This window comes from Dendropsophus ebraccatus, chromosome 6 (assembly GCF_027789765.1).
Source record: "Dendropsophus ebraccatus isolate aDenEbr1 chromosome 6, aDenEbr1.pat, whole genome shotgun sequence".
NCBI lineage: Eukaryota > Metazoa > Chordata > Amphibia > Anura > Hylidae > Dendropsophus > Dendropsophus ebraccatus.
In genome coordinates, this window is record NC_091459.1 from 152,721,073 (window position 1) to 152,793,161 (window position 72,089).

The following is a 72,089-nucleotide window of genomic DNA, read 5'->3' on the forward strand; positions in this document are numbered from 1 at the left end:
ACATGATCACAGGTCCTTTTTCCTCCACTATCCCATATACTTCTGTGCTCCACCCACTTATGTCACATGATCACAGGTCCTTTTTCCTCCACTATACCTTATACTTCTTTGCTCCGCCCACTTATGTCACATGATCACAGGTCCTTTTTCCTCCACTATACCTTATACTTCTTTGCTCCGCCCACTTATGTCACATGATCGCAGGTCCTTCTTTACACTCTCCTGTATCCTGCGCTCATGATTTCCCCTTTTGTTCTACTGGTCACATGACTATGACATCACACAGGTCCTGCATCTCCAGTCTCTGCAGAACACAGAGCACACGGTGGTTGGGCTGAACGTGGAGTTTGTAGATTTCAGTTTTAAGGTGTGTATATGTGTAGTTTTACACTAAAGGGGAGATATATATATATAGAGAGAGAGAGAGATAGATATTATGGGCTATATATAAATTATATGTGTAGTGATATTATGGGGTATATATATATATGTGATATTATGGGGGGTGTATACACACATACTATGGTGCCTTGGATTAGGAGTATAATACGTTCCGGGACGGCGCTTGTAATCCAAATCCACTCTTATACCAAAGCAAACTGTCCCATAAGAAATCACTGATCTGCAGACAATTGGTTCCACCCCCCAAATATACTGATTATTATTCTGAATAAGGGGCCATTTACACAGAAGAATTATCTGACGGATTATCTGCCAAAGATTTGAAGCCAAAGCCAGAAATGGACTATAAACAGAGATCAGTTCATAAAGCAAAGCCTGAAATTTTTCCTCCTTTCAAATCCATTCCTGGCTTTGGCTTCAAATCTTTGACAGATAATTTGTCAGATAATCTTACTGTGTAAATGGACCCTAACATGTAGAAGAGATGAAACAATGAGAAGCAGCAGAATCTGTAATATTATAAGTTACTGTACAGTATAGCAATCAGCATGTGGTGTATAATGTATAGTAACTGTATAACCCTGATAACACAGCAGCTGGATATGTGATATATAAGTTACTGTACAGTATAGCAGCATGTGGTATATAATGTATAGTAACTGTATAACCCTGATAACACAGCAGCTGGATATGTGATATATAAGTTACTGTACAGTATAGCAGCATGTGGTATATAATGTATAGTAACTGTATAACCCTGATAACACTGCAGCTGGATATGTGATATATAAGTTACTGTACAGTATAGCAGCATGTGGTATATAATGTATAGTAACTGTATAACCCTGATAACACAGCAGCTGGATATGTGATATATAAGTTACTGTACAGTATAGCAGCATGTGGTATATAATGTATAGTAACTGTATAACCCTGATAACACAGCAGCTGGATATGTGATATATAAGTTACTGTACAGTATAGCAGCATGTGGTATATAATGTATAGTAACTGTATAACCCTGATAACACAGCAGCTGGATATGTGATATATAAGTTACTGTACAGTATAGCAATCAGCATGTGGTATATAATGTATAGTAACTGTATAACCCAGATAACACAGCAGCTGGATATGTGATATATACGTTACTGTACAGTAAAGCAGCATGTGGTGTATAATGTATAGTAACTGTATAACCCTGATAACACAGTAGCAGCTGGATATGTGATATATAACTTACTGTACAGTATAGCAGCATGTGGTGTATAATGTATAGTAACTGTATAACCCTGATAACAGAGCAGCTGGATATGTGATATATAAGTTACTGTACAGTATAGCAGCATGTGGTATATAATGTATAGTAACTGTATAACCCTGATAACACAGCAGCAGCTGGATATGTGATATATAAGTTACTGTACAGTATAGCAGCATGTGGAGTATAATGTATAGTAACTGTATAACCCTGATAACACAGCAGCTGGATATGTGATATATAAGTTACTGTACAGTATAGGAGCATGTGGTATATAATGTATAGTAACTGTATAACCCTGATAACACAGCAGCTGGATATGTGATATATGGGTTACTGTACAGTATAGCAGCATGTGGTATATAATGTATAGTAACTGTATAACCCTGATAACACAGCAGCTGGATATGTGATATATAAGTTACTGTACAGTATAGCAGCATGTGGTATATAATGTATAGTAACTGTATAACCCTGATAACACAGCAGCTGGATATGTGATATATAAGTTACTGTACAGTATAGCAGCATGTGGTATATAATGTATAGTAACTGTATAACCCTGATAACACAGCAGCTGGATATGTGATATATAAGTTACTGTACAGTATAGCAGCATGTGGTATATAATGTATAGTAACTGTATAACCCTGATAACACAGCAGCTGGATATGTGATATATAAGTTACTGTACAGTATAGCAGCATGTGGTATATAATGTATAGTAACTGTATAACCCTGATAACACAGCAGCTGGATATGTGATATATAAGTTACTGTACAGTATAGCAATCAGCATGTGGTATATAATGTATAGTAACTGTATAACCCAGATAACACAGCAGCTGGATATGTGATATATACGTTACTGTACAGTAAAGCAGCATGTGGTGTATAATGTATAGTAACTGTATAACCCTGATAACACAGTAGCAGCTGGATATGTGATATATAACTTACTGTACAGTATAGCAGCATGTGGTGTAGGGGTGGGCGATATGGCCTAAAATTTATATCACGATATAATTTGATGCATGCACGATATAACGATATATCACGATATATCAATTTTTTTTGTGTGTATACAAAAATTACAACACTTTAAGATTTTTTTAAGATGTGTATTGTATAACAGATCTTTTTCCAAACAATGCAAAGATTAAGTGTTAGTAAAACACAAAATTGTTTAAAATAAAGTGCAAATTAAATGTAAAAAATAAACATAAACTTTCGTCCTGTTGTCCTGACTCCTGATAACATAATTATGTGCAGCTTAAGGCTGGGTTCACACACTATGTATATTTCAGGCTGTATTTGGTCCTCATGTCAGGTCCTCATAGCAACCAAAACCAGGAGTGGATTGAAAACACAGAAAGGCTCTGTAGTCTGTTCACATAATGGTGTAATTGAGTGGATGACCGCCATATAACGGTAAATAACGGCCATTATTTCAATATAACAGCCGTTGTTTTAAAATAACAGCAAATATTTGCCATTAAATAACATCCATCCACTTAATTACACCATTATGTGAACTGTGAACATACACATAGCCTTTCTGTGTTTTCAATCCACTCCTTGTTTTGGTTGCTATATACAGCCACAAATATACGTAGAGTGAACATAGCCTTATTGTTGTGCAATATATTTAAACATAAAACCCTTCAAGTTCAACAGGTTTCTTTTCCATAATAGGGAAGGGAACCTGTCATCAACTTTGTGCTGCCCCTACTAACGGCAGAATAAAGTAGAGACAGGTGAGTTGTTTTCAGAGGTCTGTCATTTAAAAGTTAAAAGTAAGTGGTTGCCAAGAACCAACATCACAATCATTGCAGACTAGGCCTGAAAAAGAGTCATGACCACCTGAGAAGAGTCAAGGGTATTTATAAATTCCTGCTCTCCCCGCCCACCTGCTGTTGATTGACCGTCTTATGCCTAGTTCCCTTTTTCTCTAGGAGAGAACTGCCAATCATCAGCAGATGGGCAGGGAGAGCAGGAGATTAGGAATAACCATGACTCTTCTCAGGGAGATCTGACTCTCTCGGCCTGAGCTGCAATGATTAAGAGGCTGGTTCTCAGCAACCACTTACTTTTAGCTCATCATTGACACACCGCAGAAATCACAATATCTGTCACTACTTTATGCTGGTGGTGCCCTCAGTGAACTCGTCAGCATAAAGTTGATAAAAGTTTCCCTTTAAATATAGAACGAATTTCACACTTGCAAAGTATGCACATATTTGAACCAAAAACCCTTCAAGTTCGTTCAACAGGTTTCTTTGCCATTAAATGGAACCTGTCATCAATTTTGTGTTGTGCTGTCCCTACTAATGGCAGCATAAAGTAGAGACAGGTGAGTTCATTTCAGAGGTCTGTCATTTAAAAGTTAAAAGTAAGTGGTTGCCAAGAAGATGAACCGATATCACAATCATTACAGCCTGCGCCTGGAAAAGTCATGACTACCTGAGAAGAGTCATGGCCCATGGGTATTTATAAATTCCTGCTCTCCCCGCCCAACTGCTGTTGATTGACCGTCTTCTGCCTAGTTCCGTTTTTCTCTAGGAGAGAACTGCCAATCATCAGCAGATGGGCAGGGAGAGCAGGAGATTAGGAATAACCATGTCATGACTCTTCTCAGGGAGATCTGACTCTTTCTAGGCCTGAGCTGCAATGATTAAGAGGCTGGTTCTCTTCTCACCTGCCACTTACTTTTAGCTCATCATTTGACACACCGCAGAAATCACAATATCTGTCACTACTTTATGCTGCTCAGTGCCCTCTAGGTCAGCCTAAAGCTGATGACAGGTTCCCTGTAAATATACAACAAATTTGCAATATGTAATGCAAACTAACATGACTGAACAAGAACAAGAACAACATTAATGTTGTGTGCTGTGATTAAACTTCTGGCACATCAGACAAGGTTTTTTGCCAGGAACACAAGTTTGTCCACAGTCTCGGGCTTCAGTGCAGATCGGTGGCATGTTACTATGTTGCCACTGGTGCTGAATGCCCTTTCTGAGGGGGCACTCGTGGCAGGTATGCAAAGGTATTTCTTGGCTAGGTTTGCCACCCTGGGAAAATTAGCCTGGTGCAGCCTCCACCACATCAGTGGGTCAGCTTCGCCTTCTACATCCAGTGCCTGCAGGTAACTCTTAAAGAGAACCAATCACCTAAAATTTACTATCCCTATTATTAAAGATTCTCTCTCCCTAAGTCTATCTATGAAGATACAGACTGCCTTTGCAGTCTGTATCTTATTCTTTACCTAATTCCTCTTCCTCTGTGCAGTAATGCTGGGCGCCGCCATCTTGATGACGTCACGCTGGAACGCACCGCTGGAACGCACGTGACGTCATCAAGATGGCGGCGGCCGGCATTAATGCACCGGAACAAAGGAGCAGGTAAAGTATAAGATACAGACTGCAAAGGCAGTCTGTATCTTTATTAAGTCTATTTATGAAGATACAGACTACATTTGCAGTCTGTATCTTATACTTTACCTGCTCCTTTGTTCCGGTGCAGTAATGCCGGCCGCCGCCATCTTGATGACGTCACGTGCGTTCCAGCGGTGCGTTCCAGCGTGACGTCATCAAGATGGCGGCGCCCGACATTACTGCACCGGAACAAAGGAGCAGGTAAAGTATAAGATACAGACTGCAAATGCAGTCTGTATCTTCATAAATAGACTTCAGAAAGATACAGACTGCCTTTACAGTCTGTATCTTATACTTTACCTGATCCTCTGGTCCGCTACAGCAAGGCCGGCGCCGCCATCTTGATTTTGCTACTTGCGTTCCACCGCTGGAACGCAAAGTGACGTATTCAAGATGGCGGCGCGCGGCCTTCCTGCACCGAACAAGAGGATCAGGTAAAGTATAAGATACAGACTGCAAAGGCAGTCTGTATCTTAATAAATAGACAGAATGAAGATACAGACTGCCTTTGCAGTCTGTATCTTATACTTTACCTGATCCTCTGGTCCGCTACAGCAAGACCGGCGCCGCCATCTTGATTTAGTCTTTTGCGTTCCAGCGGTGGAACGCAAGTGACGTCACCAAGATGGCGGCGCCCGGCCTTGCCGCTTTGCATGACGGGAGCTTCCTGTCTCGCGCCGGCTCTTTTGAAAAGAGCCGGCGCGAGATAGGAAAGTAAAAAGTAAATATTTTAAAAACAAAGCAAAAAAAGTAATAAATTATATTTACAAATATTAATAAAATAAGTAAATACATCTAATTAGGGAAAAAAAAATTTTTTATTTTCATTGATGATTGGTTCTCTTTAAGCTCAATTTCAATTGCTTCTCTCTCAGTAAAGGCAGCTGGGCCAGGCTGAGCAGAAGCATTTTTAAAAAAGCTGCCCAGACTTCGTTTACTCCTCTTGGCTTCTCTCTGGGCTTCTCCATCAGCTCCTGTGCTTGTGTGTGATGGTGGTGACTCTGTGGCAGACACAGCTTGCGTCTCTTGTAGTGCCTGAATTTCTGCTGCTGCTTTTGTGAAGATGAACTCTCTTCGGTCATCTGCTATGTATGATGATCTGAAGCGTGGGTCGACAAAGGAGGCCATATCCAGGAGGTCATTAGTTGCAGGGTCTGAGTACTTCTCATTTAAATACTTGAGGATGACTCTCTTCATGTTCTTCGTCAGGTCTGTGTCACTGTCAATGTCATCATCAGCTAGAGGAAGAACTGTGTTGTTTAGAAGGTGGAGCACAGGTTTGACATAAGACACACTCACATACTCTTCTCCAGACAGAGCATCTGTGAACTCCAACAGGGGATTGAGGGTCTTGTTTATAGATTCCAACACATCAATGTCCTGCCAATTTGGTACCAGGTGCCTGGTTTTCCTGTCTGCTTTTAGGACCTGTGATATGGCCTTCTCTTGTTCAAGCAGCCTCTGAATCATCTGTTGTCGAGACCCCCATCTTGTTGGTGTTTCAGTGATGAGGCGGTGAGGAGGCAGGTTTAGCTCAGCCTGGGCATTAGCCATTTCTCTCTTCCTTTTCCAAGTGTAAGAAAAGGCACTCACTATTTTCTTGCATTTGCCAATTGCTTGTTCAACACGGGCATCTTTCACACTTCTCTCTAAGGACAAAATTAGAAAATATTATTAGCACAACAATAATACCCCCGCATAATGTTGAACTAGTCTCGACTCGGACTAAAAGAAACGTTTACCTACCGATGGCGAGGTGGAGCCTGTGGCCGAAGCACTGCAGTCTTGTCCAGCCATTCATTTCCACAGCTTTCACGATATTTGCGCCATTGTCGGTGGTTATGCAGACTTGTAACTCTTCTTTAAGTCCCCATGACTCGAGTGCTTCCTTTAATCCTTGAGATATGAGTTCACCAGTGTGATCCTCGGGGAAATAAGCTGTCTGTAGGCATCTGCTGCACAACTTCCACTCGTCATTGATGAAGTGGACTGTAAGACTAATGTAAGGCTCCATTGTGCGACTGGACCACAAGTCCGTAGTGGTTGCATAGTGTTTTATACTCTGAAGTTCTTTCTTTACTTGCTCGCGGACTTTGTCATACAGTTTGGGCATTTCAGTTTGGGTAAAGTGTTTGCGGCCAGGTACCTCATAACGTGGATCGAGTGTCTTAATCATGTTCTGAAAGCCGCTTTTCTCCACTGTAAGAAACGGCACCATGTCCTTACACAGGAACAGGGTAATGGCATTTGTAATCTCAATCCACCGCCGATTTCTTTTGTCATATGGAATGCCTTTAGAAAATGCTTTTAAAATATTAATCTGCTGTGTAGGCGCAGCGGCAGGGCCACCTTTTTGGTTTCCACTTGACTGACTGGGCGTTTGTGGAGGGCGCAGTTTTTGGCTATCTTCATATTCCAAAACGTGCTTCGTTTTGAGATGATAAAACAAATTAGTTGTATTCCCCATCTTCGCTATTATTCTTGCCCGGCATAGTTTGCAGATTATATTTTTCTGCTGAACATCTGACTCCTTAAACCCAAACCAGGTCCATATGACCGACGTCGCACCGGTCTTCCTTATGAGCACCTCCTCCTCCTCCTCCACACTTGTAAGCTCCTCCTCCATGCTTGCGAGTTGACCAAAACAGGCACACAGCTTGATGAGATCTGCGGCTGCAGGAAATGATTATTTTAGCAATTGAGTCTTAATCCGAGTACTACTCTTATAAGAAAAACCTTAAGACTAATGGTGCGGTTACACAGACAGATTTATCTGCCAGATCAGTTTGAAGCCAAAACCAGGAACAGACTATAAACAGGGAACATGTTATAAAGACAAGACTGGGATCTATTCTATCCTCTTTTCAAATCCATTCCTGGCTTTGGCTTCCAAAATCTGTGAGATCTGTAAATCTTTCTGTGCCAGTTATCAGCCCCCCTTGCCAGTCATCAGCCCTCCTCTATGGTGGCCCCTTTGTGCCAGTTATCACCCCCCCTTGCCAGTCATCAGCCCTCCCCTGTGCCAGTCATCAGCCCCCCCTCCCTTGTGCCAGTTATCACCCCCCCTTGCCAGTCATCAGCCCTCCCCTATGCCTTCAGGCTTCAGCCCCCTTTGTGCCAGTTATCACCCCCCCTTGCCAGTCATCAGCCCACCCTGTGCCATCAGCCCCCCTTGTGCCATCAGCCCCCCTTGTGCCAGTCATCAGCCCCCCTTGTGCCAGTCATCAGCCCCCCTTGTGCCAGTCATCAGCCCCCCTTGTGCCAGTCATCAGCCCTCCCCTGTGCCAGTCATCAGCCCACCCTCCCTTGTGCCAGTTATCACCCCCCCTTGCCAGTCATCAGCCCACCCTGTGCCATCAGCCCCCCTTGTGCCAGTCATCAGCCCCCCTTGTGCCAGTGATCAGCCCCCCTTGTGCCAGTCATCAGCCCCCCTTGTGCCAGTGATCAGCCCCCCTTGTGCCAGTCATCAGCCCCCCTTGTGCCAGTGATCATCAGCCCCCCTTGTGCCAGTGATCATCAGCCCCCCTTGTGCCAGTCATCAGCCCCCCTTGTGCCAGTCATCAGCCCCCCTTGTGCCAGTCATCAGCCCCCCTTGTGCCAGTCATCAGCCCCCCTTGTGCCAGTCATCAGCCCCCCTTGTGCCAGTCATCAGCCCCCCTTGTGCCAGTCATCAGCCCCCCTTGTGCCAGTCATCAGCCCCCCTTGTGCCAGTCATCAGCCCCCCTTGTGCCAGTCATCAGCCCCCCTTGTGCCAGTCATCAGCCCCCCTTGTGCCAGTCATCAGCCCCCCTTGTGCCAGTAATCAGCCCCCCTTTTGCCAGTCATCAGCCCCCCGTCGCCAGTCATTAGCCCCCCGTCGCCAGTCATCAGCACCCCCAACCCCCGCCCCCCCGGTGCCAGCCATCTCACCCCTCACTGTTTTCCAGGCATTTGATGTGCCAGCCATCATGTCCCCCCAGCCAGGGCCATCATCAGCCCCATGCCAAGCCATCTGCCGCCCGCCCCCGACCCCTCTGCTACTTACCTTTCCTGCAGGGCTGGCTGATGGAGTCCGTGAGGCGAGTCGGGCCGCGTCTTCTTCCCAGCATGCACTGGGAGACCTGACGTCACACGCATCAGCGCGCTAGCGCGCTGACAATGCGTGAACGGAAGGCCCTGCAGCGCGGTACCACGGAGCGGTAAGTGAGAAGCTTATTCACTACCGCTCCGTGGTATATCGCGATATGACGATATGCCAAAAATCCATATCGTCAACCGAGTTGATGACGATATTTTGGCATATCGTTTATATCGCCCAGCCCTAATGTGGTGTATAATGTATAGTAACTGTATAACCCTGATAACAGAGCAGCTGGATATGTGATATATAAGTTACTGTACAGTATAGCAGCATGTGGTGTATAATGTATAGTAACTGTATAACCCTGATAACACAGCAGCAGCTGGATATGTGATATATAAGTTACTGTACAGTATAGCAGCATGTGGAGTATAATGTATAGTAACTGTATAACCCTGATAACACAGCAGCTGGATATGTGATATATAAGTTACTGTACAGTATAGGAGCATGTGGTATATAATGTATAGTAACTGTATAACCCTGATAACACAGCAGCTGGATATGTGATATATAAGTTACTATACAGTATAGCAATCAGCATGTGGTATATAATGTATAGTATCTGTATAACCCTGATAACACAGCAGCTGGATATGTGATATATAAGTTACTGTACAGTATAGCAGCATGTGGTGTATAATGTATAGTAACTGTATAACCCTGATAACACAGCAGCAGCTGGATATGTGATATATAAGTTACTGTACAGTATAGCAGCATGTGGTATATAATGTATAGTAACTGTATAACCCTGATAACACAGCAGCTGGATATGTGATATATAAGTTACTGTACAGTATAGCAGCATGTGGTGTATAATGTATAGTAACTGTATAACCCTGATAACACAGCAGCAGCTGGATATGTGATATATAAGTTACTGTACAGTATAGCAGCATGTGGTATATAATGTATAGTAACTGTATAACCCTGATAACACTGCAGCAGCTGGATATGTGATATATAAGTTACTGTACAGTATAGCAGCATGTGGTGTATAATGTATAGTAACTGTATAACCCTGATAACACTGCAGCTGGATATGTGATATATAAGTTACTGTACAGTATAGCAGCATGTGGTGTATAATGTATAGTAACTGTATAACCCTGATAACACAGCAGCAGGTTGTAGATACAGGATGGAGGATCCCCATAATGCAGTAGTGTAGTACAACAGGCTAGAATAGTGAAGCAGGGCTGCTGTCAGAGGTCTTTGAGGTCACATGACAGCAATGGGGAAGTGGTGTGTGAGTGCAGGCACATATACAGCAGTGTGTATAGCTCAGTGTCAATGCAGACACATTATAGCAGCAGAGAGGAGCCTGCCCGCCAGTTATTACATAGGGAGAGAGGAGCCTGCCCGCCAGTTATTACATAGGGAGAGAGGAGCCTGCCCGCCAGTTATTACATAGGGAGAGAGGAGCCTGCCCGCCAGGACTTACATAGGGAGAGAGGAGCCTGCCCGCCAGGTATTACATAGGGAGAGAGGAGCCTGCCCGCCAGGACTTACATAGGGAGAGAGGAGCCTGCCTGTCAGGTATTACATAGGGAGAGAGGAGCCTGCCCGCCAGGTATTACATAGGGAGAGAGGAGCCTGCCTGCCAGGCCTTACATAGGGAGAGAGGAGCCTGTCCGCCAGGTATTACATAGGGAGAGAGGAGCCTGCCCGCCAGAGCTTACATAGGGAGAGAGGAGCCTGCCCGCCAGGTATTACATAGGGAGAGAGGATAATGCCCGCCAGGTATTACATAGGGAGAGAGGATAATGCCCGCCAGGTATTACATAGGGAGAGAGGATAATGCCCGCCAGGTATTACATAGGGAGAGAGGAGCCTGCCCGCCAGGTATTACATAGGGAGAGAGGACCCTGCCCGCCAGGTATTACATAGGGAGAGAGGAGCCTGCCCGCCAGGTATTACATAGGGAGAGAGGAGCCTGCCCGCCAGGGATTACATAGGGAGAGAGGAGCCTGCCCGCCAGGGATTACATAGGGAGAGGGGAAGCTGCTTGCCCGCCAGGGCTTACATAGGGAGAGAGGAGCCTGCCCACCAGGGTTTACATAGGGAGAGAGGACACTGCCCGCCAGGTATTACATAGGGAGAGAGGACACTGCCCGCCAGGTATTACATAGGGAGAGAGGATAATGCCCGCCAGGTATTACATAGGGAGAGAGGAGCCTGCCTGCCAGGTATTACATAGGGAGAGAGGATAATGCCCCCCAGGTATTACATAGGGAGAGAGGAGCCTGCCCGCCAGGTATTACATAGGGAGAGAGGAGCCTGCCCGCCAGGTATTACATAGGGAGAGAGGAGCCTGCCCGCCAGGGCTTACATAGGGAGAGAGGAGCCTGCCCACCAGGGTTTACATAGGGAGAGAGGACACTGCCCGCCAGGTATTACATAGGGAGAGAGGACCCTGCCCACCAGGGTTTACATAGGGAGAGAGCAGCCTGCCCGCCAGGTATTACATAGGGAGAGAGGAGCCTGCCCGCCAGGACTTACATAGGGAGAGAGGAGCCTGCCCGCCAGGGATTACATAGGGAGAGAGGATAATGCCCGCCAGGTATTACATAGGGAGAGAGGAGCCTGCCCGCCAGGTATTACATAGGGAGAGAGGAGCCTGCCCGCCAGGGATTACATAGGGAGAGAGGAAGCTGCTTGCCCGCCAGGTATTACATAGGGAGAGAGGAGCCTGCCCGCCAGGGCTTACATAGGGAGAGAGGAGCCTGCCCGCCAGGTATTACATAGGGAGAGAGGAGCCTGCCCGCCAGGTATTACATAGGGAGAGAGGATAATGCCCCCCAGGTATTACATAGGGAGAGAGGAGCCTGCCCGCCAGGTATTACATAGGGAGAGAGGAGCCTGCCCGCCAGGGATTACATAGGGAGAGAGGAGCCTGCCCGCCAGGTATTACATAGGGAGAGAGAAGCCTGCCCGCCAGGTATTACATAGGGAGAGAGGAGCCTGCCCGCCAGGTATTACATAGGGAGAGAGGAGCCTGCCCGCCAGGTATTACATAGGGAGAGAGAGGAGCCTGCCCGCCAGGTATTACATAGGGAGAGAGGACCCTGCCCGCCAGGTATTACATAGGGAGAGAGGAGCCTGCCCGCCAGGTATTACTTAGGGAGAGAGGAGCCTGCCCGCCAGGTATTACATAGGGAGAGAGGAGCCTGCCCACCAGGTATTACATAGGGAGAGAGGAGCCTGCCCGCCAGGTATTACATAGGGAGAGAGGAGCCTGCCCGCCAGGTATTACATAGGGAGAGAGAAGCCTGCCCGCCAGGTATTACATAGGGAGAGAGAACCCTGCCCGCCAGGTATTACATAGGGAGAGAGGAGCCTGCCCGCCAGGTATTACATAGGGAGAGAGGAGCCTGCCCGCCAGGTATAACATAGGGAGAGAGGAGCCTGCCCACCAGGTATTACATAGGGAGAGAGGAGCCTGCCCGCCAGGTATTACATAGGGAGAGAGGAGCCTGCCCGCCAGGCCTTACATAGGGAGAGAGGAGCCTGTCCGCCAGGTATTACATAGGGAGAGAGGAGCCTGCCCGCCAGAGCTTACATAGGGAGAGAGGAGCCTGCCCGCCAGGTATTACATAGGGAGAGAGGATAATGCCCGCCAGGTATTACATAGGGAGAGAGGATAATGCCCGCCAGGTATTACATAGGGAGAGAGGATAATGCCCGCCAGGTATTACATAGGGAGAGAGGAGCCTGCCCGCCAGGTATTACATAGGGAGAGAGGACCCTGCCCGCCAGGTATTACATAGGGAGAGAGGAGCCTGCCCGCCAGGTATTACATAGGGAGAGAGGAGCCTGCCCGCCAGGGATTACATAGGGAGAGGGGAAGCTGCTTGCCCGCCAGGGCTTACATAGGGAGAGAGGAGCCTGCCCACCAGGGTTTACATAGGGAGAGAGGACACTGCCCGCCAGGTATTACATAGGGAGAGAGGATAATGCCCGCCAGGTATTACATAGGGAGAGAGAAGCCTGCCTGCCAGGTATTACATAGGGAGAGAGGGTAATGCCCCCCAGGTATTACATAGGGAGAGAGGAGCCTGCCCGCCAGGTATTACATAGGGAGAGAGGAGCCTGCCCGCCAGGTATTACATAGGGAGAGAGGAGCCTGCCCGCCAGGGCTTACATAGGGAGAGAGGAGCCTGCCCACCAGGGTTTACATAGGGAGAGAGGACACTGCCCACCAGGGTTTACATAGGGAGAGAGCAGCCTGCCCGCCAGGTATTACATAGGGAGAGAGGAGCCTGCCCGCCAGGACTTACATAGGGAGAGAGGAGCCTGCCCGCCAGGTATTACATAGGGAGAGAGGATAATGCCCGCCAGGTATTACATAGGGAGAGAGGATAATGCCCGCCAGGTATTACATAGGGAGAGAGGATAATGCCCGCCAGGTATTACATAGGGAGAGAGGAGCCTGCCCGCCAGGTATTACATAGGGAGAGAGGAGCCTGCCCGCCAGGGATTACATAGGGAGAGAGGAAGCTGCTTGCCCGCCAGGTATTACATAGGGAGAGAGGAGCCTGCCCGCCAGGGCTTACATAGGGAGAGAGGAGCCTGCCCGCCAGGTATTACATAGGGAGAGAGGAGCCTGCCCGCCAGGTATTACATAGGGAGAGAGGATAATGCCCCCCAGGTATTACATAGGGAGAGAGGAGCCTGCCCGCCAGGTATTACATAGGGAGAGAGGAGCCTGCCCGCCAGGGATTACATAGGGAGAGAGGAGCCTGCCCGCCAGGTATTACATAGGGAGAGAGAAGCCTGCCCGCCAGGTATTACATAGGGAGAGAGGAGCCTGCCCGCCAGGTATTACATAGGGAGAGAGGAGCCTGCCCGCCAGGTATTACATAGGGAGAGAGGAGCCCGCCCGCCAGGTATTACATAGGGAGAGAGGAGCCCGCCCGCCAGGTATTACATAGGGAGAGAGGAGCCTGCCCGCCAGGTATTACATAGGGAGAGAGGAGCCTGCCCGCCAGGTATTACATAGGGAGAGAGAAGCCTGCCCGCCAGGTATTACATAGGGAGAGAGGAGCCTGCCCGCCAGGCATTACATAGGGAGAGAGGAGCCTGCCCGCCAGGTATTACATAGGGAGAGAGAAGCCTGCCCGCCAGGTATTACATAGGGAGAGAGGAGCCTGCCCGCCAGGTATTACATAGGGAGAGAGGAGCCTGCCCGCCAGGTATTACTTAGGGAGAGAGGAGCCTGCCCGCCAGGTATTACATAGGGAGAGAGGAGCCTGCCCGCCAGGTATTACATAGGGAGAGAGGAGCCTGCCCGCCAGGTATTACATAGGGAGAGAGGAGCCTGCCCGCCAGGTATTACATAGGGAGAGAGAAGCCTGCCCGCCAGGTATTACATAGGGAGAGAGAAGCCTGCCCGCCAGGTATTACATAGGGAGAGAGGAGCCTGCCCGCCAGGTATTACATAGGGAGAGAGGAGCCTGCCCGCCAGGTATTACATAGGGAGAGAGGAGCCTGCCCGCCAGGTATTACATAGGGAGAGAGGAGCCTGCCCGCCAGGTATTACATAGGGAGAGAGGATGCTGCTTGCTATTGCTTACAATCAATAAACTGAGGGGAGGGAGACAGAAGGGGGAGTTATTATAGGTTGCAGCCTAGTTTATAGAGATGGGTTTTCAGGTTCCTTTTGAAGGTGTTGATGGTGGATGAGAGCTGGATGTGTCGGGGCAGGGAGAGCCGGATGTGTCGGGGAAGTGAGAGCCGGATGTGTCGGGATAGTGAGAGCCGGATGTGTCGGGATAGTGAGAGCCGGATGTGTCGGGATAGTGAGAGCCGGATGTGTCGGGATAGTGAGAGGCGGATGTGTCGGGGCAGTGAGAGCCGGATGTGTCGGGGCAGTGAGAGCCGGATGTGTCGGGGCAGTGAGAGCCGGATGTGTCGGGGCAGTGAGAGCCGGATGTGTCGGGGCAGTGAGAGCCGGATGTGTCGGGGCAGTGAGAGCCGGATGTGTCGGGGCAGTGAGAGCCGGATGTGTCGGGGCAGTGAGAGCCGGATGTGTCGGGGCAGTGAGAGCTGGATGTGTAGGGGCAGTGAGAGCCGGATGTGTCGGGGCAGTGAGAGCCGGATGTGTCGGGGCAGTGAGAGCCGGATGTGTCGGGGCAGTGAGAGCCGGATGTGTCGGGGCAGTGAGGGCCGGATGTGTCGTGGCAGTGAGAGCCGGATGGGTCGGGGCAGTGAGAGCCGGATGTGTCGGGGCAGTGAGAGCCGGATGTGTCGGGGCAGTGAGAGCCGGATGTGTCGGGGCAGTGAGAGCCGGATGTGTCGGGGCAGTGAGAGCCGGATGTGTCGGGGCAGTGAGAGCCGGATGTGTCGGGGCAGTGAGAGCCGGATGTGTCGGGGCAGTGAGAGCCGGATGTGTCGGGGCAGTGAGAGCCGGATGTGTCGGGGCAGTGAGGGCCGGATGTGTCGGGGCAGTGAGGGCCGGATGTGTCGGGGCAGTGAGAGCCGGATGTGTCGGGGCAGTGAGAGCCGGATGTGTCGGGGCAGTGAGAGCCGGATGTGTCGGGGCAGTGAGAGCCGGATGTGTCGGGGCAGTGAGAGCCGGATGTGTCGGGGCAGTGAGAGGCGGATGTGTCGGGGCAGTGAGAGCCGGATGTGTCGGGGCAGTGAGAGCCGGATGTGTCGGGGCAGTGAGAGCCGGATGTGTCGGGATAGTGAGAGCCGGATGTGTCGGGGCAGTGAGAGCCGGATGTGTCGGGATAGTGAGTTCCAGAGTATGGGGGAGGCTGAGACAAAATCTTGGAGCCGTTTGTGTGAGTTACAAACAAGGGGGAGCACAAACGGAGGTCACTGGAAGATCAGAGGTTATGAGAGGGGCGTTGGCGAAATATCAGGTCAGAGGTGTATGGCGGGGACAGGTTGTTGACGGCCTTGAATGCCGCACTACAGGTAAGTAGCTGTATCAGTGAGAAGTCCATGGAGCAGACATGTGACGGTTCCTTAAAAAATCCATAATCAAGTAGATAAAAGAACGTGGCACTCATCTGTGTAATCTTCATATCAGCTCAGACATAGTGCGGACAAAAGTGAGTGTCCGAGCCATATGAAAGCTGATGTGAAGACTAAACTGACCAGTGCCACGCTCTTCTTATCCACTAAATTTTGGGCTTTAAAGGGAAACGGTTAGCACAGATCTGCCGATCTCACGAGTAGTGCATACTTACCCTCCGCAATGCTCCGCAAGAGCGTGTGACCTGTGGTTCTGGGATGATGGAGCGTGTGACCTGTGGTTCTGGGATGGAGGAGCGTGTGACCTGTGGTTCTGGGATGATGGAGGAGCGTGTGACCTGTGGTTCTGGGATGATGGAGGAGCATGTGACCTGTGGTTCTGTGATGGAGGAGCGTGTGACCTGTGGTTCTGGGATGATGGAGGAGCATGTGACCTGTGGTTCTAGGATGATGGAGGAGCATGTGACCTGTGGTTCTGTGATGGAGGAGCGTGTGACCTGTGGTTCTGGGATGGAGGAGCGTGTGACCTGTGGTTCTGGGATGATGGAGGAGCATGTGACCTGTGGTTCTGGGATGATGGAGGAGCGTGTGACCTGTGGTTCTGGGGTGATGGAGGAGCGTGTGACCTGTGGTTCTGGGATGATGGAGGAGCATGTGACCTGTGGTTCTGTGATGGAGGATCGTGTGACCTGTGGTTCTAGGATGATGGAGGAGCGTGTGACCTGTGGTTCTGTGATGATGGAGGAGCGTGTGACCTGTGGTTCTGTGATGATGGAGGAGCGTGTGACCTGTGGTTCTGGGGTGGAGGAGCATGTGACCTGTGGTTCTGTGATGATGGAGGAGCATGTGACCTGTGGTTCCGGGATGATGGAGGAGCGTGTGACCGTTGGTTCTGTGATGATGGAGGAGCATGTGACCTGTGGTTCCGGGATGATGGAGGAGCGTGTGACCTGTGGTTCTGTGATGGAGGAGCATGTGACCTGTGGTTCTGTGATGGAGGAGCGTGTGACCTGTGGTTCTAGGATGATGGAGGAGCGTGTGACCTGTGGTTCTGTGATGATGGAGGAGCGTGTGACCTGTGGTTCTGTGATGATGGAGGAGCGTGTGACCTGTGGTTCTGTGATGGAGGAGCATGTGACCTGTGGTTCTGTGATGATGGAGGAGCATGTGACCTGTGGTTCCGGGATGATGGAGGAGTGTGTGACCTGTGGTTCTGGGATGATGGAGGAGCGTGTGACCTGTGGTTCCAGGATGATGGAGGAGCGTGTGACCTGTGGTTCTGGGATGATGGAGGAGCGTGTGACCTGTGGTTCTGGGATGGAGGAGCGTGTGACCTGTGGTTCTGGGATGGAGGAGCGTGTGACCTGTGGTTCCGGGGTGATGGAGGAGCGTGTGACCTGTGGTTCTGGGATGGAGGAGCATGTGACCTGTGGTTCCGGGATGATGGAGGAGCATGTGACCTGTGGTTCCGGGATGATGGAGGAGCGTGTGATCTGTGGTTCCGGGATGATGGAGGATCGTGTGACCTGTGGTTCCGGGATGATGGAGGATCGTGTGACCTGTGGTTCTGGGATGATGGAGAAGCGTGTGACCTGTGGTTCTGGGATGATGGAGGAGCGTGTGACCTGTGGTTCTGGGATGATGGAGAAGCGTGTGACCTGTGGTTCTGGGATGATGGAGGAGCGTGTGACCTGTGGTTCTGGGATGATGGAGGATCGTGTGACCTGTGGTTCTGGGATGATGGAGGATCGTGTGACCTGTGGTTCTGGGATGATGGAGGATCGTGTGACCTGTGGTTCCGGGATGATGGAGGAGTGTGTGACCTGTGGTTCTGGGATGGAGGAGCGTGTGACCTGTGGTTCCGGGATGATGGAGGAGCGTGTGACCTGTGGTTCTGGGATGGAGGAGCATGTGACCTGTGGTTCTGGGATGGAGGAGGAGCGTGTGACCTGTGGTTCTGGGATGATGGAGGAGCGTGTGACCTGTGGTTCTGGGATGGAGGAGCGTGTGACCTGTGGTTCTGGGATGGGAGATGGAGGAGCGTGTGACCTGTGGTTCTGTGATGGAGGAGCGTGTGACCTGTTGTTCCGGGATGATGGAGGAGCTTGTGACCTGTGGTTCCGGGGTGATGGAGGAGCGTGTGACCTGTGGTTCTGGGGTGATGGAGGAGCATGTGACCTGTGGTTCTGTGATGGAGGATCGTGTGACCTGTGGTTCTGTGATGGAGGAGCGTGTGACCTGTGGTTCTGGGATGATGGAGGAGCATGTGACCTGTGGTTCTGTGATGGAGGATCGTGTGACCTGTGGTTCCGGGATGATGGAGGACCGTGTGACCTGTGGTTCTGGGATGATGGAGGATCGTGTGACCTGTGGTTCCAGGATGATGGAGGAGCGTGTGACCTGTGGTTCTGGGATGATGGAGAAGCGTGTGATCTGTGGTTCTGGGATGATGGAGGATCGTGTGACCTGTGGTTCCGGGATGATGGAGGAGCATGTGACCTGTGGTTCTTGGATGGAGGAGGAGCGTGTGACCTGTGGTTCTGGGATGGAGGAGCATGTGACCTGTGGTTCTGGGATGGAGGAGGAGCGTGTGACCTGTGGTTCTGGGATGATGGAGGAGCGTGTGACCTGTGGTTCTGTGATGGAGGAGCATGTGACCTGTGGTTCTGTGATGGAGGAGCATGTGACCTGTGGTTCCGGGATGATGGAGGAGTGTGTGACCTGTTGTTCCGGGATGATGGAGGAGCGTGTGACCTGTGGTTCTGTGATGGAGGATCGTGTGACCTGTGGTTCCGGGATGATGGAGGAGCGTGTGACCTGTGGTTCTGGGATGATGGAGGAGCGTGTGACCTGTGGTTCCGGGATGATGGAGGAGCGTGTGACCTGTGGTTCTGTGATGGAGGAGCATGTGACCTGTTGTTCCGGGATGATGGAGGAGCATGTGACCTGTGGTTCCGGGATGATGGAGGAGCGTGTGACCTGTGGTTCCGGGATGATGGAGGATCGTGTGACCTGTGGTTCTGGGATGGAGGAGCGTGTGACCTGTGGTTCTGTGATGGAGGAGCATGTGACCTGTGGTTCTGGGATGGAGGAGCGTGTGACCTGTGGTTCTGGGATGATGGAGGAGCGTGTGACCTGTGGTTCCGGGATGATGGAGGAGCGTGTGACCTGTGGTTCTGTGATGGAGGAGCATGTGACCTGTGGTTCTGGGATGATGGAGGAGCGTGTGACCTGTGGTTCTGTGATGATGGAGGAGCGTGTGACCTGTGGTTCTGGGGTGATGGAGGAGCATGTGACCTGTGGTTCTGGGATGATGGAGGAGCATGTGACCTGTGGTTCTGGGATGGAGGAGCGTGTGACCTGTGGTTCTGGGATGGGAGATGGAGGAGCGTGTGACCTGTGGTTCTGTGATGGAGGAGCATGTGACCTGTTGTTCCGGGATGGAGGAGCGTGTGACCTGTTGTTCCGGGATGATGGAGGAGCGTGTGACCTGTGGTTCCGGGATGATGGAGGAGCGTGTGACCTGTGGTTCCGGGATGATGGAGGAGCATGTGACCTGTGGTTCTGTGATGGAGGAGCGTGTGACCTGTGGTTCCGGGATGATGGAGGAGCGTGTGACCTGTGGTTCTGGGATGATGGAGGATCGTGTGACCTGTGGTTCCGGGATGATGGAGGAGCGTGTGACCTGTGGTTCCGGGATGATGGAGGAGCGTGTGACCTGTGGTTCCGGGATGATGGAGGAGCATGTGACCTGTGGTTCTGTGATGGAGGAGCATGTGACCTGTGGTTCCGGGATGATGGAGGAGCGTGTGACCTGTGGTTCTGGGATGATGGAGGATCGTGTGACCTGTGGTTCCGGGATGATGGAGGATCGTGTGACCTGTGGTTCTGGGATGATGGAGGAGCGTGTGACCTGTGGTTCCGGGATGATGGAGGAGCGTGTGACCTGTGGTTCTTAGAAGTTGGGTCTTTGGATCTTTCGGGCCTCTAATTCTATCATCGTGCCCTCCTTGTTCTCCAGTTGTCTCCTCTTCTCCTCCAGACGCTTCTTCTCCTGAATGACCCCCCAAGGATGGAGAAGGACAGGAATGAGATCAGTAAGAGAATATTACACGTCACCTTGGAGATCATCCGCCTGCTGACCGGAGAGGTAACTTCTCTAGATTTATATAATACAATAATAAGGATAGAACATCTCAGATACAGATGGGAAGATCCATTCTAGGAAGTAATAGGAGTCTGGGGGAGAGGAGCAGGAAGAGGAGGATGAGATGGTGGAGTGTGGGGAAGAGGAGGATGAGATGGTGGAGTGTGGGGGAGAGGAGGATGAGATGGTGGAGTCTGGGGGAGAGGAGCAGGAAGAGGAGGATGAGATGGTGGAGTGTGGGGAAGAGGAGGATGAGATGGTGGAGTCTGGTGGAGAGGAGCAGGAAGAGGAGGATGAGATGGTGGAGTCTGGTGGAGAGGAGCAGGAAGAGGAGGATGGGATGGTGGAGTCTGGTGGAGAGGAGCAGGAAGAGGAGGATGGGATGGTGGAGTCTGGTGGAGAGGAGCAGGAAGAGGAGGATGGGATGGTGGAGTCTGGAGGAGAGGAGCAGGAAGAGGAGGATGGGATGGTGGAGTCTGGAGGAGAGGAGCAGGAAGAGGAGGATGAGATGGTGGAGTCTGGGGGAGAGGAGGATGAGATGGTGGAGTCTGGAGGAGAGGAGCAGGAAGAGGAGGATGAGATGGTGGAGTCTGGGGGAGAGGAGCAGGAAGAGGAGGATGGGATGGTGGAGTCTGGGGGAGAGGAGCAGGAAGAGGAGGATGAGATGGTGGAGTCTGGGGGAGAGGAGGATGAGATGGTGGAGTCTGGAGGAGAGGAGCAGGAAGAGGAGGATGAGATGGTGGAGTTTGGGGGAGAGGAGGATGAGATGGTGGAGTCTGGGGGAGAGGAGGATGAGATGGTGGAGTGTGGTCTGGGGGAGAGGAGGATGAGATGGTGGAGTGTGGTCTGGGGGAGAGGAGGATGGGATGGTGGAGTCTGGGGGAGAGGAGCAGGAAGAGGAGGATGGGATGGTGGAGTCTGGGGGAGAGGAGGATGATGGGATGGTGGAGTCTGGGGGAGAGGAGCAGGAAGAGATGGTGGAGTGTGGTCTGGGGGAGAAGAGGATGAGATGGTGGAGTCTGTAGGAGAGGAGGATGGGATGGTGGAGTGTGGGGGAGAGGAGGATGAGATGGAGTGTGGGGGAGAGGAGGATGAGATGGTGGAGTGTGGGGGAGAGCTGTCCACTACATAGACATCTATATGAGACTATACATGGAGGCATCTACTGTATCTAGAGGAGAGAAGGTTATTGTACCAACATAGAGGGAAGATCCATTCTAGGAAGTAATAGGAGTCTGGGGGAGAGGAGCAGGAAGAGGAGGATGAGATGGTGGAGTGTGGGGAAGAGGAGGATGAGATGGTGGAGTGTGGGGGAGAGGAGCAGGAAGAGGAGGATGAGATGGTGGAGTGTGGGGAAGAGGAGGATGAGATGGTGGAGTCTGGTGGAGAGGAGCAGGAAGAGGAGGATGGGATGGTGGAGTCTGGTGGAGAGGAGCAGGAAGAGGAGGATGAGATGGTGGAGTCTGGTGGAGAGGAGCAGGAAGAGGAGGATGGGATGGTGGAGTCTGGTGGAGAGGAGCAGGAAGAGGAGGATGGGATGGTGGAGTCTGGTGGAGAGGAGCAGGAAGAGGAGGATGGGATGGTGGAGTCTGGAGGAGAGGAGCAGGAAGAGGAGGATGGGATGGTGGAGTCTGGAGGAGAGGAGCAGGAAGAGGAGGATGAGATGGTGGAGTCTGGGGGAGAGGAGGATGAGATGGTGGAGTCTGGAGGAGAGGAGCAGGAAGAGGAGGATGAGATGGTGGAGTCTGGGGAGAGGAGCAGGAAGAGGAGGATGGGATGGTGGAGTCTGGGGGAGAGGAGCAGGAAGAGGAGGATGAGATGGTGGAGTCTGGGGGAGAGGAGGATGAGATGGTGGAGTCTGGAGGAGAGGAGCAGGAAGAGGAGGATGAGATGGTGGAGTTTGGGGGAGAGGAGGATGAGATGGTGGAGTCTGGGGGAGAGGAGGATGAGATGGTGGAGTGTGGTCTGGGGGAGAGGAGGATGAGATGGTGGAGTGTGGTCTGGGGGAGAGGAGGATGGGATGGTGGAGTCTGGGGGAGAGGAGCAGGAAGAGGAGGATGGGATGGTGGAGTCTGGGGGAGAGGAGGAGGATGGGATGGTGGAGTCTGGGGGAGAGGAGCAGGAAGAGATGGTGGAGTGTGGTCTGGGGGAGAGGAGGATGGGATGGTGGAGTCTGTAGGAGAGGAGGATGGGATGGTGGAGTGTGGGGGAGAGGAGGATGAGATGGAGTGTGGGGGAGAGGAGGATGAGATGGTGGAGTGTGGGGGAGAGCTGTCCACTACATAGACATCTATATGAGACTATACATGGAGGCATCTACTGTATCTAGAGGAGAGAAGGTTATTGTACCAACATAGAGGGAAGATCCATTCTAGGAAGTAATAGGAGTCTGGGGGAGAGGAGCAGGAAGAGGAGGATGAGATGGTGGAGTGTGGGGAAGAGGAGGATGAGATGGTGGAGTGTGGGGGAGAGGAGGATGAGATGGTGGAGTCTGGGGGAGAGGAGCAGGAAGAGGAGGATGAGATGGTGGAGTGTGGGGAAGAGGAGGATGAGATGGTGGAGTCTGGTGGAGAGGAGCAGGAAGAGGAGGATGGGATGGTGGAGTCTGGTGGAGAGGAGCAGGAAGAGGAGGATGAGATGGTGGAGTCTGGTGGAGAGGAGCAGGAAGAGGAGGATGGGATGGTGGAGTCTGGTGGAGAGGAGCAGGAAGAGGAGGATGGGATGGTGGAGTCTGGTGGAGAGGAGCAGGAAGAGGAGGATGGGATGGTGGAGTCTGGAGGAGAGGAGCAGGAAGAGGAGGATGGGATGGTGGAGTCTGGAGGAGAGGAGCAGGAAGAGGAGGATGAGATGGTGGAGTCTGGGGGAGAGGAGGATGAGATGGTGGAGTCTGGAGGAGAGGAGCAGGAAGAGGAGGATGAGATGGTGGAGTCTGGGGGAGAGGAGCAGGAAGAGGAGGATGGGATGGTGGAGTCTGGGGGAGAGGAGCAGGAAGAGGAGGATGAGATGGTGGAGTCTGGGGGAGAGGAGGATGAGATGGTGGAGTCTGGAGGAGAGGAGCAGGAAGAGGAGGATGAGATGGTGGAGTTTGGGGGAGAGGAGGATGAGATGGTGGAGTCTGGGGGAGAGGAGGATGAGATGGTGGAGTGTGGTCTGGGGGAGAGGAGGATGAGATGGTGGAGTGTGGTCTGGGGGAGAGGAGGATGGGATGGTGGAGTCTGGGGGAGAGGAGCAGGAAGAGGAGGATGGGATGGTGGAGTCTGGGGGAGAGGAGGAGGATGGGATGGTGGAGTCTGGGGGAGAGGAGCAGGAAGAGATGGTGGAGTGTGGTCTGGGGGAGAGGAGGATGAGATGGTGGAGTCTGTAGGAGAGGAGGATGGGATGGTGGAGTGTGGGGGAGAGGAGGATGAGATGGAGTGTGGGGGAGAGGAGGATGAGATGGTGGAGTCTGGAGGAGGGGAGGATGAGATGGTGGAGTGTGGTCTGGGGGAGAGCTGTCCACTACATAGACATCTATATGAGACTATACATGGAGGCATCTACTGTATCTAGAGGAGAGAAGGTTATTGTACCAACATAGAGGGGGATTCTTTACTGTAAGAGCAGTGAGATTTTGGAGGATGTGTAAGTCCTGGAGGGTCGGGGTGTCCCTACTGATGGAATAATACAAGTTATTATATGAGGTTTCTGGAGATGGATGGTTCATTCAGGGATTTATTCTGATTTTGGAAGGATTCTTCACTCCCTGATTGTCTCTCTCCATCCCCAGGATTACACCATAGTGAAGAAGACATGGGGGGAGGGTGTGGCCTTCCCCCAGGAGTCAGGAGGGCGGAGCAGGGCCCGGGGCCCCATCACGGAGCCTCCATCACTGATACATGAGCAGAAGATCCTAGAACTCACCCACAGGATGACTGAGCTGCTGACTGGAGAGGTGACACTGGGGAATGCTGGGAGATGATAGAGTAATCCAGGAGGCAGCAGGCTGGGGGGGATGACTGTGTGACTATTGTGTGTGTCAGGTTCCTATAAGGTGTCAGGATGTGGCCGTCTATTTCTCCATGGAGGAGTGGGAGTATGTAGAAGGACACAAAGATCTGTACCGGGGGGATCAGCCGCTCATGATGGAGGATCAGCCGCCCATGATGGAGGATCAGCCGCCCGGCCTCACAGCACAAGGTAAGAGGAGACATGGTACTGCCATTACACTATATACACATCACTATGGAGCATCCTGAGATCTGGGGGCGGCCATTACACTATATACACATCACTATGGAGCATCCTGAGATCTGGGGGCGGCCATTACACTATATACACATCACTATGGAGCATCCTGAGATCTGGGGGCGGCCATTACACTATATACACATCACTATGGAGCATCCTGAGATCTGGGGGCGGCCATTACACTATATACACATCACTATGGAGCATCCTGAGATCTGGGGGCGGCCATTACACTATATACACATCACTATGGAGCATCCTGAGATCTGGGGGCGGCCATTACACTATATACACATCACTATGGAGCCATCCTGAGATCTGGGGGCGGGCGGCCATTACACTATATACACATCACTATGGAGCATCCTGAGATCTGGGGGCGGCCATTACACTATATACACATCACTATGGAGCATCCTGAGATCTGGGGGCGGGCGGCCATTACACTATATACACATCACTATGGAGCATCCTGAGATCTGGGGGCGGCCATTACACTATATACACATCACTATGGAGCATCCTGAGATCTGGGGGCGGCCATTACACTATATACACATCACTATGGAGCATCCTGAGATCTGGGGGCGGCCATTACACTATATACACATCACTATGGAGCATCCTGAGATCTGGGGGCGGCCATTACACTATATACACATCACTATGGAGCCATCCTGAGATCTGGGGGCGGCCATTACACTATATACACATCACTATGGAGCCATCCTGAGATCTGGGGGCGGCCATTACACTATATACACATCACTATGGAGCATCCTGAGATCTGGGGGCGGGCGGCCATTACACTATATACACATCACTATGGAGCATCCTGAGATCTGGGGGCGGCCATTACACTATATACACATCACTATGGAGCATCCTGAGATCTGGGGGCGGCCATTACACTATATACACATCACTATGGAGCATCCTGAGATCTGGGGGCGGCCATTACACTATATACACATCACTATGGAGCATCCTGAGATCTGGGGGCGGCCATTACACTATATACACATCACTATGGAGCATCCTGAGATCTGGGGGGGCGGCCAGGATACTATATACACATCACTATGGAGCATCCTGAGATCTGGGGGCGGCCATTACACTATATACACATCACTATGGAGCATCCTGAGATCTGGGGGCGGCCATTACACTATATACACATCACTATGGAGCATCCTGAGATCTGGGGGCGGGCGGCCATTACACTATATACACATCACTATGGAGCATCCTGAGATCTGGGGGCGGGCGGCCATTACACTATATACACATCACTATGGAGCATCCTGAGATCTGGGGGCGGGCGGCCATTACACTATATACACATCACTATGGAGCCATCCTGAGATCTGGGGGCGGCCATTACACTATATACACATCACTATGGAGCATCCTGAGATCTGGGGGCGGCCATTACACTATATACACATCACTATGGAGCATCCTGAGATCTGGGGGCGGGCGGCCATTACACTATATACACATCACTATGGAGCATCCTGAGATCTGGGGGGGGGGGGGGGGGGGCGGCCATTATACTATATACACATCACTATGGAGCATCCTGAGATCTGGGGGCGGCCATTACACTATATACACATCACTATGGAGCATCCTGAGATCTGGGGGCGGCCATTACACTATATACACATCACTATGGAGCATCCTGAGATCTGGGGGCGGGCGGCCATTACACTATATACACATCACTATGGAGCATCCTGAGATCTGGGGGCGGGCGGCCATTACACTATATACACATCACTATGGAGCATCCTGAGATCTGGGGGCGGGCGGCCAGTACACTATATACACATCACTATGGAGCCATCCTGAGATCTGGGGGCGGCCATTACACTATATACACATCACTATGGAGCATCCTGAGATCTGGGGGCGGCCATTACACTATATACACATCACTATGGAGCATCCTGAGATCTGGGGGCGGGCGGCCATTACACTATATACACATCACTATGGAGCATCCTGAAGATCTGGGGGCGGGCGGCCATTACACTATATACACATCACTATGGAGCCATCCTGAGATCTGGGGGCGGCCATTACACTATATACACATCACTATGGAGCATCCTGAGATCTGGGGGCGGCCATTACACTATATACACATCACTATGGAGCCATCCTGAGATCTGGGGGCGGCCATTACACTATATACACATCACTATGGAGCATCCTGAGATCTGGGGGCGGCCATTACACTATATACACATCACTATGGAGCATCCTGAGATCTGGGGGCGGGCGGCCATTACACTATATACACATCACTATGGAGCCATCCTGAGATCTGGGGGCGGGCGGCCATTACACTATATATACATCACTATGGAGCATCCTGAGATCTGGGGGCGGCCATTACACTATATACACATCACTATGGAGCATCCTGAGATCTGGGGGCGGGCGGCCATTACACTATATACACATCACTATGGAGCATCCTGAGATCTGGGGGCGGCCATTACACTATATACACATCACTATGGAGCCATCCTGAGATCTGGGGGCGGGCGGCCATTACACTATATACACATCACTATGGAGCATCCTGAGATCTGGGGGCGGGCGGCCATTACACTATATACACATCACTATGGAGCATCCTGAGATCTGGGGGCGGCCATTACACTATATACACATCACTATGGAGCATCCTGAGATCTGGGGGCGGGCGGCCATTACACTATATACACATCACTATGGAGCATCCTGAGATCTGGGGGCGGCCATTACACTATATACACATCACTATGGAGCCATCCTGAGATCTGGGGGTGGGCGGCCATTACACTATATACACATCACTATGGAGCATCCTGAGATCTGGGGGCGGGCGGCCATTACACTATATACACATCACTATGGAGCATCCTGAGATCTGGGGGCAGGCGGCCATTACACTATATACACATCACTATGGAGCATCCGGAGATCTGGGGGCGGGCGGCCATTACACTATATACACATCACTATGGAGCATCCTGAGATCTGGGGGCGGGCGGCCATTACACTATATACATATCACTATGGAGCATCCTGAGATCTGGGGGCGGCCATTACACTATATACACATCACTATGGAGCATCCTGAGATCTGGGGGCGGCCATTACACTATATACATATCACTATGGAGCATCCTGAGATCTGGGGGCGGCCATTACACTATATACACATCACTATGGAGCCATCCTGAGATCTGGGGGCGGGCGGCCATTACACTATATACACATCACTATGGAGCCATCCTGAGATCTGGGGGGCGGCCATTACACTATATACACATCACTATGGAGCATCCTGAGATCTGGGGGCGGCCATTACACTATATACACATCACTATGGAGCCATCCTGAGATCTGGGGGCGGCCATTACACTATATACACATCACTATGGAGCATCCTGAGATCTGGGGGCGGCCATTACACTATATACACATCACTATGGAGCATCCTGAGATCTGGGGGCGGGCGGCCATTACACTATATACACATCACTATGGAGCCATCCTGAGATCTGGGGGCGGGCGGCCATTACACTATATACACATCACTATGGAGCATCCTGAGATCTGGGGGCGGCCATTACACTATATACACATCACTATGGAGCATCCTGAGGTCTGGGGGCGGCCATTACACTATATACACATCACTATGGAGCATCCTGAGGTCTGGGGGCGGGCGGCCATTACACTATATACACATCACTATGGAGCCATCCTGAGATCTGGGGGCAGCCATTACACTATATACACATCACTATGGAGCATCCTGAGATCTGGGGGCGGGCGGCCATTACACTATATACACATCACTATGGAGCATCCTGAGATCTGGGGGCTAGCGGCCATTACACTATATACACATCACTATGGAGCATCCTGAGATCTGGGGGCGGCCATTACACTATATACACATCACTATGGAGCATCCTGAGATCTGGGGGCGGGCGGCCATTACACTATATACACATCACTATGGAGCATCCTGAGATCTGGGGGCGGGCGGCCATTACACTATATACACATCACTATGGAGCCATCCTGAGATCTGGGGGCGGGCGGCCATTACACTATATACACATCACTATGGAGCATCCTGAGATCTGGGGGCGGCCATTACACTATATACACATCACTATGGAGCATCCTGAGGTCTGGGGGCGGCCATTACACTATATACACATCACTATGGAGCATCCTGAGATCTGGGGGCGGCCATTACACTATATACACATCACTATGGAGCATCCTGAGGTCTGGGGGCGGCCATTACACTATATACACATCACTATGGAGCATCCTGAGATCTGGGGGCGGCCATTACACTATATACACATCACTATGGAGCATCCTGAGATCTGGGGGCGGCCATTACACTATATACACATCACTATGGAGCCATCCTGAGATCTGGGGGCGGGCGGCCATTACACTATATACACATCACTATGGAGCATCCTGAGATCTGGGGGCGGCCATTACACTATATACACATCACTATGGAGCATCCTGAGATCTGGGGGCGGCCATTACACTATATACACATCACTATGGAGCCATCCTGAGATCTGGGGGCGGGCGGCCATTACACTATATACACATCACTATGGAGCATCCTGAGATCTGGGGGGCGGCCATTACACTATATACACATCACTATGGAGCATCCTGAGATCTGGGGGCGGGCGGCCATTACACTATATACACATCACTATGGAGCCATCCTGAGATCTGGGGGCGGCCATTACACTATATACACATCACTATGGAGCATCCTGAGATCTGGGGGCGGCCATTACACTATATACACATCACTATGGAGCATCCTGAGATCTGGGGGGCAGGCGGCCATTACACTATATACACATCACTATGGAGCATCCGAGATCTGGGGGCGGGGCGGCCATTACACTATATACACATCACTATGGAGCCATCCTGAGATCTGGGGGCGGCCATTACACTATATACACATCACTATGGAGCATCCTGAGATCTGGGGGCGGCCATTACACTATATACACATCACTATGGAGCATCCTGAGATCTGGGGGCGGGCCCATTACACTATATACACATCACTATGGAGCATCCTGAGATCTGGGGGCGGGCGGCCATTACACTATATACACATCACTATGGAGCATCCTGAGATCTGGGGGCGGGCGGCCATTACACTATATACACATCACTATGGAGCATCCTGAGATCTGGGGGCGGGCGGCCATTACACTATATACACATCACTATGGAGCATCCTGAGGATCTGGGGGGCGGCCATTACACTATATACACATCACTATGGAGCATCCTGAGATCTGGGGGGGGCGGCCATTACACTATATACACATCACTATGGAGCATCCTGAGATCTGGGGGCGGCCATTACACTATATACACATCACTATGGAGCCATCCTGAGATCTGGGGGCGGGCGGCCATTACACTATATACACATCACTATGGAGCATCCTGAGATCTGGGGGCGGCGGCCATTACACTATATACACATCACTATGGAGCATCCTGAGATCTGGGGGCGGCGGCATTACACTATATACACATCACTATGGAGCATCCTGAGATCTGGGGGGCGGGCGGCCATTACACTATATACACATCACTATGGAGCATCCTGAGATCTGGGGGCGGCCATTACACTATATACACATCACTATGGAGCATCCTGAGATCTGGGGGCGGGCGGGCCATTACACTATATACACATCACTATGGAGCATCCTGAGATCTGGGGGCGGGCGGCCATTACACTATATACACATCACTATGGAGCATCCTGAGATCTGGGGGCGGGCGGCCATTACACTATATACACATCACTATGGAGCATCCTGAGATCTGGGGGCGGGCGGCCATTACACTATATACACATCACTATGGAGCATCCTGAGATCTGGGGGCGGGCGGCCATTACACTATATACACATCACTATGGAGCATCCTGAGATATGGGGCGGCGGGCCATTACACTATATACACATCACTATGGAGCATCCTGAGATCTGGGGGGCGTGCCATTACACTATATACACATCACTATGGAGCCATCTGAGATCTGGGGGCGGGCGGCCATTACTATATATACACATCACTTATGGAGCCATCCTGAGATCTGGGGGCGGCCATTACACTATATACCACATCACTATGGAGCATCCTGAGATCTGGGGCGGGCGGCCATTACACTATATACACATCACTATTGGAGCATCCTGAGATCTGGGGGGCGGGGCCATTACACTATATACACATCACTATGGAGCCATCCTGAGATCTGGGGGCGGCCATTACACTATATACACATCACTATGGAGCATCCTGAGATCTGGGGGCGGGCGGCCAGTACACTATATACACATCACTATGGGAGCATCCTGAGATCTGGGGGCGGCGGCCATTACACCTATATACACATCACTATGGAGCAATCCTGAGATCTGGGGCGGCGGCCATTACACTATATACACATCACTATGGAGCATCCTGAGATCTGGGGGCGGGCGGCCATTACACTATATACACATCACTATGGAGCATCCTGAGATCTGGGGGCGGGCGGCCATTACACTATATATACATCACTATGGAGCATCCTGAGATCTGGGGGCGGCCATTACACTATATACACATCACTATGGAGCCATCCTGAGGTCTGGGGGCGGCCATTACACTATATACACATCACTATGGAGCATCCTGAGATCTGGGGGCGGCCATTACACTATATACACATCACTATGGAGCATCCTGAGGTCTGGGGGCGGGCGGCCATTACACTATATACACATCACTATGGAGCATCCTGAGATCTGGGGGCGGCCATTACACTATATACACATCACTATGGAGCATCCTGAGGTCTGGGGGCGGGCGGCCATTACACTATATACACATCACTATGGAGCATCCTGAGGTCTGGGGGCGGGCGGCCATTACACTATATACACATCACTATGGAGCATCCTGAGATCTGGGGGCGGCCATTACACTATATACACATCACTATGGAGCCATCCTGAGATCTGGGGGCGGCCATTACACTATATACACATCACTATGGAGCCATCCTGAGATCTGGGGGCGGGCGGCCATTACACTATATACACATCACTATGGAGCATCCTGAGATCTGGGGGCGGGCGGCCATTACACTATATACACATCACTATGGAGCATCCGGAGATCTGGGGGCGGCCATTACACTATATACACATCACTATGGAGCATCCTGAGATCTGGGGGCGGGCGGCCATTACACTATATACACATCACTATGGAGCATCCTGAGATCTGGGGGCCGGCCATTACACTATATACACATCACTATGGAGCATCCTGAGATCTGGGGGCGGGCGGCCATTACACTATATACACATCACTATGGAGCATCCTGAGATCTGGGGCGGGCGGCCATTACACTATATACACATCACTATGGAGCATCCTGAGATCTGGGGGCGGCCATTACACTATATACACATCACTATGGAGCATCCTGAGATCGGGGGCGGCGGCCATTACACTATATACACATCACTATGGAGCCATCCTGAGATCTGGGGGCGGCCATTACACTATATACACATCACTATGGAGCATCCTGAGATCTGGGGCAGGCGGCCATTACACTATATACACATCACTATGGAGCATCCTGAGGTCTGGGGGCGGCCATTACACTATATAACATCACTATGGAGCATCCTGAGATCTGGGGCGGGCGGCCATTACACTATATACACATCACTATGGAGCATCCTGAGATCTGGGGGCGGCCAATTACACTATATACACATCACTATGGAGCATCCTGAGATCTGGGGGCGGCCATTACACTATATATACATCACTATGGAGCATCCTGAGATCTGGGGGCGGGCGGCCATTACACTATATACACATCACTATGGAGCATCCTGAGATCTGGGGCGGCCATTACACTATATACACATCACTATGGAGCATCCTGAGATCTGGGGGCGGCGGCCATTACACTATATACACATCACTATGGAGCATCCTGAGATCTGGGGGCGGGCGGCCATTACACTATATACACATCACTATGGAGCATCCTGAGATCTGAGGGGGGGGCGGCCATTATACTATATACACATCACTATGGAGCATCCTGAGATCTGGGGGCGGCCATTACACTATATACACATCACTATGGAGCATCCTGAGATCTGGGGGCGGCCATTACACTATATACACATCACTATGGAGCATCCTGAGATCTGGGGGCGGGCGGCCATTACACTATATACACATCACTATGGAGCATCCTGAGATCTGGGGGCGGCCATTACACTATATACACATCACTATGGAGCATCCTGAGATCTGGGGGCGGCGGCCATTACACTATATACACATCACTATGGAGCATCCTGAGATCTGGGGCGGGCGGCCATTACACTATATACACATCACTATGGAGCATCCTGAGATCTGGGGGCGGCCATTACACTATATACACATCACTATGGAGCCATCCTGAGGATCTGGGGGCGGGCGGCATTACACTATATACACATCACTATGGAGCATCCTGAGATCTGGGGGGCGGCCATTACACTATATACACATCACTATGGAGCATCCTGAGATCTGGGGGCGGGCGGCCATTACACTATATACACATCACTATGGAGCATCCTGAGATCTGGGGGCGGCCATTACACTATATACACATCACTATGGAGCATCCTGAGATCTGGGGGCGGGCGGCCATTACACTATATACACATCACTATGGAGCATCCTGAGATCTGGGGGCGGGCGGCCATTACACTATATACACATCACTATGGAGCATCCTGAGATCTGGGGCGGGCGGCCATTACACTATATACACATCACTATGGAGCATCCTGAGATCTGGGGGCGGCCATTACACTATATACACATCACTATGGAGCATCCTGAGATCTGGGGGCGGGCGGCCATTACACTATATACACATCACTATGGAGCATCCTGAGATCTGGGGGCGGGCGGCCATTACACTATATACACATCACTATGGAGCATCCTGAGATCTGGGGCGGCCATTACACTATATACACATCACTATGGAGCATCCTGAGATCTGGGGGCGGCCATTACACTATATACACATCACTATGGAGCATCCTGAGATCTGGGGGGGGGGGGGCGGCCATTACACTATATACACATCACTATGGAGCCATCCTGAGATCTGGGGGCGGGCGGCCATTACACTATATACACATCACTATGGAGCATCCTGAGATCTGGGGGCGGCCATTACACTATATACACATCACTATGGAGCCATCCTGAGATCTGGGGGGCGGGCGGCCATTACACTATATACACATCACTATGGAGCATCCTGAGATCTGGGGGCGGGCGGCCATTACACTATATACACATCACTATGGAGCATCCTGAGATCTGGGGGCGGGCGGCCATTACACTATATACACATCACTATGGAGCATCCTGAGATCTGGGGCGGGCGGCCATTACACTATATACACATCACTATGGAGCCATCCTGAGATCTGGGGGCGGGCGGCCATTACACTATATACACATCACTATGGAGCCATCCTGAGATCTGGGGGCGGCCATTACACTATATACACATCACTATGGAGCCATCCTGAGATCTGGGGGGCGGCCATTACACTATATACACATCACTATGGAGCATCCTGAGATCTGGGGGCGGGCGGCCATTACACTATATACACATCACTATGGAGCATCCTGAGATCTGGGGGCGGGCGGCCATTACACTATATACACATCACTATGGAGCATCCTGAGATCTGGGGGCGGGCGGCCATTACACTATATACACATCACTATGGAGCATCCTGAGATCTGGGGGCAGGCCATTACACTATATACACATCACTATGGAGCCATCCTGAGATCTGCGGGCGGCCATTACACTATATACACATCACTATGGAGCATCCTGAGATCTGGGGGGCGGCCATTACACTATATACACATCACTATGGAGCATCCTGAGATCTGGGGGCGGGCGGCCATTACACTATATATACATCACTATGGAGCATCCTGAGATCTGGGGGCGGGCGGCCATTACACTATATACACATCACTATGGAGCATCCTGAGATCTGGGGGCGGCCATTACACTATATACACATCACTATGGAGCATCCTGAGATCTGGGGGCGGGCGGCCATTACACTATATACACATCACTATGGAGCCATCCTGAGATCTGGGGGCGACCATTACACTATATACACATCACTATGGAGCATCCTGAGATCTGGGGGCGACCATTACACTATATACACATCACTATGGAGCATCCTGAGATCTGGGGGCGGCCATTACACTATATACACATCACTATGGAGCATCCTGAGATCTGGGGGGGGGGGCGGCCATTACACTATATACACATCACTATGGAGCCATCCTGAGGTCTGGGGGCGGCCATTACACTATATACACATCACTATGGAGCATCCTGAGATCTGGGGGCGGCCATTACACTATATACACATCACTATGGAGCATCCTGAGATCTGGGGGCGGGCGGCCATTACACTATATACACATCACTATGGAGCATCCTGAGATCTGGGGGCGGGCGGCCATTACACTATATACACATCACTATGGAGCATCCTGAGATCTGGGGGCGGCCATTACACTATATACACATCACTATGGAGCATCCTGAGATCTGGGGCGGCCATTACACTATATACACATCACTATGGAGCATCCTGAGATCTGGGGGCGGCCATTACACTATATACACATCACTATGGAGCATCCTGAGATCTGGGGGCGGGCGGCCATTACACTATATACACATCACTATGGAGCATCCTGAGATCTGGGGGCGGGCGGCCATTACACTATATACACATCACTATGGAGCCATCCTGAGGTCTGGGGGCGGGCGGCCATTACACTATATACACATCACTATGGAGCATCCTGAGATCTGGGGGCGGCCATTACACTATATACACATCACTATGGAGCATCCTGAGATCTGGGGCGGCCATTACACTATATACACATCACTATGGAGCATCCTGAGATCTGGGGGCGGGCGGCCATTACACTATATACACATCACTATGGAGCATCCTGAGATCTGGGGGGCGGGCGGCCATTACACTATATACACATCACTATGGATGCATCCTGAGATCTGGGGGCGGGCGGCCATTACACTATATACACATCACTATGGAGCCATCCTGAGATCTGGGGGCGGCCATTACACTATATACACATCACTATGGAGCATCCTGAGATCTGGGGGCGGCCATTACACTATATACACATCACTATGGAGCATCCTGAGATCTGGGGGCGGCCATTACACTATATACACATCACTATGGAGCCATCCTGAGATCTGGGGGCGGGCGGGCCATTACACTATATACACATCACTATGGAGCATCCTGTGATCTGGGGGCGGCCATTACACTATATACACATCACTATGGAGCATCCTGAGATCTGGGGGCGGGCGGCCATTACACTATATACACATCACTATGGAGCATCCTGAGATCTGGGGGCGGCCATTACACTATATACACATCACTATGGAGCCATCCTGAGATCTGGGGGCGGGCGGCCATTACACTATATACACATCACTATGGAGCATCCTGAGATCTGGGGGCGGCCATTACACTATATACACATCACTATGGAGCATCCTGAGATCTGGGGGCGGGCGGCCATTACACTATATACACATCACTATGGAGCATCCTGAGATCTGGGGGCGGGCGGCCATTACACTATATACACATCACTATGGAGCATCCTGAGATCTGGGGGCGGCCATTACACTATATACACATCACTATGGAGCATCCTGAGATCTGGGGGCGGCCATTACACTATATACACATCACTATGGAGCATCCTGAGATCTGGGGGCGGGCGGCCATTACACTATATACACATCACTATGGAGAATCCTGAGATCTGGGGGCGGGCGGCCATTACACTATATACACATCACTATGGAGCATCCTGAGATCTGGGGGCGGCCATTACACTATATACACATCACTATGGAGCATCCTGAGATCTGGGGGCGGCCATTACACTATATACACATCACTATGGAGCATCCTGAGATCTGGGGGGGGGGGCGGCCATTACACTATATACACATCACTATGGAGCATCCTGAGATCTGGGGGCGGCCATTACACTATATACACATCACTATGGAGCCATCCTGAGGTCTGGGGGCGGCCATTACACTATATATACATCACTATGGAGCCATCCTGAGATCTGGGGGCGGCCATTACACTATATACACATCACTATGGAGCATCCTGAGATCTGGGGGCGGGCGGCCATTACACTATATACACATCACTATGGAGCCATCCTGAGATCTGGGGGCGGCCATTACACTATATACACATCACTATGGAGCCATCCTGAGATCTGGGGGCGGGCGGCCATTACACTATATACACATCACTATGGAGCCATCCTGAGATCTGGGGGCGGGCGGCCATTATACTATATACACATCACTATGGAGCATCCTGAGATCTGGGGGCGGCCATTACACTATATACACATCACTATGGAGCATCCTGAGATCTGGGGGCGGCCATTACACTATATACACATCACTATGGAGCCATCCTGAGATCTGGGGGGGGGGCGGCCATTATACTATATACACATCACTATGGAGCATCCTGAGATCTGGGGGCGGGCGGCCATTACACTATATACACATCACTATGGAGCATCCTGAGATCTGGGGGCGGCCATTACACTATATACACATCACTATGGAGCATCCTGAGATCTGGGGGCGGCCATTACACTATATACACATCACTATGGAGCATCCTGAGGTCTGGGGGCGGCCATTACACTATATACACATCACTATGGAGCCATCCTGAGATCTGGGGGCGGGCGGCCATTACACTATATACACATCACTATGGAGCATCCTGAGATCTGGGGGCGGCCATTACACTATATACACATCACTATGGAGCATCCTGAGATCTGGGGGCGGCCATTACACTATATACACATCACTATGGAGCATCCTGAGATCTGGGGGCGGCCATTACACTATATACACATCACTATGGAGCATCCTGAGATCTGGGGGCGGGCGGCCATTACACTATATACACATCACTATGGAGCTGTACTGAGATCTGGGGGCGGCCATTACACTATATACACATCACTATGGAGCTGTACTGAAAAATAATAATGATGAAACGCACTTTAATCCTAACAGAAAATCCCTGTAAGGACTCTGAAGACGACATCATATTATCTACTAACTGTAAGATAGAAGATGAAGATATCACAGAGCAGAGTACAGGAGACTGTCACCATATTGCTGATGTCCATCCAGGATCTGACAGGACTGGGCTATCATATCCTCACCCATCACACATGGTCACCACAGGGACAGGTCTATCATATCATCCTCCTCCTCCTCCTCAGCCATCACACATGGTCACCACAGAGAGAGGACCGGAAGGAGGGATACGGTTTCAGTGTGATGGATGTGGAAAACACTTTATAATACCTTCACTTATCTTGATGCCGTATTCATGTCCACCCAGCAGGAAAGGTTATACAGATAAATCAAATCCTGTTACACGTGAGAGAAGTTACACAACATATTCATGTAAAGAATGCGGGAAATGCTTAACAAGTAAACCAAGCCTTGTTATACATATGAGAACTCACACAGGAGAAAAGCCTTTTCCTTGTTCAGAATGTGGGAAATGCTTTATGGATAAGTCGAGCCTCGTTAAACATCAGAGAATTCACACTGGGGAGAAGCCGTATTCCTGTTCAGAATGTGGGAAAAGTTTTATTACTAAAGCCAAACTTAGGGATCATCAAAGAACGCATACTGGGGAAAAGCCATTTGCCTGTTCAGAATGCGAGAAAGGGTTTATACAGAAATCAGAACTTATAAGACATAAAAGAATTCACACAGGAGAGAAGCCTTTTAAATGTTCTGAATGTGAGAAGAGTTATATCCATAAACAGGATCTTGTTAGACACCAGAGAGTTCACACGGGAGAGAGGTTTTCATGCTCAGTGTGTGGGAAAAGTTTTCAAGAGAAATCAAACCTTAGTAAACATGAGCGAAGTCACACAAGAGAGAAGCCATATTCCTGTTCAGAATGTGGGAATTGTTACATGTATAAATCAGAACTTGTTAGACATGAGAGAAGTCACACAGGAGAAAAGCCTTATTCATGTCCAGAGTGTGAAAAAAGTTTTGTGGATAAACCGAGTCTTATTATACATCAGAAAATTCACACAGGAGAAAAGCCATATTCGTGTTCAGAATGTAAGAAATGTTTTGTGGATAAATCGAGTCTTGTTAAACATCAAAGAATTCACACAGGAAAGAAGCTGTACTCGTGTTCAGTGTGTGGGAAAGGTTTTATTTCAAACAAGAAACTTAGGGATCATCAGAAGACTCATACGGAAAAGGCAAAGAGGTGAATTGTGGGAAAAGACTGATGGAGAGAGTCTGTTTTCTTAGAGGATATAGAAACATTTCTTATTTCTATTCCTGCTCTATTCTTTCATTTTCTCGATAGGTCTTTATTAAATATTTTGCTTCCTCTTTTTCTTCTTTAGTTTTTATTGTCTTGGTTAGATTTGTCTTCACTCACAGAGGAACAGATGGAACCTTCTGGGGGGAAAACCGGACAGGCAATAAAACCCCTCCATAATGGACAGATCTGGGGGGAATTCTATGAGAACCAGTGAGCTCCGCCTCTTTAAGGGTACAAACACACACACCGTATACGCAGCAGATCTGCAGCAGATGGTGCAGATTTGATGCTGTATTAAGTTATTTAGATCTAATCTGCTGCGTATCACTGCAGAAAATACGCTGCGATACAGTGTGTGTGAAGCTACCCTAATGGTATGTATAGCACAGGGTCTAACGTTGCATCCATTAAGCTTCTGCAGGGGAAGGACCCTCCTGACCCACGTCCTATAGACTGAGCCTCCTAGTTGTTGGAGGTCGATGAGGACAGATGCAGGAGAGACTAGCTCTGACCAAGGCTTTCTTCTAAGCAAGCAACTAGTTCTACTACGCAGTGCTAGGAAAACAAATAGGGGAGAGCAGCCACCAAGGAACACCCTAGTCCACGCCAGGAACTCTTCTAAAAAGTGCAGGAGAGACTCCTGAAGAAAGAGGAGCTTTAGGACAAAGTTACCGGTATATAAAAGGTTTACGTATCCTACTGCGCAGTGCAGGTAACTCGGAAATCTCGGACACGAAGCTACACTTAGATAACCAACAACTGGGGCTCGTGCTACCCACTAGGGACAGGTTCTACGATACCAGGGGGCAGAAGGCTGTCAGACATAGTCTAAACGTGAGTATGAATATCACTTTACTACAAAGATATCTTCAGTATAGTTCTGACAGGACTCATCTGGCAAACTCTCCTCTACCTTCTACAAAACAATACTACTTCTACTCTTTCCAAGCACTAAGTCAGCACTCAAGTCTGTGTCAAGATTATTTTTGTGTTCAAAAGGGACACTGTTGTATTCTCAAGGCTCTTCGGTAAAGTTGTTATATTTTTCTATCAAACGCACAGGACTCTGTCTTCCTCTGTTTGCACCTACACTCATACACACACCATCCCACACCTTGGGTTATTTTTTCCCCTCTTCTGTGGGTGGCGGTACCGACATCCCGGGTGGGTTAGTTACCACTCCAGGTTGCTGTGACAAGAGCACAAGATACCCGCAACAACCCGGTTACCGAACATTATGGGGAATACACTACTAGCCACATACAAGCAGGTACCAACATTACACCTGTGTGCTGGACTAGCACTGGCGTCACGACTATAACCTCACCTAACCGAGTAGTGAACCACCACAAAACCCTTCTGTGGGTGCTGTGAAGCCAGTCTTCAGTGAAATTAGTCTGTGGGTGCTGTGAAGCCAGTGTTTATTCAGACTAGTGTGTGGGTGCTGTGAAGCCAGTATCTATTCAAACCAGTGTGTGGGTGCTGTAAAGCCAGTGTCTATTCTATGTGTAGGTGCTGTGTGTGTATATATATATATATATATATATATATATATATATATATATATATATATACATACACACAGCTCAAAAATATAAAGGTAACACATAACACAATATAACTCCAAGTAAATGAAACTTCTGTGACATCAGACTGTCCACTCAGGAAGCAGCACTGACTGACAATCACTGTCACCTGGAGTCAGCAAGACCCCCTCAATAACGGAGGGTTCTGCAGGTGGGGAGCACACACCACTTCTCACTATGCTTTCTGTCTGATGTTTTGGTCACTTTTGAATGTTGCTGGTGCTTTCACATTTGTGGTAGCATGAGACGGACTCTGCAACCCACACAGGTGGCTCAGGTAGTGCAGCTCATCCAGGATGACACATCAATGCCAGCTGTGGCAAGAAGGTTTGCTGTGTCTGTCAGCATAGAGGCTGGAGGTGCTACTAGGAGACAGGATGGAATTAGGGATGGTCCGAACCTGCCGACTCTGTCTTAAACCTCCTCCTTGATGGAATGCTACTATTCCTTGTCAGAAGTGTCAGTGAATGGTAACCTCACCACCACGGTAACAAGAGGGCAAATGTCCTCTCTGAGAAATCTAGCCCTGGGGATCGGTGCTGGGATAGTCCTGGAGATTGGTGTCTGGATAGTCCTGTGTTTGGTGCCCTGATAGTCCTGTGTTTGGGGTGTGGGTTGCATGGTGCACTTAGTGGAGGCATCGAGCTGCTGTGGATAATATACGCCTGGGTTGGGAATGGTTTCATTGGTCTATTCTACACCATGGGCAGTAAATCTGAAGATGGGTGTGAGGAATATGTACAGCCCTGTCCCTATTCATGCGTGTAGACAGTTATATTATATGTGGTTATGAAAGTTATGAAAGTTTACTTATTCAAACACTACAGACTGTTCTGTCTATTCCATTCACTCTATCTAAGCTTGTCCAAACATCATAAACTCTGGGCAGTTTATATAGGATCTCCAGTCAGTAACACCAGGCCGGGGTTATTGGGGGTCTCAGGAAACCTGGAGTTCTAATCTACTTTAAAGAATTGATAGATCCACTCAAGCACAACCCCCCCCCCCCCCCCCCAACCATAGTGTAATGGATCAGTTGGATCAATGGATCAATCGGCAACCCGATGACCCGGAAAAAAATGGCGGTCGGTGCTGTCCGAGGACGGCACCGACCGCCATTACTGTAAAAAGTAATGGTGATCGCCGTGCCACCGGCCCGATCGCCGTGAACGGCCGCCCGGCCGTTCACGGCGATCGGGCCGGTGGCACTGCGATCAGAGTCCCACAAAATAGTAAATACCTGCCCTGGACCCCTCAGCTAGGTAGCCGAGGGGTCCAGAGCAGGTATTTGTACATTACTCACCTGTCCCGGGCTCCTGATCGGCGTCTTCCGGGTTCGCGGCATCCTTGTCTTCGTTCGGGTCTTCGGCTTCCTCCGTGACGTCACGTTCGGCTTCTCTCAGCTATTTTCGGCTCCAGCGTCGGCCTTTTCCGTATTTTGCGCTCTGCTGCCCTCTAGCGGCTGATATGTGTAATACACTTATCAGCAGCTACAGGGATGTTCAGAATGTAGAATTTTTTTTTATTTATTTTTTTTCAAAAATTTTTTTTTCTATTTTCCGCACCCTATCGCCGCTGAGTGTTGATCAGCATTGCACGAAAGTGCGCTGCTAATCAGCAACTCCTCCTTTTTGGCGTAGGGTGTTTTTTTTCTATATCCTACTGCCACCGTCTGCTGATAAGTGCCGCACATAAGTGCGGCATTTATCAGCAACTCCTTTGTTGGCGTAGTTTTTTTTTTTTATACTTACTGTAAAAAAACACGTAAAAAACACTACATTACACCACACTACATTGAATAAAGTTTGAGACTACACCACTACATACCCCATATACTAGTCCCCATATAAAGATGGCCCCCAGGGTGTTTTCGGCGTCAGAGGGATACGTTATTATTGCCTCCGACACCGAAACAGCCAGCGAGGATGAATGGGGGGATCCTTCTTTCCTCCATTCATCCTCATCATCCTCATCATCCAGTGACGTGTCTGGGGGTAGCGTAGCGTACGCTGCCCCCCAGACACGTCTTTTCCGCCAGTACCGTCCCAATAAGAGATGACGGTATGGTGTGAAATTCTACAAACTGTGTGAGAGTACCTCAGGGTACACTTACAGATTTAGGGTACGTGCACACTGCGGAATGGCGAAGGATAACCCTTTGTGCATTCCGCAGCTGGCACCCGCCGGCGGACTGATGCGGGCGCATGTCTCCACCCGTGTCATAGACTCCATGTTATGCACGGGCGGATTCCATCGTCCGTCCAAAGAATGAATACGTTGGACGGAGAGTGGAATCCGCCCGTGCATAGAATGGAGTCTATGACACGGATGGAGACGTGCGCCCGCATCAGTCCGCCGGTGGGTGCCAACTGCGGAATGCACGAAGGGTTATCTGTCGCGATTCCGCAGTGTGCACGTACCCTTAGAGTGTATGTAGGAAGGGACACCCGAATCCAGCCCCAGATGCCCCCTCCCCCCCCATCCTCGGAACAAGTGGAAAGATCGTCCGGGAACTGATCTTCCCACTGCTGGATAATGGTCACCACCTGTACGAGGATAACTTTTATACCAGCACCCCCTCTTCTGGTCCCTCACTGCCTGAGCTACTGTAGCTTGCGGCACGATCCGAACATATCGGAAGCCGTAATAGAGCCCTAATATTTAGCAGCCATGGAGCGGACCCAGCGCTTCTGGATATGTGGGACCCCGTATCGCACCAGGACAACATTTTCCAGGTGACGTCCCCCACACTGGAGAACGGGAGACCCCAGAAGAAGTGCAGAGTGTGGCGTAACAGGGAGATCAGGAAGGACACCATTTTCCAGTGTGCCACCTGTCCTGATCCCCCCGGCCTCTGCATACTGGATCGCTTCAAGGCGCACCACACGTCACTGGGGTTCTACATTATCTAAATTCTGTCCCTTATTCCTATTTCAGGGGTCACGTTGATCCAGGGATTATTCTGATCGCCATTATGGAGTCAGGAAGGAATTTTTCCCCTGTGATGAGGCTACTGTCGTCTGCCTCACAAGGGTTTTTTGCCTTCCTCTGGATCAACACAGGTTGAATTTGATGGACACCTGTCATTTCCAACCTTATAAACTAATAATTGGCCTAATACCCCCAAATAAATTAGAATTGTCCCTTTTCCCCAACTAAGTAGGTATGGCCGCCATTCCCATTAGAGGATGCCATGATGCAATTACAAAGCCTCTGTGCGGCCAGGACAGTAGAAACCCCCCACAAGTGACCCCATTCTGGAAACTACACCCCATAAGAAATCTAACAAGGGGGGCAGCGGGGATATGGCCCCCTGGTGACGGCCACATTTGGGACGTGAAAATGAAAAAAATGGTATTTTTTATTTTCTCGGCACATGTTCTACGTAAGTGCCCGTCACCAGTGGGGTCCATATCCTCACTGCACCCCTTGTTAGATTCCTTATGGGGTGTAGTTTCCAGAATGGGGTCACTTGTGGGGGGTTTCTACTGTCCTGGCAGCACAGGAGCTTTGTAATTGCGACATGGCCTCCATCCTCCATTCCAGCCTCTAAATGGCGCTCTGTCCCTTTGGTGGCTTGCCCTGTGCCCATATAGCACATTATGCCCACATGTGGGGTATTTACGTACTCAGGGGAAACTACACTACACGTTTTGTGTTCATTTTCTTTTTTAACCCCTTGTGGAAATGGGAAAAAAATCAAGGCTAGACCAACATTTAGTGTAATTTTTGTAAAATTTTTACTCTAAATCATTAATCTTGTCATGATTTTTTCATTTTCACAAAGGGTTAAAAGATAAAAAAAAAACATTTAATGTGTAGCGCAATTTCCCCTGAGTACGGAAATACCCCACATGTGGACATAAAGCACCATACGGGTGCAGGGTAAGCCTCCAAAGAGAAGGAGCGCCAATTCGTTTTTGAAGGCTGGATTTGGATGGAATGGATTTCGAGGGGCCATGTTGCATTCAAAAGGCCTCTGTGTTGCCAAGACAGTTGAACCCCCCCACAAGTGACCCCATTATGGAAACTGCACCCCTCAAGGAATGTAACAAGGGGTGTAGTGAGCATATGGACCCCACTGGTGACAGACACAAATGTGGAACAATGTGGCGTGAAAATGAAATATTAAATTTTTTACACTATAATGTTGGTTTAGCCTTGAATTTATCATTTTCACAAGGGGTTAAAAGAGGAAAAAAAAACAAAATGTGTAGAGCAATTTCCCCCGAGTCCGTAAATACCCCACATGTGGACATAAAGCACCATGCGGGTGCAGGGCAAGCCTCCGAAGGGAAGGAGCGCCATTTGGATTTTGGAGGTTGGATTTGGCTAGAATGGATGATGAACGCCATGTCGCATTTACAGAGCCCTCGTGCTGCCAAAACACTGGAAACCCCCCACAAGTGACCCCATTCTGGAAACTGCACCCCTCAGGGAATCTAACAAGGGGTGCAGTGAGGATATGGACCCCTTGATGACGGGCACATTTGTGCCATGAAAGTGAAAAAATGAAATTTTTCCCTTTCACGTCACATTGTTCCACATTTGTGCCCGTCACCAGTGGGGTCCATATGCTCACTGCCCCCCTTGTTAGATTCCTTGAGGGGTGTAGTTTCCAGAATGGAGTCACTTGTGGGGGGTTTCCAGTGTCTTGGCAGCACGAGGGCTCTGTAAATGCGACATGGCCCTTGAAATCCTTTTCAGTAAAATTCAGCTTCCAAAAGCCAATTGGCGCTCCTTCCCTTTGGAGGCTCGTCCTGCGCCCCCTTGGCACTTTATGTCCACATGTGGGGTATTTCTGTACTCGGGAGAAACTGCGCTACACATTTTTTGTCTTTTTTTCCCTCTTATCCCTTTAAGAAAATGAAAAATTGAAGGCTAGAACAACATTTTAGTGTAAAAAATTTTTTTTTCTTTTTTCAAGCCATATTGTTCTGAAAATCTGTGAAGCACCTGTGGGGTCCAGATGCTCACCGCACCCCTTGTTACATTCCTTGAGGGGTGTAGTTTTCTAAATGGTGTCCCTTTAGGGGTGTTTTTTAGGTTTTGGCACCCCAGAGCCTCTGCCAACCTGAAGTGGTACAGTCAGAAATGACCAAATATAACGGAGGCGTTGAAATTCACTAGGCGCTCCCTTATATCTGAGGCTTGTGGTTGCGTCAAATAGCGCAATAGGGTCACATATGGGGTATTTCTATAAACTGCAGAAACGGGGCAATAATTATTGGGGTGCATTTCTCTGGTAATAGGTTTATAATTATGAAAAATATTGGATTACAATAAAATCTCTGCACAGAAAATTAAAATTTTCAAATTTCTTACACACTTGGCTTTTATTTCTGTGACTCCCCTAAAGGGTTAAAACACTTTCTGGATATGCTTTTGCAGAGTGTGGGGGGTGCAGTTTCTGAAATGGGGTGCTTTGTGGGGCTTTCTAACATACAGGCCCCTCAAATACACTTTGAACCTGAACAGGTCCCTAAAAATATCTGATTTTGAAATTTGACTGAAAATTTGGAAATTTGCTGCTAATGATTTAAGCTTCCTATCGTCTAAAAAAAATGAAAGATAGTTTAATAAATGCCGCCAACATAAAGTAGACATGTTGCTAATGCTATTTAATATATAATTTATGTGGTATAACCACTTTCTGTATACGCAAAAAAGTTTCAAAGTTGGAAAAATGCATTTTTTCACATTTTTTCACATTATTTGGGTTTTTTTCATAAAGATTTGTTATGAGTATCGACTCCAATTTACCAGAAATGTAAAGTACAATATGTCACGAGAAAACAATCTCAGAATCAGCCGGATAGGTAAAAGCATCCCGAAGTTATTAATGAATAAAGTGACACAGGTCATATTCATAAAATTTGTCTCTGTCATTAAGGCCATTTCAGGCTCTGTCCTTAAGGGGTTAATAGTATGCAAATTGACTGTGTATTTCCTAGGGGATTATTATTGGGGGTGTAAAGGGGGGACATAGATTTTTTTTTTAAATATCAAGTACTTATAGTGGTCAAATATTTTCCTGGGGACTTTTCTAGGAGAGACAACCACGTGCTGACTGCTGGATGATGTTTCAGTCCTTAACATCAAGCACGGGGGTGGTGCAATCCTATCTAAGCTTGGTTCAATTTGATAAAAGTCTGACTCTTTACACTGGGGCAAGACAGTCCCATCCTCTTGGCTTTCCCAGTGGCCCCTTCTGCACTGAATACCCTCTCAGATGCCACACTGCTGGCTGGGCAGGATAGCAGGCTTAGATTGAACTCTGACAGATATCGACCTTCTCTGTCCAGAACTGCACCAGATCCAAAATATTTAGGGGCAAAAGTGACTCCAAGTATGACTCAACTGGAATTCCAGCTGCTGCCGGAGAGAGACTTGAGTGTGGGGCTGACTGGTTACTTCCATTATGTTTTGGCTCTTCTTACCCTGGCTTTTGTACCCGACTATCCTTGTTATCTGGCTCCCCTGACCTTTGGCTATGGTGACCATATTTTTATGTGGATTCTGATTCGCTACCTCTACTGGCCATTTAGTGTGACCTTGGCAAGAGATGACGCACGATGGTGTTTGGAACCCTCTGGCCATATAACTCCTAATCCTTCTCCTTCCCCAACATTCCGTCCCTCTCTGGGCTCAGGTTCACACTGTAGACTGTAGCACTGCTCCCCTAGGTCATGGTGTTCCTCATTGCCGTCTCCATGACGTGAAGCAGGGGAATGATGTCATTTACACTGTAATCGTTGCGGATGACCAACAGAGTAAATACAATGTTTCTACAAATATGTAGACATCTCGCATCATCTGCCAATGTGTGACCAGGAAACTGCAGTTCTGCATGAATCTGCCAGAATGTGTGACAAGGAAATCAGAGACCGCTAATCTCTGTTGAAAAAGTCGATCCAACATGTGCCGACATGGTGGAACTGGCCCCTCCACATGGCAGATCAGCCAATGTTGCAGTCCACAATTGTGTTTGATCTGGCAGAGAGTCAAGTCGCTTAAGTGGGTACAAAGTTTCCTCACTATTTCCAGAAGATTCTATAGTCCTGGAAAGGACAGCCTGGAAGCGCTGGGCCTGGCAGCATCGGTACGTCACAGAGACAGGGTTTGTTTCAGCGTGATGGGCGGATGAGGTGGTGGAGGCAGGGCATGAGGTCTTCGGATAATGTCCATACACAATCTAGGAGGAGATAGTGGTTTGACCTGCATTTCTTGCCAAGCTTCTGTAAATTTTATATAGTATTAGTAGGCTCTCTAGCATAACCCCCTTGGAACGGCTAAATCATAACTCTTTAGTACTGCATATATCAATGTATATTGTCTTATGAAACAATATGGCATTACTATGGTAGTGTATAAATGCAAACAATAATGGTAAATATATCGGTAAAATTTACTAAAGCGTATATATCACACCATATACATGCAAAGTACGTATCTGTAAAATATAAATATCTATAGCATGATGCTTGGGATGTCCATAGAGAAATACATAGTTTTATCTATTGGCGACTTTGCAGGGTCCTTGCAGGTCGCCAATGTTTATGACCACTGTGTTTGTATTGGGTTAGTTGTCAGTCCACTATTTGATATTCTGGTGTATATCGTAACAGTTAATGATTGTTGTTTCCGTTAATAAATAAGATGTATATCGTATAAGGAATTGGTGGATGTCCACCTCTCACCAGTCCCGTGGCTCTAGGTCTGCGCTGTCTACGGCCGTAGACTGTGGGGAGCATATAGATGAATAGATGGGAGATGTCTCGGTAGGAGCTCTCTTTTAGGGTGTACGGTAGAGTTCTTATGTTGAGAGCTGTTAGATTCAAGGCAGTGTATTTGGAATCTGGCTGCTTCTCCCAGTGTGGCCGGGTAATCACCCTTTGTTGGGCACCTCTCCCAGTGTGGCCAGGTAATCACCCTCTCCCTCTCCCAGTGTGGCCAGGTAATCACCCTTTGTTGGGCACCTCTCCCAGTGTGGCCAGGTAATCACCCTTTGTTGGGCACCTCTCCCAGTGTGGCCAGGTAATCACCCTCTCCCTCTCCCAGTGTGGCCAGGTAATCACCCTTTGTTGGGCACCTCTCCCAGTGTGACCAGGTAATCACCCTCTCCCTCTCCCAGTGTGGCCAGGTAATCACCCTTTGTTGGGCACCTCTCCCAGTGTGGCCAGGTAATCACCCTCTCCCTCTCCCAGTGTGGCCAGGTAATCACCCTTTGTTGGGCACCTCTCCCAGTGTGGCCAGGTAATCACCCTCTCCCTCTCCCAGTGTGGCCAGGTAATCACCCTTTGTTGGGCACCTCTCCCAGTGTGGCCAGGTAATCACCCTCTCCCTCTCCCAGTGTGGCCAGGTAATCACCCTTTGTTGGGCACCTCTCCCAGTGTGGCCAGGTAATCACCCTCTCCCTCTCCCAGTGTGGCCAGGTAATCACCCTTTGTTGGGCACCTCTCCCAGTGTGGCCAGGTAATCACCCTCTCCCTCTCCCAGTGTGGCCAGGTAATCACCCTTTGTTGGGCACCTCTCCCAGTGTGGCCAGGTAATCACCCTCTCCCTCTCCCAGTGTGGCCAGGTAATCACCCTTTGTTGGGCACCTCTCCCAGTGTGGCCAGGTAATCACCCTCTCCCTCTCCCAGTGTGGCCAGGTAATCACCCTTTGTTGGGCACCTCTCCCAGTGTGGCCAGGTAATCACCCTCTCCCTCTCCCAGTGTGGCCAGGTAATCACCCTTTGTTGGGCACCTCTCCCAGTGTGGCCAGGTAATCACCCTCTCCCTCTCCCAGTGTGGCCAGGTAATCACCCTTTGTTGGGCACCTCTCCCAGTGTGGCCAGGTAATCACCCTTTGTTGGGCACCTCTCCCAGTGTGGCCGGGTAATCACCCTCTCCCTCTCCCAGTGTGGCCAGGTAATCACCCTTTGTTGGGCGTTTCTCCTGTAGTTGCTGCCGAGATGGAGGTATTCTCAATGCATCCAATGTGGACAAAACAGGTGAGAAATGAGGACTGATGGTAGTATATGAAACACAGTGCGTCTCTATATTGTATTCAGCAAGTTATTGCAACTCCTAGACATGTTTCAGAACAATACTCTGTCCTCAGTAATATGTAATGAGGCAACTCATTACTGAGGAAAGAACAGAGTATTGTTCTGAAACATGTCTAGGAGTTGCAATGTCTAGGAGTTGCAGCTACAGGAGAAACGCCCAGCAAAGGGTGATTACCCGGCCACACTGGGAGAGGGTGATTACCTGGCCACACTGGGAGAGGCGCCCAACAAAGGGAGATTACCTGGCCACACTGGGAGAGGCGCCCAACAAAGGGAGATTACCTGGCCACACTGGGAGAGGCGCCCAACAAAGGGAGATTACCTGGCCACACTGGGAGAAAAAAACGCCCAACAAAGGGAGATTACCCGGCCACACTGGGAGAGGGAGAGGGTGATTACCTGTCCACACTGGGAGAGGTGCCCAACAAAGGGTGATCACCCGGCCACACTGGGAGAGGCGCTCAACAAAGGGTGATCACCCGGCCACACTGGGAGAGGTGCCCAACAAAGGGTGATTACCCGGCCACACTGGGAGAGGCGCCCAGCCAAGGGTGATTACCCGGCCACACTGGGAGAGGTGCCCAACAAAGGGTGATTACCTGGCCACACTGGGAGAGGGAGAGGGTGATTACCTGGCCACACTGGGAGAGGCGCCCAGCCAAGGGTGATCACCCGGCCACACTGGGAGAAGCAGCCAGATTCCAAGTACACTGCCTTGAATCTAACAGCTCTCAACATAAGAACTCTACCGTACACCCTAAAAGAGAGCTCCTACCGAGACATCTCCCATCTATTCATCTATATGCTCCCCACAGTCTACGGCCGTAGACAGCGCAGACCTAGAGCCACGGGACTGGTGAGAGGTGGACATCCACCAATTCCTTATACGATATACATCTTATTTATTAACGGAAACAACAATCATTAACTGTTACGATATACACCAGAATATCAAATCGTGGACTGACAACTAACCCAATACAAACACAGTGGTCATAAACATTGGCGACCTGCAAGGACCCTGCAAAGTCGCCAATAGATAAAACTATGTATTTCTCTATGGACATCCCAAGCATCATGCTATAGATATTTATATTTTACAGATACGTACTTTGCATGTATATGGTGTGATATATACGCTTTAGTAAATTTTACCGATATATTTTCCATTATTGTTTGCATTTATACACTACCATAGTAATGCCATATTGTTTCATAAGACAATATACATTGATCTACGCAATTCTAAAGAGTTATGATTTAGCCGTTCCAATGGGGTTATGCTAGAGAGCCTACTAATAATACATATATTTATTGGTTTTCCGGTGCCAACCAAGTGGTGCACTCGCAATACACCCACAATACCAATTGTACTACTAGGTAGAGTTCTTACTATCCAGATAATTACATTTATTGTGTTGTATATATTTTATTATGTTATGGTCAATAGTATTTTAGAACTAGAATGTTTGGGGGATATATTGTAGAGGCCGTTAGTGAGGATGGACCGGTATCATCCTTATCTTATGGTGTGCTTCATTAAGTGATCTTCATTTTTATCATGTTGGATATAGGATGTTTATTTTTTAATGTATTTATTTTTATATTTAACATTTGAATACAAGAAATACAGGGCAATCACCTTAGACAGTTGTCCATTTATTATCCTTGCTGTAGGGTGGTTGTTGGAGCAGTGCAGTTTCCTGGTGATGGCCTCACATAGCTGTGGCTGTGTTTACCTCTGCCTCCTACATCTGGACTGGGGGAAAACGCGAGGGACCGACTGCTCCCAACCGAGGCTGCATAATCCTGACTTGCAGAGATGGGGCTGTGCAGCAGTAGCTGCAGCTGTTGTTGTTTACGGGCAAGAAGTGGCATGGGGGTCCAGGTTCTTCCAGGCCATGGGATGGTGGCATTCAATGTGCTGACACACAGATGTTTGAAACCAAACCTGACCCACTTTATGGTCACAGATTATACAAACTGCATCATGGGCTTTGCTGCAGACACAGACTGCCACAATACTGATGGCAGTGGGCAGTTCTTTGTAGCAGCCTAGACTGTAAACCCCACTGCTGCCTTGAGGTACCTCTCGAGTGCCTTTGCCTTCCTGAACACCAGTCTGTCGACTAGCTGATGCTGTACCCCTCCCCCTTTTTCCTCTGGAACAATGAGCTGTGGATGGGACCTGACATTGGCTCAGTGGAACAAATACATTTTCATCCCCTGAAGATTATGACATCTGGGGACCGAGATTTCACATAGGGTCTGTGACATTGTCCCAGACTAACTACGATGATAAAGATCCCGTAATTTTGTCATAGGCTGCCCCTCCCTTGCTCTACCGACTGCTTTGTGGCCTATAAACCACTAGAGTGTAAATGCTGCCTTCCAATTACTGACTGCCCTGACATTCCTCCAAAAGATCTTCAGAGGAGAGAGGCTGAGACTCTGGGGGGAGCGCTAGGCCTGACAGATGGTCTCTTGCTGATTGTCCTTCAAAGCGACAGGAGATGTCCTACCCTTGCCATGGATTGGTGTTGGCACTGCTTCGTGAGGACCCTTCTGATGAGTGCTGGCTACTGACTACTGACTACCGTAGGCCTTGAATTTTGAATGATTTCCGTTCCACAGTACCATTGTCAGGACGGGGAGGTAGAGACAAGACGAGACAGTAGACCCTATGCGGCCGCGGACAACCACGAAGACGTGCCCTACACTTAATAAGTGTAACACCAAACAAGACAGATAGACAGACAAATAAGCACAACAAAGGAGAGTCAACAAACGCCGTACAGAAACAGGGATCAAACGGATAGTGAAAAGGTAAAGCGGGAGGTCAGGTAACGAGTCAGGCTAACAGGGGTTAGGAACAGGGATCGCAGGAGTAGACAGGGGGGGCTGAGATCAGGCTAAATACAGGACCAGGAGCCCGGACCAGAACGCCGCTCAGCTGAGCCGCCGTAGTGAGCGGAGCCCGTGGTGTCCCTGGTTATCTGTGACCGTAGGAGACAGCAGTTCTTGTTTTATTCACATCAGACGCGACGTTTCGGCTGGTACTTCAGCCGTTCTCACGCTTGCGTGCTGTCTCCTACATTTACTATTGGATTGAAGCCGAACAGAAGGGTCCTGTGCGGTGAGATGTGCACTCCATCTAAACATTCTCTGTGACGTCACCCGGGAGGAAGCCGGAAGGCGGTGCCGCGCTCCAGACACAGAGAGCGGCGCTGGATCCCAGTTAGGTAAGTTCCTGACAACCAGCCTGGCCAGTATTCACCTGACCACTGGGTGCTACTGGGAGCCGCAACCTTCCTCCAAGCCGGTTAGAATCGCCATGTCTGCCGCTGCCACTGGCCATACCCTAAAGGGGCCAGAACTTTTTAAACACTTCCTTATCCTTGCAGAGGGTCAATCACCTGGAAGAACTGGTTTATTTTAAACAATATTTTATTTGTTTTTTGTAGATTTACTGCACGGGGGAGGATACATAGTGAGGCATATCAGAAAAGCTGATACAAAGCAGGTACTTATTAGCTATGGCTTAGCGGGTGGAACTATGCACGGAACCATATATACATCTAATGATATTCTCCCATTGCGGTAAATACAACCTCTATATAAAAATGAGACCGCAATCATCAAACTATAACAAACTAATTATCCAATGAAAAAGACACAGTACCCTGAGGAAGACGAATATAGAAAAGGGTTCTGATCATCCCAGACGGCCCACTGCAGGACACGTATAGGAGGTTATATAAATAGGAGGTCCACTGCAGGACACGTATAGGAGGTTATATAAATAGGAGGTCCACTGCAGGACATGTATAGGAGGTTGTTATATAATTGGAAGTCCCCTGCAGGACACGTATAGGCAGGGCAGTTTCTAGGTCATTTTGGCAACAGGGCGAATCTTGATAAAAGCGCCTCCCCCCCCCCCCCCCCCCTCACTCAGTTTAGCCCTGGGGAAGGTCTTTTATCAAGATTCGGGTTATTAGAAAAAAGCAGTGTGTGCATTGCGGCATAGAACAGTGTTGCACCCCTGCCAAATAATGTTCCACTGAATACAAACTCATTATACAGTGACTCACAGGTGACGTCTTCTTTGATCTGACAGGTCCCTTTTCCTCTCCATCCGGCCCCGGCCTCCATGACGGTTTCTTGCAGCTACAATTTATGTCTTTAGGACCTGCCAGACCTCCGCACTCACTTCCAGCAACTTCCTTCCCCTTTTCCCACTTATAAGGTCCCAAACTGTATGCTGGGAGAGCAGTGTGACCTCTATTATACACTGACATACAAGATGCTGGGAGAGCAGTGTGACCTCTATTATACACTGACATACAAGATGCTGGGAGAGCTGGGTGACCTCCATTACATTGACATACAGGATACTGGGAAAGCTGTATGACCTCCATTATACACTGACATACAAGATGCTGGGAGAGCTGGATAACATGTAAACTTTGGCGCCGGGGGCGGGGCCTATCACGGGGGCGGGATTATCGGGACATATCCGGGCTCCCTCTGTGCAGGATTCCCCCACCAGATACTCACCTCTCACCCTGCTGCCTCCAGCTCCTCTTCTTAGTGAGTCCGTCCTCTTCTGGCTTCCGGTGCAGGCAGCCACCTGTCATACAGAGGTCACCTGCACAGGAAGCCTCTGTCTCTGCCCCGGCTGCTGTTTCCTTTAGCTGTGCCTGCGTACGCACAGCTAAAGGTCGCTCTGGCCAGGGGATCTGGAACTTAGATTACAGATCCCCGGGCCAGTCCTGAGGATGCAGGGGCTGCGGGGCGGGTACTATCGGGTGCCGCAGGGCGCCCCCTAGCTGTGGGCGCCCCGTGCGGTGGCCCGGCTCTCCTGCCCCTACGTATAGATTATATAAATAGGAAGTCCACAGGAGGGGAAAAAACCTTAAGAAAATGTAAAAATATATATATATTTTAAAAGCCCAGAAGGTGGGTTATCTTTTATCTACAACCATCCGCCGACATTGTTCATGTCGCTGATCGTTGTTCAATTACACAGGACGATTATTGGCCGATAATCGCTCCGTGTAATAGGGCCTTAAGGAGTGATCTACCTGCGTAGGCCTCATACATCCCTCCAGTAGATTCCAATCCAGGACATGACCAAATACCATGGAAAAGGTCGGTTTTAGGGGAGTTGCATCTCAGGCGCTCTGCTTTTTAGTCGGGGAGGAGAAGGGGAATACATAGCCTTGGGAAGAAGCTTAAGTTGTGTTTTTTTCATTAGCATCAGAGCCTGACTGTAATATGTCCATCTGTGGGATACGCAGGACCTTCTCCCAATATTTCAGAGGGATCAGAGGTTGGAAGGAAGCAGAGACGGAGAGAAGGGAAATACCCGGGGGGGTTAAGAAATGGTGGATTGTAATTAAACTAAAAGCGACACTTCTATTGTTGCCACTTAAACTAATAAGGGATCCGCACAAGGAGGGGAGCGGGCCTATTAAGGTCTATATTTTTAACTACCCAGTGTTTTATTTGAATATCTTTTGCATCATTATACTGTATGTGAACATGGTTATTCATAAACAAATGAAAAATGAAATAAAAAACATAATTTATATATTTTTTTGTGTCAGAAAAATGTTGGATGGCATTATTGCATTATTCATGCATATTGCACATTTGCACAAACGCTTTATAAAACTATAAACTATAACTAGTAACATCAAACTGTATGTAAATATATATATATTTAAAAAAAAAAAAAAAGTCTAGTTTTTTTTCTATATGAAATGTGAAACAAGGTTCAAGGTGCTAAATCTACTATTTGCATTTGTCACACGTATAATTTACATGTCTTTTGCATAAGTTCTTTGCACTTTGCAACATAAGACATTTGATTTGTGATTACTTGATGTTGGAAAGAAGGCGCATCATTTCCGTTTTGGCTGGTTGCGTTGTTGGTGGAGGCCGCGGCCATCGTGGCAGTGCTAGTGGAAGCCCTTGGCTCACTTTCTTCAGCATGCTGTTGGATCCTGTGGACAATGGCTGCAGCTCCATCACCTCTGGGTGTTACTTTTCTTTGTTCAATATATGGGCTAACCAGTGATTTTCCCAATTCCTCTAAAAAAATTTTTATACAGTTTATTTTTGTTCCAATTTGGATCTATTTCACGCCATAACACAAATGCATTGTACACCGACACATCAAGAATATTGTACAAAACAACCATTGGCCACCGATTAGTTTTGCCTTTACAGGTGTAAGTGCCTATGGGTTGATCTAGAGTATCAGCTGCCCCTTTAATGGCACTGTAATGTAACATCATGTCTGGCTTTCTATTGGCTCGGTTACTGATTGACCAAAATTAGATTATAACTCCTTTTCTTTTAAAAAAAAATGGCTGGAGATCAGTCAAAAATGACCGATAGCCTTTTATACTAAACAGTAAAAAAAACGTGGAACAAAAAGTAAACAAAAAAATAAATAAAAACTGCTAAGAACCCCTCAAATGAGGAAAAGTCAATGAACCCCAAGTTTCAGAACCGCATAATGAATATTTGAAAAAATATCAAATTTCAAATTCGGTCATTTTTTACCAAACAGAACAGCAGGGTTAAAATAAATGCTACAAAATCCCAAATATTAGCCATTCTCCGAACCCCTTATCACTTCCACACTCCGCACATGGAACTGGTTTAAGAAGAGATACCCCGATAATGCCTATCCTTCCCCCCGATCCAAGAGACTCATTGGGAATTGCACACAAGTCTCTTTCAGATAGCATCCCTATACATATACGTAACCCAGAAGCGCTCCTTTCTAGCCTCATAGACAGAGATGGCCGCCCATCTGATGATAATAATGAACTCTCCTCTCCTCCCTAGAAATCTCATCATCTCATACAGTCTTAATGTCGTATCTTCCAGACATTTTTAAAACCTCTTACCTGGTTTGAAGAAACGCTATTCCAAACCAAATAACCTACAAAAACTATATTGTATATTTACAAAAAATGGAACACACCCGATCCAACCACTACACTCCCATTTATAAAACTTTGGGAAAAAGACCTAGGGAAAAACTTCTCTAAAGAAGAATTCCAAAAAATACTCCTCACACCCCACAAGTCCTCCAAATGTGTAAAGATTCAGGAAAATGCATATAAAACCATATCTAGGTGGTATACAACGCCAGATATAACCGCTCAAAATCCACAAAACACTGCAACCTGTTGTAAATCAGCATACGGCTCATTTTTGCACATTTGATGGACAGGCACGGAATTGCGGACAGAACATGAAACCAATGTTATCCTATGGCCCCGTTCACATGTCGGTACGTGTATACAGGCTTCGATCTGTTGTAATGCGGACCGTTTTTTTGCGGCATGGATTGCTGGGGTAATGATGTGTGAACGTAGTGCTCTGTGACTCACGGAGCACTATGGATACACATACGGTAGTTGCGGTCCGCGGCCACGGACTGCACTATGGGTGTGTGAATGTGGCCTCAGGCTTGAGGAACTTTCCCACTGGGAATCTAATTCCAGATCTAATTTCTTAAATATATGGACTCCTGGGATTTCCTATCATGAATCAATATTTCCTAAACCAACATAACTTTACTAGATCTGCTTGCATTTTGTAAGAATTTGTTGTTTTTTGTTTGTCCACCCGTCTCTTGATGATTGACCACAAGTTCTCAATGGGATTAAGATCTGGGGAGTTTCCCGGCCATGGACCCAAAATCTCTATGTTTTGTTCCCTGAGCCATTTAGTTATCACCTTTGCTTTATGGCCAGGTGCTCCATCATGCTGGATAAGGCATTGTTGGTGGCCAAACTGCTCTTGGACAGTTGGGAGAAGTTGCTCTTGGAGGACGTTCTGGTCCCATTCTTTATTCATGGCTGTGTTTTTAGGCTGTGAGACTATGAGAGAGCCGATTCCCTTGGCTGAGAAGCAACCCCACACATGAATGGTTTCAGGATGTCGGTTACAGTTGGCATGAGACAAGACTGGTGGTAGCGCTCACCTCCTCTTCTCCCAATAAGCTGTTTTCCAGATGTCCCAAACAATCGGAAAGGGGATTCATCAGAGAAAATGACTTTCCCCCAGTCCTCAGCAGTCCTCTCCCTGGACCTTTCCCCCAGTCCTCAGCAGTCCTCTCCCTGGACCTTTCCCACAGTCCTCAGCAGTCCGCTCCCTGGACCTTTCCCCCAGTCCTCAGCAGTCCACTCCCTGGACCTTTCCCCCAGTCCTCAGCAGTCCACTCCCTGGACCTTTCCCCCAGTCCTCAGCAGTCCACTCCCTGGACCTTTTGCAGAATATCAGTCTGTCCCTGATGTTTTTCTGGAGAGAAGTGGCTTCTTTGCTGCCCTCCTTGAGACCAGGCCTTGCTCCAAGGGTCTCCGCAGTCTCACAGTGCACAGTGCAGATGCCCTCACACCTGCCTGCTGCCATTCCTGAGCAAGCTCTGCACTGCTGGTAGCCCCATCCCGCAGCTGACCACATTTTTAAGGGTAGCTTCACACGTACTGTATCGCTGCGTTTTTAACGCTGCGTTTTTGGTGCGATTTTTACATGCGAGTTTTGATTTCACATGAAAATCATGTGAAAATTAAATGAAAAGAAGGGAGACAGGGGGCGCTTCCTCGTGTAATAAAAGGTGGCCAGGTGGATGGAAAGGAGATCTGACAGGGATCCACTCACCTGGGTAGGTTGTGCAAATATTAGGCACAACTCTACATGCAGCATGAAGGAAGGTACTCCGCAGCTGTACTGGGGGACGTCACCACCAACGGTGGGAGAAGCAAATGCAGATGTGTAGTCAAGCGACTACAGGACCAAGGATCAAATCCACACCAGAATACGGTAAGCGCAGGAGTATACACAATTTGCACACAGCGGTGCAGCCAGAAGTCATCCAAGAGTAGATGGCGTAATAAGTAAATGTTCTTTTATTGCAACGCGTTTCGGCCCTATATTGTCCAACATGGGCCTTTATCAAGCATACAAAGCAGACACTGCATGAGGTATATATAGGCACAACTTGATGACATCATGTGGGCATTCCGGGTCAGTGACCTCAGGAAGTCCAAAATCAAAGTAAACAAACATAAGCATAAGCATACCATGTGCTTATGTTTGTTTACTTTGATTTTGGACTTCCTGAGGTCACTGACCCGGAATGCCCACATGATGTCATCAAGTTGTGCCTATATATACCTCATGCAGTGTCTGCTTTGTATGCTTGATAAAGGCCCATGTTGGACAATATAGGGCCGAAACGCGTTGCAATAAAAGAACATTTACTTATTACGCCATCTACTCTTGGATGACTTCTGGCTGCACCGCTGTGTGCAAATTGTGTATACTCCTGCGCTTACCGTATTCTGGTGTGGATTTGATCCTTGGTCCTGTAGTCGCTTGACTACACATCTGCATGTGAAAATTAAAACGCACATGTAAAAAACGCAGCAAAAACGCAGCGATACGGTACGTGTGAAGCTACCCTAAGAGACGGTCCTGGCGCTTGCTGTCTTTCTTGGCCGCCCTGGAGCCTTTTTGGCCACAATGGAACCTCTCTCCTTGAAGTTCTTGATGATGTGATAGATTGGTGACTGAGGTGCAATCTTTCTAGCTGCGATACTCTTCCCTGTTCGCCCATTTTTGTGCAGTGCAATGATGACTGCACGTGTTTCTTTAGAGATAACCATGGTAACAGAAGAGAAACAATGATGCCAAGCACCAGCCTCCTTTTAAAGTGAACAGTGGTGTCATTCTTACTTAATCATGACAGATTGCTCCACTAACACAGGTGTTGAAGAGGACAGGGCTGGAGCAATCACTGACACCATGTTAGCTGGTCCTTGTAAGGCCGGGCTGCGATGATGGTGAAATGTGTTTTGGGGGATAAAGTTAATTTTCTAGGCAAATATTGACTGTGCAAGTAATTGCTGTTAAGCTGATCCCTCTGTATAACATCCTGGGGTATATGCAAATTGCCATTTTAAAAACTGAAGCAGTAGACTAAAAATTTATATTTGAATCATTCTCAAAACTTTTGGCCATGACTGTACATATAATTATTACATTGTATTCCCTATATGACTTGTGATATATTCCTTAAACAATTTATGTATACTGTTAAATGTTTCTAACTCTCCCAACATCCCCCCCCCCTTTACAGGCCTACTTTATTTTCAAATTTGCAACATTTTCTATTGAGCAAATGTAATGCCTATATTGTTATAACAAGAGAGACACAAGAGGAGCGAGGACCCTGCTCACAGGAGCTTACACTCTATGGGGAGGAGGAGACACAGGAGGAGTGAGGACCCTGCTCACAGGAGCTTACACTCTATGGGGAGGAGGAGGAGACACAGGAGGAGTGAGGACCCTGCTCACAGGAGCTTACACTCTATGGGGAGGAGGAGGAGACACAGGAGGAGTGAGGACCCTGCTCACAGGAGCTTACACTCTATGGGGAGGAGGAGGAGACACAGGAGGAGTGAGGACCCTGCTCACAGGAGCTTACACTCTATGGGGAGGAGGAGGAGGAGACACAGGAGGAGTGAGGGCCCTGCTCACAGGAGCTTACACTCTATGGGGAGGAGGAGGAGTGAGGGCCCTGCTCACAGGAGCTTACACTCTATGGGGAGGAGGAGGAGGAGACACAGGAGGAGTGAGGGCCCTGCTCACAGGAGCTTACACTCTATGGGGAGGAGGAGGAGGAGACACAGGAGGAGTGAGGACCCTGCTCACAGGAGCTTACACTCTATGGGGAGGAGGAGGAGGAGACACAGGAGGAGTGAGGACCCTGCTCACAGGAGCTTACACTCTATGGGGAGGAGGAGGAGGAGACACAGGAGGAGTGAGGACCCTGCTCACAGGAGCTTACACTCTATGGGGAGGAGGAGGAGGAGACACAGGAGGAGTGAGGACCCTGCTCACAGGAGCTTACACTCTATGGGGAGGAGGAGGAGACACAGGAGGCGTGAGGACCCTGCTCACAGGAGCTTACACTCTATGGGGAGGAGGAGAAGACACAGGAGGAGTGAGGACCCTGCTCACAGGAGCTTACACTCTATGGGGAGGAGGAGGAGGAGACACAGGAGGAGTGAGGACCCTGCTCACAGGAGCTTACACTCTATGGGGAGGAGACACAAAAGGAGTGAGGACCCTGCTCACAGGAGCTTACACTCTATGGGGAGGAGGAGGAGGAGGAGACACAGGAGGAGTGAGGACCCTGCTCACAGGAGCTTACACTCTATGGGGAGGAGGAGGAGACACAGGAGGAGTGAGGACCCTGCTCACAGGAGCTTACACTCTATGGGGAGGAGGAGGAGACACAGGAGGAGTGAGGACCCTGCTCACAGGAGCTTACACTCTATGGGGAGGAGGAGGAGGAGACACAGGAGGAGTGAGGACCCTGCTCACAGGAGCTTACACTCTATGGGGAGGAGGAGGAGGAGTGAGGACCCTGCTCACAGGAGCTTACACTCTATGGGAGGAGGAGGAGACACAGGAGGAGTGAGGACCCTGCTCACAGGAGCTTACACTCTATGGGGAGGAGGAGGAGACACAGGAGGAGTGAGGACCCTGCTCACAGGAGCTTACACTCTATGGGGAGGAGGAGACACAGGAGGAGTGAGGACCCTGCTCACAGGAGCTTACACTCTATGGGGAGGAGGAGGAGACACAGGAGGAGTGAGGACCCTGCTCACAGGAGCTTACACTCTATGGGGAGGAGGAGGAGGAGACACAGGAGGAGTGAGGACCCTGCTCACAGGAGCTTACACTCTATGGGGAGGAGGAGGAGGAGACACAGGAGGAGTGAGGACCCTGCTCACAGGAGCTTACACTCTATGGGGAGGAGGAGGAGGAGACACAGGAGGAGTGAGGACCCTGCTCACAGGAGCTTACACTCTATGGGGAGGAGGTGGAGTGAGGACCATGCCATTACTTTTTACAGCAGAGCTCCTCCCTCTCATGCTGATCACATGACTGTGACATCACCAAAGGTCCTGCACAGTCCTGGTCTGTGCGTGTATACAGAGGAGATAGCGATATGGTTGAGACTAGAATGTAGTTGGCTGAGGGAGGTCCTACCCCTGGAGTCCCTGGTTGTCAGAGATTGGGGGGGGGGGGAAGAGAGAGAGAGAGTCCTTACACCACACAGAGGGAACTGATCCATCTACAAGGAGAATGGGAGGTGGATGGGACTCACTGATCCATCTGCCCCATTATACAGGCAGGAGAGATGCCAGCACATGGGTATTGTAAGTTTCTTAAAGTGGTAGTTCACGAAAAATTCGTTCAAATCAACTGGTGCTAGAGATTTTTAATTTCCTAAAAAAATCTCAAGTCTTCCAGTATTTGTCAGCTGCTGTTTGTCCTGCAGAAAGTGATGTAGTCTCTCTAGTCTGACACAGTGCTCTCTGCTGTCACCTCTGTCCATATCAGGAACTGTCCAGAGCAGCAGCAAATCACCACTACTGCTCTCCAGGCTGGAAAGAATAAGGTGGTTTCTGATAGGTAGGCTTTAAAGGGAATCTTTCAGTACCTGGCCAGACCAGAGGTGCGGATGTGGTGTCCTACCACGGGTGTTCAATGTCTATACACCCTTCTTAAAAGTCTGTACTTATTGTACTCGTGTGGTGATGATAGTACTAAAGTTTCACCACTAGATGTCACTGTGTCATGTGTATTGGAAGCTACACAGCTGAAGGATGTAAAGGGTTATTATTTCTTTGTGTTACACAAATCTGCATGAGTAGGAATCTGTTTTTCTTCTCTTCTATCAGCTCTCTTTGCTTCTTCTATTACACTCTCCACCCACTCACAGGGCACGTTAGTTACGCTAGAGGTAGGAAGTTACGTGGGAGACAGGACGAGCAAGTCAGTCTTAGCTAGAACCCCGCATAGGTAGGACACAAGACAGTACTCAGTTTTCTTCTCACTAACGCTACATAGCACTATGCACTGTTAAACCCCTCTTAAGAGTATGTGCACACTGAGGATTTTAGACGGAACCTCCATTGCGTAATCCTCAGCTCGCGCCTGCTCGCAGATTGCAGCGGGTTTGGGCGTCTCCGCCCGTGTCATAGACTCCATTCTATGCACGGGCAGATTCCTTTCTCCATCCAAAGAATGAACTTGATCATTGGACGGAGGGCGGAATCCGCCCGTGCATAGAATGGAGTCTATGAAACGGGCGGAGACGCACGCGCCCGCTGCATTCTGCAAGCTGAGGTTCCGTCTAAAATCCTCAGTGTGCACATACCCTAAGAGAGAACAAGCCAAAGACAACCTCAACCCACGCCGTGGACAAGGAGTGAAATAGAGCAGGACAGTCTCCACAAAAGCTAGGAACTGATCCGGATAGAGCAAAGTTGCGATAAACCTAGGAACTCTATCTCGCAGCGCCACCGTCAGCAGGAACCCTCAGCATTCTGCTCATCCCAGGTAACAAGGTCTGGGGCCTGTGTCACCCTCTAGGAAGGTTCAGCCGAGTTTAGTGGGCATAAGGTGATGTGAAGACTATTCAAGGTGACTACACGGGCACATGTGTTCTTCTAAGTATTCTACCTCATCCTCCAACATCCCGGCAGAAAACAGTACTACTTAGGTTGAGACTCTTGCGGCGCGGCATCCTCTTCTCTGCTTCTTTGTATCACTCAGCATGACTATATCCTACAAGATTTAGTTGCAGTATGGTCAAGTATTTGTCTGGAACTATTCCCAAGTGTATTACCAGGTGCTTTATTAAGAAAAACCTCATAATCGTGTAACCTTGCTTCAAGCACGTATCTTCCTAGTAAAAATAAGCTTATTTAAAGCGACTCTGTACCCACAATCTGAACCCCCCCCCCCCAAACTACTTGTACCTTCGGATAGCTGCTTTTAATCCAAAATCTGTCCGGGGGTCTGTTCAGCAGGTGATGCAGTAATTGTCCTATAAAACAACTTTTAAACTTGCAGCCCCGTGCCCAACAGGCGTAGCTCAGACTATCTGTGCCCTAACATTGCATGACCCCTCCGTCCCTCCTCCCAACCTTCTTCATCATTAGGAATGACACTGGAACATTTTCTCCTGTCTGGACATTGCACAGGTGCCTTAACGATCCAGCCCATGTTCAGTATTCACACAGCTGATGAATAGGAGACAATCTGCCTGGAGCATTCCTAATGAGGGACAGAGAGGTTGTGCCAGCCTAATGCATACACAATCTAGGCCACGGCCTTTGGGCACAGGGCTGCCAGTTTAAAAGATCTTGGATTAAAAGTAGCTATCCGGTGGTACAAGCGTTTTGGGGGGGGCACAGTTGCTTTAAGTTAACGAGACTCCAAACACAGTACATCACCTAAACTTGGGACACTTCCCCTTTCTGTGGGTGGCGGTTCCGATAGTCCGGGAGGGTCACTGTGCCACTCTGGCCATCCGTGATCACACTATCCCAAGGGACCACAAAAAAAACCGTCAAGACACGGACCACAGGGGAAAAAAGTACAACCAGCCTTGTCAAATAAAAGCAGGCATGCTATCACACCTGTGTGCCTTCCCGGCACTCCAAGGTCCGGCTGTATCTCCTAACCACCCAGCTCCTCCGATGTAACATCACCACAGGTATACAGCACACTGACAGTGTAGTATAGGTGTGTCCCCTTGTGTGCATGGTCCCTTTCTACAAAGCCTCTGAGCGGTAATTTGTTTACACTCTTTACAAACGCATTCTAACTATGTGTCAGAGTAGTGGCTTGGCATTTACGCCACACCTCAGCTCACCTCACCACTACCTCTCCCTCCCTGTGGGGAAACACAACTATACTACACTGTCAGCACCTTGTTTCCAATCACTGACGGATTTACTTTAAAGGACAACTCCCACAAAATTTTTTTTTTGCTCATTTAACACACATTACAAAGTTATATAACTTTGTAATGTGGTTAAATACCCGGCCTGGCCCCCTTCCCCCACTTTGGGACCCCCGACCCCCCACCCCGGAAGTTAAGGAATATATACATTACCTATTACGATCGTCACGGTCCTCTTCTCTGGTGTCGGGTGATGTCAGAGCTGGGGGCGGTCCGGGTCTTCTTCCTCCTCGGCGTCTTCATGCAAAGTGAATGGGGATGAAAAGGCTGCTGGTGCACATGCGCACCAGCAGCCTTTTCATTGGCTGGAGCGCATCACATGGCTTCCAGCTTGCTCAGCCCTGATTGGCTGAGCTTGCTGGAAGCCATGTGATGCGCTCCAGCCAATGAAAAGGCTGCCGGTGCGCAAGCGCACTGGCAGCCTTTTCCATCCCCTGGACCCGGAAGTTGGAGACATCGCTGGATGGCGGACGGCGGCGACGGAGAGGCGGACGGCGGGCGAATCGAGTGGCGATCGTCACCGGAGAGATGGTGAGTATGGTGTCTGTGTGTGTCTGTGTTTTTTTTTTTTTTTTGGGGTCCCGCGGGAGTTGACCTTTAACCCCTGGTGGGCTGGACTGTAAGCAGCATCTGACAAGAAGGGGTTAAAGTGAGGATGCATCGCATCTACACTTAACCCTTTGGGTGCCATACTGAACAATGTGGCCCACGATTAGGTTGTTTGGATGCATTGCATCCACACTAAAATCCCTGGTTAAATGACCCCCTTCCTTTCTGGGATGGGTGCAGTGCGGGGGAAGCGTCCATACTCACCTTCAACATCTTCCTTCTCCAGAGCCCAGCACACTGAGCTTAAAATGGGCTGGGCTCTGTCTCTTCAAATCAGCCACTCAGCAGCGAGACATTGCTGCAGCCAATGACTGGCTGAGCAAAGACTTGTGCAGTGTCAGCTCAGCCAATCAGCAGCTGATCACCTCTCCCCCACCCCAACAAACACAATGAAACAACACCCCCAGCTCTCCCCCACCCCAATAAAAACATGAAACCATTTTTTTTAACAAACTTTAAATTGTTTGTAATAAAAGATTACCATTGCACAGTGATCTGTCAGCAGGTTCCGGTTGTATAAACTAATAGTGTGTGAGAGGTCATGTGAGCGGACACAGAGCGTTGTGTAGCGCCGTCCACCCACCTGATCGAGCTCGCGAAATGCTGGGTTGAGACCCGAGGACGTGATCCGGCCTGAAGCCTGCCAGCACGTACCTTAGAGTGAGAGGAGTCGGGAGGACAGCGGGCGGTTAGCAGGAGCTGTGGTCGGCCCTGACGGACGGGGCAGTTGTTAAGGCCTGGTGAAAGTGATCAGAGGCCAGAGATACGGCTACCAGTGGATGTGCTGAAAGCGGAGAGGAGATACAGCCAAGCCGGAGACACGTGGAGGACAGTCATACTTAGGAGTCTGCAGTGCTGTTAGAGCAAAGGTACCGAAGAGAGGGAAGCCAGAGAACTTTGGGAGCTAAGGTGGACGGTTGACGGAGAGCTCCAATTGGGTGAGATCATTCCGTGTTGGACCTAAAAGACCTGACGATTCTTATTGCAATTAGTAGCGTGTGGGGCAAGAGGGACTTTCACTAAGGAATTTATATTCTCCCTAAAGTGTTGCTCTGTGGCATAGTGTCCTTCAGGACCAACGTTGTAAGCGAACTGGTTAGAAGCTACTAAGAGACTCTCCCATTGTAACACTTGCTGCTGCTGATATACACACACCGGCCACTTTATTAGGTACACCTGTCCAACTGCACGTTACCACTTAACCCCTTAACGACATCGGGCGTATATTTACGCCCTGATGCCGGTAAGGACGTTCAGAGCGGGGCCGCGCGGCGACCCCGCTCTGAACCGCGGCGGTCCCGGGTGCCGCTTGTAGCCCGGGACCGTAGGTATTAGCGGGCACGGTCCGATCGCCGTGCTCGCTAATACAGTAATCAGATGCAGCTGTCAAACATGACAGCTGCATCCGATTACCGGATTCAGCTGTTCCCTGGTGTCTAGTGGCGGAGATCGCTCCCCCGGGATGTTATCCCAGAGGAGCGATCTCCGTTTCTGAAGCCGGCCGGGGACCGCTCCAAGATGGCGCCGTCCCCGGCTCGGCACTCGTTTACTTCCGGCTGCAGCAGCCGAAAGCAAACGAGTGCCGATCTCATGGATCTCTGCAGCATATCTATGCTGCAGAGATCTCTATGAGAGATCAAAGCACTTATACTAGAAGTCCCCTAGGGGGGAATAACCCTAACCCCAGGAGGAATAACCCTGACCCCAGGGGGGGAATAACCCTAACCCCAGGAGGAATAACCCTGACCCCTGAGGGAATAACCCTAACCCCAGGGGGGCTTCTAGTATAAGTGTTAAAGTAAAAAAAAAAGTGTTGTTAATAGTAAAAAGCCGCCTCCCCTAATAAAAGTCTGAATCACCCCCCTTTTCCCAGGTTATAAATAAAAGTAAATAAATAAATAAACAAACATGTTTGCTATCGCCGCGTGCGTAATCGCCCGAACTATTAATCACATTCCTGATCTCGCACGGTAAACGGCGTCAGCGCAAAAAAATCCCAAAGTGCAAAATTGCGCATTTTTGGTCGCATCAAATCCAGAAAAATTGTAATAAAAAGCGATCAAAAAGTCGTATATGCGCAATCAGGGTATCGATAGAAAGATCACATCATGGCGCAAAAATTGACACACAGCTCACACAGCCCCATAGACCAAAGGATAAAAGCGCTATAAGCCTGGGAATGGAGCGATTTTAAGTGACGTATATTTGTTGACAATGGTTTAAATTTTTTACAGGCCATCAGATACAATATAAGTTATACATGTTACATATCGTTTTAATCGTAACGACTTGAGGAACATATATAACAAGTCAGTTTTACTCCAGGGCGAATGGCGTAAAAACACATTTCCCCCAAATAAACAAAATGCTTTTTTTTTTTCAATTTCACCACACTTTGAATTTTTTTCTGGTTTCGCAGTGTACTTTATGCAAAAATTCAGCCGTCATTGCAAAGTACAATTAGTGACGCAAAAAATAAGGGCTCATGTGGGTTTCTAGGTGGAAAAATGCAAGTGCTATGGCCTTTTAAGCACAAGGAGGAAAAAACTAAAATGCAAAAATCTAAATTGGCTCTGTCCTTAAGGGGTTAATTTCCAATCAGCCAATCACATGGCGGCAACTCAGTGCATTTAGGCATGTAGACATGGTCAAGACAATCTCCTGCAGTTCAAACCGAGCATCAGTATGGGGAAGAAAGGCGATTTGAGGCCTGTGAACGTGGCATGGTTGTTGGTGCCAGAAGGGCCGGTCTGAGTATTTCAGAAACTGCTGATCTACTGGGACTTTCACGCACAACCATCTCTAGGGTTTACAGAGAATGGTCCGAAAAAGAAAAACCATCCAGTGAGCGGCAGTTCTGTGGGCGGAAATGCCTTGTTGATGCCAGAGGTCAGAGGAGAATGGGCAGACTGGTTCCAGCTGATAGAAAGGCAACAGTGACTCAAATAGCCAACCGTTACAGCCAAGGTAGGAGAAGAGCATCTCTGATCGCACAGTACGTCCAACTCTGAGGCAGATGGGCTACAGCAGCAGAAGACCACACCGGGGGCCACTCCGCTCAGCTAAGAACAGGAAACTGAGGCTACAATTTGCACAAGCTCATCGAAATTGGACAGTAGAAGATTGGAAAAACGTTGCCTGGTCTGATGAGTCTCGATTTCTGCTTGAACATGACAATGAGGTCACTGTACTCCAATGGCCTCCACAGTGACCAGATCTCAATCCAATAGAGCATCTTTGGGATGTGGTGGAACGGGAGATTGGCATCATGGACGTGCAGCCGACAAATCTGCGGCAACTGTGTGATGTCATCATGTCACTGGACCAAAATCTCTGAGGAAGCTTCCAGCACCTTGTTGTATCTATGCCACCAAGAATTGGGGCAGTTCTGAGGGCAAAAGGGGGTCCAACCCGTTACTAGCATGGTGTACCTAATAAAGTGGCCGGTGAGTGTATATAAGTGGACAACCATTATTGGTATTATAAATGAAGCTATTTGGCTAAAGACATTTCCACTGTTGATTTGCCCGGCTGATAATTTGTTGCTACATATAGTCATACACTACTATTGGTATGTTTGGAGTTATTTGGCTCTCAATCTTTTGGATGTATGGGGACAATCGCTACTACTAACAAGTTTGGATACAACCAAGGCTGTTGCTGTTGCTGCTATATAAGATTATTTACTACTGCTTATAAACCTCGAGATGATTTATTGCCGCTGATTTATGCAGACATCTATTGTCACTGACGTATTTTGACTTGTCCAACTGTCAATCACTGTCGTTGATGTGAAGGGACAACTGCTATCGCTATCAAGCTCTGAATTGTTTATTTATTAATTATTACGGATAATTCAGGGCAGCTGTTCTCTTTGTTAGGCTCTGAGCCTTTCGCCTAACAAGTACCGCCATTGATATATGATGAAACACATTACTATAGCTATCTGGAGTTGATTCTCTTTACTTTTTTTCTTTCCTGTTAACATGACTAACAAAACTAAGCGTAATCAAAGTGTTAAAGCTCAAATGGAGGAGGTGTTGGGAAATAGGAGAAAATCAGGGCTAGTGGGAGGGCCACAATCTCCACTTAGTAAAGAAAAAATACCTACGGAGGCAGTGGGAGGTATAGATCAATATCTTAAGTCCCGGTGCAATTCCAAAAAGAAGAGAGGAAAGTAAGGAAAAGGGAGCTAGCGGGGGTATACCTGAACAATTCCAGACGAGGCCAGACGAAGGTACAGGACAGTTAGAAGAGGGCGGAGGTGAACAGTCTGATACTATTTGGAGACAGATTTTGGAAGGAGTAAATAAGTCTAAATCAGGCCCTAAGCGAAGTTCAGGCACAGATCGGAGGAGTAAGGGAAGACATTATGATGATTAGAGATGACATGGGAAAGACAAGGGAGAGGTTGCAGGGAGTGGAACAAATGGTGGTGGAGGTAGAAGGAAAGACTAGGAATTTAGAGAGTGAAGTGGAGCGCTTCTCGAGGGATTATAGAGACCTCTCTGGAAAACTAACAGATATGGAAGATAGAGCAAGGAGGAGCAATATCAGGATGGTAGGGTTCCCAGAAAAGGTAGAAGGGGATAACTGCAGAGAGTTTATCTATAAATGGTTATTGGATACTTTTGATGGGGCTAATTTTTCTAGGGTGTTTAAAGTAGAGAGTGCACATAGGGTCCCCCCTCAAGCCCCTCCCTCCGGGCTCTAACCCACAAGCTATTTTGGTGAAACTTCTGTGCTCTGCTGATAGGGATTGTATTCTGAGAAAGGCAAGAAGCCTAGATATTGGTGAATATAATGGCAGTAAAATAGCGTTATTTCTAAAATAGCGTTATTTGCGGATTACTCTAAGGCTACCCAGCAGGCAAGAATGAAATATGGGCAGATAAAAAAGCGGTTGCAGGAGGCCGGGATTAATTATTTTTTGCTTTTTCCATCCAAATTGAAGATAATTCATTCGGAAAATACGTATTTTTTTACAACTCCAGCAGCAGCGGTCGAATGGATAGATATGAAAGGGATCTAAAGGAATCGGCCTAGTAAGATATATAATGTGGACTTCCAGTTCCAGCGCGCACAGGATGGCAGCACTGTGATGGAGCTCCCACAGTAACTCGCTATGGACTCGGCTCCCAGCTGTTACCCGTTACCACGGTAAATACCAGAACACCTGACATACTCCTCTACCCGTCAGGGACATGGAGAAACAACAGCAGCGCGCTGGGAAGCAACACGGAGCCCCCTCTTCCTCTATACCTCTCCCACAGAGGGAGAAAACAAAATCCAAGATGGCGCTGTCTCCTCACACATCACCACAGGAGACACACATATAAATCATTCACCTCCTGCTTCTTCTGAAATGGTCACAAATGACCCCAACACTGAATCTTTTATTCCTGGACTGTCTATTCCCTGTAAATCACTAGCCATAAAAGTGGCCAAAATAATAATACCAGCCATTACTGCTTCCTTGGAAGCCACTATAATGACCTCACTATCTGCTATACAGGGAGACATTTCTCATCATACCTCCCAAATACATGAATTAGAAGAGCGCCTAGGGTTAGTGGAGGATGAACTAGCCACGACTAAATCTAAGCTACAAACAACTATGAAACTTACAGCAACATTAACCCCTTAGTGACCGCCGATATGGCTTTCTACGGCGGTCACTAATGGTCCTTATTCTGCTGCCATCAGCTTTTTACGGCAGAGAATAAGGCTGCGGGGCCGGGACGGCCCCCACCCCATCCCCCCGGCTACCGGAGGTAGCTGAGGGGTTGGGGCAGTGTGTGGGGTCCGGCCCCCCCCCTTACCGACGATCGCCGCTATTAACGTTATAGCGGCGGCCGTCGGTAAAGGAGATTACCGGTGCCGCCGCCACCTTTCATAAGTGAAATAAGTGTCCCCCAGACCTCAGATCAGCCCCCCCCAGTAGGGCGATCTCTAACCCCCCTCCCCCGGCTGCCATCATTTCCAAGATGGCCGCCGCCATCGCTGTGAACCGACTAATGTCGGTTCACAGCGATGTAAAAGCTAAAATGAATGAAAGCCCCATGCTCTCCGCCACCGGAGGTAGCGGAGAGCATGGGGCAGTCATCGGGGACCCCCCTGTTTGGTCCCGGTACAAGCGATCAGCGGTATATACTATATACCGCTGATCGCTTGTGCCATGTGCATCCAGGCACTTTTTATCCCCTGTCACCATGAATGATTGGTGACAGGGGATAAAAAGTGATGTCCCCCCACCCCCCAAGTCGCCCCCCACCCCCCCTGTCACCCCCGTCCCCCAGTCACCCCCCCTTCCCCATATACTCACCGGATCCACGGAGCTCCTTCCTCCTCGACGTCCTGGCTGGTTATGAAGTGCGCATGCGCTTCACAACCAGCCAACTCTAAAAATTTAAAGTGACAGAGACCAATTTGGTCTCTGTCACTGAACTATGATTACTGTGATAGAAAATATCACAGTAATCATAGTAATACAGTGAAAATGAATGTATAAAGTACAAAAAGTGACAAACATACAAAAAAATAAAACACACACTTTTTATTATAGTAATAATTGCAGTTTACTCCCAAATTACCCCTAACCCCTCCCCAGATTACCCGTAACCACCGCACGTTGCCCGTAACCACCGCACGTTGCCCGTAACCACCGCACGTTGCCTGTAACCACCGCACGTTGCCCGTAACCACCGCACGTTGCCCGTAACCACCACAAATTGCCAGTGACCCCCTCCCGATTGCCC

General features: G+C 49.2%; 2 protein-coding genes across 2 annotated transcripts; one reads left to right on the forward strand and one right to left on the reverse strand.

Annotated features, from left to right (window-relative positions):
* Window positions 1-253: 253 nt before the first annotated feature.
* Window positions 254-39,300, forward strand: LOC138794571 (zinc finger protein 436-like). The gene is made up of 5 exons (XM_069973325.1): window positions 254-367; window positions 20,250-20,357; window positions 24,121-24,285; window positions 24,374-24,530; window positions 37,939-39,300. The coding sequence occupies exons 2-5, from the start codon at window positions 20,280-20,282 to the stop codon at window positions 39,171-39,173; spliced, it is 1,635 nt and encodes a 544-aa protein (XP_069829426.1). The 5' UTR covers window positions 254-367; window positions 20,250-20,279; the 3' UTR covers window positions 39,174-39,300.
* LOC138794594 (E3 SUMO-protein ligase ZBED1-like) lies at window positions 5,896-7,726 on the reverse strand. Its single transcript, XM_069973357.1, has 2 exons — window positions 6,847-7,726; window positions 5,896-6,749 (listed from the first exon to the last, which is right to left on the reverse strand). Exons 1-2 carry the CDS (start codon window positions 7,724-7,726, stop codon window positions 5,896-5,898), a joined length of 1,734 nt encoding a protein of 577 aa, XP_069829458.1.
* Window positions 39,301-72,089: the final 32,789 nt, after the last annotated feature.

Bases quoted from the DNA above. Each gene is read 5' to 3' on its own strand.
- LOC138794594 (XM_069973357.1), bottom strand. From the start codon at position 7,726: ATGGAGGAGGAGCTTACAAGTGTGGAGGAGGAGGAGGAGGTGCTCATA. The intron at 6,750-6,846 runs GTAGGTAAACGT...TTTTGTCCTTAG, and splicing joins CAGGCTCCACCTCGCCATCG to AGAGAAGTGTGAAAGATGCC.
- LOC138794571 (XM_069973325.1), top strand. From the start codon at position 20,280: ATGGAGAAGGACAGGAATGAGATCAGTAAGAGAATATTACACGTCACC. The intron at 20,358-24,120 runs GTAACTTCTCTA...CTCCATCCCCAG, and splicing joins TCCGCCTGCTGACCGGAGAG to GATTACACCATAGTGAAGAA. The intron at 24,531-37,938 runs GTAAGAGGAGAC...TAATCCTAACAG, and splicing joins GCCCGGCCTCACAGCACAAG to AAAATCCCTGTAAGGACTCT.